The 71,234-nt window shown below is 39.6% G+C and overlaps 4 protein-coding genes and 1 long non-coding RNA gene across 26 annotated transcripts; 2 read left to right on the top strand and 3 right to left on the bottom strand.

Annotated features, from left to right (window-relative positions):
* The first annotated feature begins 10,294 nt into the window (after positions 1–10,294).
* LOC103973606 (uncharacterized) lies at positions 10,295–22,520 on the top strand. Of its 2 annotated transcripts, none has more exons than XM_009388233.3 (8): positions 10,295–11,205; positions 14,398–14,586; positions 16,379–16,471; positions 16,581–16,763; positions 16,840–16,942; positions 17,020–17,208; positions 18,182–20,631; positions 21,691–22,520. In XM_009388233.3, the coding sequence occupies exons 1-8, from the start codon at positions 10,975–10,977 to the stop codon at positions 22,270–22,272; spliced, it is 4,020 nt and encodes a 1,339-aa protein (XP_009386508.2). In that variant the 5' UTR covers positions 10,295–10,974; the 3' UTR covers positions 22,273–22,520. The 2 variants fall into 2 exon arrangements, with proteins under 2 accessions (XP_009386508.2, XP_065045276.1); XM_065189204.1 differs by lacking the exon at positions 10,295–11,205 and adding an exon at positions 16,133–16,222 and having other exon boundaries at positions 14,449–14,586.
* Positions 22,521–24,108: 1,588 nt separating this feature from the next.
* On the top strand, positions 24,109–25,842 carry LOC135679448 (pentatricopeptide repeat-containing protein At1g08070, chloroplastic-like). Its single transcript, XM_065193210.1, has one exon. The coding sequence runs from the start codon at positions 24,109–24,111 to the stop codon at positions 25,840–25,842; it is 1,734 nt and encodes a 577-aa protein (XP_065049282.1).
* An 18,077-nt stretch (positions 25,843–43,919) lies between these two features.
* LOC135677170 (uncharacterized) lies at positions 43,920–49,565 on the bottom strand. 7 transcript variants are annotated; one of them, XR_010514570.1, is made up of 6 exons: positions 48,614–49,564; positions 48,275–48,484; positions 46,197–46,294; positions 46,031–46,099; positions 45,846–45,943; positions 43,920–44,217 (listed from the first exon to the last, which is right to left on the bottom strand). It is a non-coding gene; the product is annotated as an uncharacterized LOC135677170 (long non-coding RNA). The 7 variants fall into 7 exon arrangements; XR_010514572.1 differs by having other exon boundaries at positions 46,031–46,095; XR_010514567.1 differs by having other exon boundaries at positions 46,031–46,294; positions 48,614–48,794; positions 49,040–49,560.
* Positions 49,566–50,401: 836 nt separating this feature from the next.
* On the bottom strand, positions 50,402–54,970 carry LOC103973604 (uncharacterized). Of its 4 annotated transcripts, XM_065189160.1 has the most exons (5): positions 53,263–54,970; positions 52,576–52,742; positions 52,206–52,484; positions 51,977–52,104; positions 50,402–51,877 (listed from the first exon to the last, which is right to left on the bottom strand). In XM_065189160.1, exons 1-5 carry the CDS (start codon positions 53,295–53,297, stop codon positions 50,711–50,713), a joined length of 1,776 nt encoding a protein of 591 aa, XP_065045232.1. In that variant the 5' UTR covers positions 53,298–54,970; the 3' UTR covers positions 50,402–50,710. The 4 variants fall into 4 exon arrangements, with proteins under 4 accessions (XP_065045232.1, XP_009386505.2, XP_009386507.2 ...); XM_009388230.3 differs by having other exon boundaries at positions 50,402–52,104; XM_009388232.3 differs by having other exon boundaries at positions 50,402–52,104; positions 54,170–54,970.
* Positions 54,971–56,366: 1,396 nt separating this feature from the next.
* On the bottom strand, positions 56,367–60,978 carry LOC103973603 (F-box protein At5g39250). Of its 12 annotated transcripts, none has more exons than XM_018821498.2 (3): positions 60,671–60,971; positions 60,334–60,438; positions 56,959–57,855 (listed from the first exon to the last, which is right to left on the bottom strand). In XM_018821498.2, the coding sequence occupies exon 3, from the start codon at positions 57,847–57,849 to the stop codon at positions 57,085–57,087; it is 765 nt and encodes a 254-aa protein (XP_018677043.2). In that variant the 5' UTR covers positions 57,850–57,855; positions 60,334–60,438; positions 60,671–60,971; the 3' UTR covers positions 56,959–57,084. The 12 variants fall into 12 exon arrangements, 11 of the variants coding, with proteins under 11 accessions (XP_018677043.2, XP_065045189.1, XP_018677041.2 ...); XM_065189117.1 differs by having other exon boundaries at positions 60,789–60,971; XM_018821496.2 differs by having other exon boundaries at positions 56,959–57,962; positions 60,671–60,970.
* Positions 60,979–71,234: the final 10,256 nt, after the last annotated feature.

The following is a 71,234-nucleotide window of genomic DNA, read 5'->3' as shown; positions in this document are numbered from 1 at the left end:
TTAACAAAGTTCGTCACTTAAACGCAAACAGGACAGAATAAAAAGATACATCAATTTAATCCTTAGGAGGTAATCCACAGTGCTGATACATGATATCTATTTTTTCATTCATCTGTCGTAGTGTCTTCAAAATTTCAACTTGTTGATTCTGAATTTGTTCTTGCTGTGATTTGATCTGAGATAGCTCCGCCATAATGATATCTTCAGAGGAGGAAACAGGAGCTGAAGGTGCTGCTCCAAAGGGACTAGGAGGAGGAGATTCATTTCCCATAAGAATTGGTGTTTCGGGTTGTTCTATTGGTGTAGGAATTTGATCCGTTCTTCTAGGCTGCCTAACCCATATGCCATTGCTAAAAGTGCACCTAAGTTTTTTTAGCAGGTTTTTATTTATTATGTTATATCGATCATTTGGAATAGATTCTTCATCGGGTGGAATGCAAATGTCATAGGCATGAAGATTTCTAGTGATTAACCTCCCATATGGCAATATAGTATCCTTAGTCATAATTTCCTGCATGTGTTGGCGAATCAAGTACCCGAAACAATTATGTTGACCGGTCATAATCCAATACATGGTTCCTATCTCTAATTGACTGACTTCGTCAAGATGAAATTGTTTGGGGAATATGATGCTCGTGATAATGTGATGAAGAATTTTAGAATTGAAAGGCATTAAGTGTTCACAGCTCTTGGGTAGGAAGTCAAGGTTTGGATTTGCAAAAATTGTTTTCACGGCTTCGGAATAGGTTGCTCCTATTTTTTTGACGTCCCATTTACCTTTAAAATAGCATCCCCTATCTTTTTCAGTTATGCCAATTAGCTCACAAATGGTGCTGTCAAAAATTCTAATGGGTGTTCCTAGAATGTAAGTGCTTAGGCTATCATTGTCTTCATATAGGTTGGTATAGAACAATCTCACTAACCGTGGATAGATTGGTTCATCTATTTGTAGTAGAGGTAGAGCTTCTAGTTGAGCAAACCACTTAATGGGATCTAAGTCCTCTAGTTCATCCAAATCAATGTATTTTCCCTTATGGACAGATCGGGTTTCAAATTTTCGAAAGCTAAGGGCTACCTCTTTTGATCTAAAAAGGTCATGGTTATATGAATCTCCTTCAATCCTTATTCCTTTTGATCTCTTTGGAGCCATTTTCTAGACAAGATGATGATGAGATTGTGAAAAATATGCAAGAGAAAGAGAAAAGAAAGGAGGGATTTCAAGAGTTACCTTGTGGAGATTACGTTGAGAGATGGAAAGCTTGGACCTCAAGGAATCCTTCTCCAATGTTTCTAAGAGTTGGAATGAGGGTTAGAGGGAATGGGAGAGAGTGTTTCTTCGGGTTGGGGGCGGTGTCACCGCCGGCCCTAACCCCTCGGGTTAAAGGGGTGACTCGGTCGGTGGCACCGCCAAACTGGGCGGTGGCACCGCCTGGTGCCCGAGCGCCAATCGGTGCCACCGCCGGATCTGGCGGTTCCACCGCTGGCATCACGTAGAGGAAAGAAAAAAAAGTTTCTGCCTTCCTTTTGTTTAGCTTCTTCCCTCAAGATCATAATTTAGACTTTAATGGATCATTTTGATTTGAAGAAGAAAGAAGAATTCAAATTCATAAACGAAGGGAAATGAACGAGTCCTTTTTTTTTTTTGTGAAGTTCATTTTAGGGACAATTTAGCATGCCTAATTCCCTTCGGATGAATTCAAATTGATCTTCATTCAAAGCTTTTGTAAATATATCTGCTAATTGATGCTTTGTGTCAATGAATTCTAGAACAACATCATTGTTAAGAACATGATTGCGTATGAAATGATGCCTAACGTCGATGTGCTTAGTTCTAGAGTGCTGAATTGGATTTTTAGTGAGGCATATGGCACTAGTATTATCGCATTTTATGGGAATATTTTCAAGGTGAATTCCATAGTCTTCTAATGTATTTTTCATCCAAATTACTTGTGCACAACATGCACTTGCAGCAATGTATTCGGCTTCCGCCGTAGATAGTGCAACTGAATTTTGTTTCTTGGAAGTCCAAGAAACAAGTGCATGTCCTAAAAATTGGCATGTTCCGGATGTACTTTTTCTATCTATCCTGCATCCGCCAAAATCGGCATCTGCATAAGCTATTAGATCAAATTTTTCAGATTTTGGATACCACAATCCTAAATTTGAAGTTCCTTTAAGATACCTAAATATTCTTTTAACACTCTTAAGATGAGATAATTTAGGATTAGATTGAAACCTAGCGCAAAGTCCTACACTAAACATAATATCCGGTCTAGTCGCAGTGAGGTAGAGTAGACTACCTATCATTCCCCTATATGTTTTTTGATCGAAACTTTCACCAATTTCATCCATATCTAACTTAGTCGCAGTACTCATAGGGGTGTTTATTGCTTTTGAATTATCCATGTTAAATCGTTTTAACAATTCTAATGTATATTTGGATTGGTTAAGAAATATACCATCATTAAGTTGTTTGATTTGTAATCCCAAAAAGAAAGTTAATTCACCCATTAAACTCATTTCAAATTCAAGACTCATACATTTGGCAAATGATTCACATAGTGATTCATCCGAAGAGCCAAACACAATATCGTCAACATAAATTTGCACAATAAGAAAATTATTTTCAAAATGTTTAATAAACAATGTAGTATCAACCTTGCCTTTGGTAAAATTATTTAAAACAAGAAAGGAACTAAGCCTTTCATACCAAGCTCTAGGAGCTTGTTTTAAGCCATAGAGAGCTTTAGTCAATTTGAATACATGATTAGGAAGAAGAGAATTTTCAAATCCGGGAGGTTGTTCGACAAATACTTCTTCGGAAATAAAACCATTCAAGAAAGCACTTTTAACATCCATTTGAAATAGTTTAAAATTATTACTACTAGCATAGGCAAGGAGCATCCTTATGGCTTCTAATCGAGCCACGGGAGCGAAGGTTTCTTCGTAATCGATACCTTCTTGTTGGTTGAAACCTTTGGCCACTAATCTAGCCTTGTTTCTAACCACGATACCATTTTCGTCTTGCTTGTTTCTAAAGACCCACTTAGTACCTATGACTAAGTGGTCACTTGGTCTAGGAACAAGCTTCCATACCTCATTCCTCTCAAATTGGTTTAATTCTTCTTGCATTGCAATGATCCAAAAATCATCTTTTAAGGCTTCGTCAATGCATTTAGGTTCAATTTGAGAAAGGAAAGCGGCGTTAGCACAGAAATTTTTGAAAGAAGAACGAGTTTGAACCCCTTTTGATGTATCTCCTATAATTTGCTCTTTTGGATGAGCATCTACATACTTCCATTCTTTTGGTAAAGAAATTTCGGAAGAAGATGCATTCAAATGGCTATTTTGAGGAGAGGGTTCATTTAAATTCAAATTATCAAAACCAAGATCATCATCAAAATCATTTTTCTTTAAATCGGAAATTTCATTAAAAACTACATGAATAGACTCTTCAATTACTAAAGTTCTTTTATTAAAAACCCGAAAAGCTTTAGAAACGGAAGAGTAACCAAGAAAGATGCCTTCATCGGATTTAGCGTCAAATTTTCCTAAAGCATCCCTTTCATTTAAAATAAAGCATTTACAACCAAAAACTTTAAAATAGGAGATGTTTGGTTTTTTGTTATTCCATAATTCATAGGGAGTTTTGGATAAGGATGGTCTTATTAGGACTCTATTCATGATGTAGCAAGCCGTATTTACGGCTTCGGCCCAAAAGTACTTAGGTAAACTATGTTCATTCAACATAGTTCTTGCCATTTCTTGTAGGTTTCTATTTTTCCTTTCAACTACTCCATTTTGTTGAGGATTTCTTGGAGTTGAGAAGTTGTGATTGTACCCATTACTTTCGCAAAAATTCTGAAAGTCACGGTTTTGGAATTCACCACCGTGATCACTCCTAATTGATGAAATCATGAAGCCTTTTTCGTTTTGAGTAAGTTTACAAAATTTAGAGAAACACTTGAAGCAATCACTTTTGTGAGCTAGGAAATAGGTCCAAGTGTATCTAGAGTAGTCATCCACAATCACAAAGGCATATTTGCTTCCACCTAGACTTGTTGTATCAATTGGTCCAAATAAGTCCAAATGGATCAATTGTAATGGTCTAGTAGTGCTAATTTGATTTTTTGGTTTGAAGCTTGTTTTTATTTGTTTGCCTAGTTGACATGCATCGCATACTTTGTCCTTAATAAACTTTATATTTGGAATTCCTCGTACTAATTCTTGGGATGAGATCTTAGATATTGTTTTCATGCTTGCATGGCCTAATCTCCTATGCCAAAGCCAAGCATCATCATTTACGGCGGAGAAGCACATTTCATTACTTAGTTCATCAAGGTTGATGGTATAGACATTATTTTGTTTTAAAGCAATCATAGTCATGTTATGATTTGGTTTTTCAATAATGCACATATTTGATTCAAATCTAACGATGTAACCTTTATCGCATAGTTGACTAATACTCAAGAGATTATGTTTCAATCCATCAACTAGTAAGACATCATCAATGGAAAAATTAAATTTGTTACCAATAGTTCCCTTGCCAATGATTTTGCCCTTGTTGTTGTCTCCGAAGGTAACGTACCCTTCTTCTTTGCTAGTGAGCATAGAGAAATGAGATGGATCTCCAGTCATATGTCTTGAGCATCCACTATCGAGATACCATCTCTTGCTCCTAGCTTGTAGGTTTGTCTACAAAAGAGGATGATTTTTAGGTACCCATTTGATTTTGGGTGCCTCAAAAATTGACCCACTAACTTTGTTATTTATGATTGAATTCTTTATAGTTCCTTTAGGAACCCATATTAATTTTTGTGAACTAATTTTCCTAAATGGGCATTTGTAGGCAATATGTCCGGATTTGCAACAAAAGTTGCATTTCATATAAGAGGAAACATGTAATGTAGGTCCTTTTATGAAAGTGGTAGGATTTTGATGTAATCCTTTTACAAATCCAATTCCATTTCTATTTGCGATGTGACCCTTGTGAGCAAGGATCATATCTAATCCTTTGCTACCGACCTTAAACTTGTTTAAGGTTTCCTTAAGAAGCAAGTTTTCATTTTTTATTGCTTCTAAGTGCTCACACTTAGAGCATGGAGGAGTTTGAAGACTATCAAACTTATCTTGTAGCAAAGCATGCTCTTTCTTTAAGATACTTAACTTCTTGCTAACAATTCTACATTCATCAAATAATTCATGAAAAGCGATAGACAGTTCTTCAAAAGATAAATCTTCATTAAATAAATCGCATACCTCTTCTCCTAACGCCATTAGCGCGTAATGAGCAACTTGCTCGGTGTTGGACTCCTCTTCTTCGGATGCGCTTGAATCATCCCACGTTGCCTTGAATGCCTTCTTCTTTGATGTCCTCTTTTTGGCTTGAGGACAATCGTTCTTGAAGTGTCCCGGTTTTTTGCATTCATAGCAAATCACTTGGTCCTTCTTTTGTTCAAATTTATTTTTTGTATTATTTTTAAATCTGTTCTTTCTTAAATATTTTTTAAACTTTTGAGTCAAAAGTGCAATGTCATTGTCACTGTCCTCATCACTTGATGTTCCTTTCAAGTGGTCTTCTTGTGATTTGAGTGCCATATCCTTCCTGTTCTTTGGAAGGGGGTTCTCGAGCTCGTCATGAGCTTGACATGTCATTTCATAGGTCATTAGAGACCCAATGAGTTCTTCAAGAGGGAATGCTTTGAGGTCTTTGGCCTCTTGAATGGCCGTAACTTTTGGATCCCAACTTTTAGGGAGGGATCTTAAGATTTTAGTTACTAGTTCAAAGTTAGTAAAATCTTTACCAAGAGCTTTGAGTCCATTGATGACATCCGTAAACCGGGTGTACATGTCTCCGATGGACTCACTTGGTTTCATTCGGAAAAGTTCGTAAGAGTGCACAAGGATGTTGATTTTGGACTCTTTCACTCGGCTAGTGCCTTCATGAGTGACCTCAAGAGTTCTCCAAATATCAAAAGCCGAATCACACATTGAAACACGATTAAATTCGTTTTTGTCTAGTGCACAAAACAAGGCATTCATAGCCTTTGCATTTAAAGCAAAAACCTTCTTCTCCGATTCATTCCATTCGCTCATCGGAAGAGAAGATTTTTGAAATCCATTCTCGACAATAGACCAAAGCTCAAAGTCCATAGAAATGAGGAAGATTCTCATGCGAGTCTTCCAATATGTGTAATCCGACCCATTAAACAAAGGTGGTCGTGCAATAGAATGGCCCTCTTGCATGCCGGAGTAAGCCATCTCTCTTGGGTATTAAACCAAATATGAGAGATAACCTTGCTCTGATACCACTTGTTAGGATCGGAGCGGCACTAAGAGGGGGGGGGGGTGAATTAGTGCAGCGGATTAAAACTTCGATTTTAATAAAATCTTTCGTACGTTAAGAACGAAGCTTGAGAAATTTAACTTGAAGGCGTATTGCAGCAAGAGTAATAAGGAACTAAAGCAGTAAGAAGATTTGCAGTAATGTAAATGACAATATTAAAAAGCAAACCAGAGATTACGCCGATTTTTAGAGTGGTTCGGTCAAATGACCTACTCCACTTGCGAGGCCCCTCTTCGATGAGGCTCCCACCTTCCACTAGCAAGTCTCTTGAAAATGGAAGGGTAAACACCCCTCTTACAACCTTTTACAAGCAGCTCAACCTCTTACAAATTTTCAATAAGAAAGAAGGAGGAGAACTCTCTAGCAAATTGAAAACAAGGCTTGCTAAGACTTTCTAAGACTTTTCTCTCAATCAAAATGCTTCTCAAAAGTTGTAACCTCAGCTGAGATTTGAGGGGTATTTATAGGCCTCAAGAGGATTCAAATTTTGGGCTCCAAAATTTGAATTCTCTTAGGGTTCCCGGTGCTGGCGGTTCCACCGCCCAGCCAGGCGGTGCCACCGCCCAGCGTTCGGGTGCTGGGCGGTGCCACCGCCCAGCCAAGGAGGTGTCACCGCCCAGCACTCGGGTGCTGGGCGGTGCCACCGCCCAGCCAGGCGGTTCCACCGCCTGACTTTCCGATTCATTGGTTTGGCTTATTTTTCGCCCAAACCAAATCTGATTTTGGCCCCAGTTGGCCCCTAACCAGGATATAGGATTATCTCTTAATCCTAATCCTAATTACAGGTGAACTACATAAAAAAAACATCCTAAGCAAGTTTTTTAACCGCGAACGTCGAGTCTTGTTCCGGCGAGCTTTTCCGACGAACTCTTCTGACGGACTCCCTGCAAGCTCCCAATCTTTATGATGACTTTAACGAGTAGCCGAGCCTTCTTGGTGATCTCCGCGAGCCTCCGACGATTTCTTCGGCGAACTTCCAACACGTTCCCGATTTCTTCTCGGACGGTTCCGGCAGCATCTCCGATGATTCTCCGGTCTCTTAAACGTCTATCAAACTCGACTCCGGTATCCTTGCTTTATGTTTTCTGATTATCGTAGTTAATCCTGCACACTTAACTCAATAATATGGATTAGATCAATTAACCCACCAATTGATTATATCATCAAAATCCGAGATTCAACAATTATGTTACCATATGAGGGGTTAATCACTCGATTTATACTTGCCCATGACATTTGTATCTCACCCAATGAAGAAACAATTCAAAGTGATCGATATAACATCATCAATAGAAATCTATTGAAAAGACTTATGTGCACATTTAGCAATGGTATATGGGTTAGGCAACCTAGAAGGACTGATCCAATTCCCCCATCAGTAGAACACCCCGAAACACCAATCTTTAGGGGAAATGAATCTTCTCCTCCAAGTCCCTTTGGAGCAGCACCTTCAGCTTCTACGTCATCTTCTGAAGAACTCATTATGGCAGAATTGCATCAGATTAAATCACAACAAGATCAACTCAAATCACAGCAAGAGCAAATTCAATTCAGCAAATTGAAATTTTGAAGGAATTGCGACAAATGAATCAAAAAATAGATGTCATGTATAAGAACTATGGATTTCTTCCTACGGATTAGTCGATATACCTCCTTATTCTGTTACTTTGATACTTGTATATTTACTCTTAATGCCAAGTTAGACTTTTGTCATCTTCTTTCCTTTGAATGAAAGGTGAACTTTCTTTTGAGATGTATTTTGAATGAAAGATGAATTTTTAAAATTTTGGATGAATGCTGATTTTCTTTCCGGATGAATGCTGAATTTTGTATGATCGATCTTAATGCTGAATTCCTTTTCTAATGGTTTTATAATTACAAATTATACGCTTCAAGTCTCTCTCCTTTTTGTTGATGACAAAGGGGGAGAAGAATCAGCAAAACATGACTTATGATGACTTGTACCATTTCGATAGCATGACTTAATGAAAATATTTTGTACGCATCGATAGCATGACTTATATGAATTGCAAAAGCTTATGTAATGCAAATGTCTTATATGCCTTGCAAAAATCTTTGACTATATCGCAAGTTCTTAGATTGGTTGATAATATGAATTCATGCCTCACTTTTATATCATGAAATTCATGTTGGAAATTTTTATCTCTTGTCATAGTGATAATTATATTTTATCATTCGACTTGAAAATAATTTTTATAGCTGGAAATTATGAGAAATACGAAGTTTCGTATTTGCTCATGCTTAAAGGGAATAACGATAAGTTCAACGGATAGAACTTATCAATTTATGCTTAAATTCAAAGGGATGGAATTCAAGTATTTTTATCTTCTCATAATATGACATATAGATAGGGGGAGTTATGTTTAACTCCGTCATCAATTAATTATCATCATAAAAAAGGGGGAGATTATTGAATCTCAGATTTTGATGATGAAATCAATTGATGGGATAATTGATCTAATCTATATTATTGAGTTAAGTTTACAGGATTAACTACGATAGCCTGAAAACATAAAGCAAGGATATCGGAGTCAAGTTCGATGGACGTTTGAGAGTCCGAAGATTCGTCGGAGATACTACTGGAACCAACCAAGAAGAAATCGAGGACTTGTCGGAGGTTTGCAGAGATCACCGAGAAGGCTCGGCTACTCGCTGAATTCGTCACAAGATTGGGAGCCTACTGGGATTCCGCCGGAAGAAATCCGAGGGCGTATCGGAAGTCCGCCGGAAGATCGCCAGAACAAGACTCGACGTTTGCCGGTTAAATACTTGCTTAGGATTATATTTTTAGTTATGTAGTTCGCATGTAATTAGGGTTAGGATTAAGGGATAATCCTATATCCTGGTTAGGGGCCAATTGGGCCCAAATGTGACCTGGTTTGGGCCGGACTTGACGTCCAACCATTGATCCGTAAGGACGGGCGGTGGAACCACTAGATTGGGCAGTGGCACCGCCCAGCACCCGAGATCAGGCGGTGGCACAGCCACCGACAGGCGATGACATTGCTAGTACGCTGTTAGTGTTAGACACTGACAAGCGGTGGCACCGCCAACCTCGGAAACCCAAGAGAATTCAAAATTTGGAGCCCAAATTTGAATCCTTTTTGGGGCCTATAAATAAGATTACAATTTTTGTGAAAGCAATAGATTGAGATAAAGGTCTTAGAAAAGTCTTTAGCAAGTCTTGTCTTCAATTGCTTGAGTGTTCACCTCCTTCTTTCTATTCAAAAATTTGTAAGAGTATGAACCACTTGTAAAAGGTTGTAAGAGGGGTATTTGTCCTTCCCTTTCAAAGAGATTTGCTAGTGAAAGTTGGGAGCCTCATCGAAGAAGGCTTCGCAAGTGGATGTAGGTCATTTGACCGAACCACTTTAAATTGACGTATTCATTAAATATGTGAGTACTTACCTTTCTGTAATCGTTATCTACACAACAACAGTAAGTTTCTGATTTTTACTTTACTCAAGTTACTATCAAAGCGAAATCTCCTTGCATTTTACGAAATCATTTTCGAACTTATAAGTTTTAATCCGCTATACTAATTCACCCCTTTCTTAGTGTCGCTATGATCCTAACAAAGACATTCAATTTGATTAGTGTATTAGTGCATAATTCATAAATCTCAATTTCGAATCCACATATCCATCATTTAATATAATAAATATTTTTTTTAAAAATATATATATTTTGATTTGGAAGAACTAAAATTATGTGCCCTAACTCCTAAATTAATAGATCAAAACTTACTCTCTTGTTCTATTTTTTATGACTTTGAGGACCATCATCCATGGTCATTGGCCAGTAGGAGTAGGCCCCACCGAGAACAGGGCACCGGGAGGACTCTCTCTGTCTCTCTCTCTCTCTCTCTCTCTCTCTGTTTATATATATATATCTATATATATATACAGACAAGTGTAGATGTTGGCTGCCTCTAGCCCTTACATGCCCTAAGGCTCCTCGCTCTCTCGCACATACATTCCATCGCTTTGCTCCTCCGAAGCTCGCAATTTTCTACTTTTGATTCATCCGTCGATTGGTAATCTGTGGAATCCACTGAATCCCCACCGCCAACAGGTGGGGCTCGCCTGTAGTTTGATTAGGCGCATCTCCCCACTTTGCTCTCCTTGTGGAGGTCCGTCCGGGGCGTGGATCGTTTGGTGTCTGCTTGAATCGGAGAGCGTGGTAACAAAGGCGTCGGCTTTACCTTATTTGGCTTGTATTTCCGCTGCCCTTTCCCCTTGTGTAGGTTTGAGAAAATAGGCCTTTTCTTCCCGATTAGATCGGTGAACTTGACCTAAGGTTTCTGGATTACCCGGTGAAGAGTTTTGAGGAGATCCACCTGATCACCAGAGTGAAGGATACTCCATCTTTGCTCTCGAGTGCTAGGTTGCTGGTATTTAGGAAATACAAAGATTTGATCTTTGTTGTATCTGTTGTCGTTGTGGCTGAAGATCTTCACAGAAAGCCTTTTTTGGGTTGGGTTTTCTTGGAAGATTTGTCAGCCTGTGTACAGTGGATTGAGTTGATATTGCGTAAAGGAGAGTGTTCTTTCTGGTGTGTGGAGGCATCCAATATAGCATAGAGCAATTATTGTACAATAGCCTTCTATGGGTGAGCATGCAGTCCTGGGGCAACCTAATGGGCTATTGCCCAACGGTCTTTTGCCCAATCAAGTGTCTAATGTGACCCGAGCCCTTGATATGGAGAGATGGTCAAAGGCTGAAAAGAGAACAGCAGAGTTGATAGCATGTATTCAGCCCAATCAACCATCTGAAGAACACAGGAATGCTGTAGCCAGCTATGTCTGCCGGCTAATCATGAAGTGTTTCTCCTGTCGGGTCGGTTGGTCTCCTTATGATTTTTGATCCTTTAGCCATATGTTAATTCAAAGAATATAAATAGTATTGTTTCAGTACTCTCTTTTTACATAATTTAGTGCAGAGAAAGTCAGGCTCTTTCAATTTCTTTTCCATTTTTAGATATTAGACATACATTATATGTGCATAAAGAGGAATAACAGAGTGTACCTTCTATGTTGTACATTTTATGTTATATATGTTCCTTCTTTTTATCAGTTACTTTTTGTTGTCATTTGCATATGTTGACATATCATTTGACCAGAAATTTGGAAATTATTTAAATTTGGATATATAATGACTGTAGTTTGGAAGAAATGCTTTAGTTGACATTTTTTGAGGAATTCAATAAACCCTGGTATGAAGTTGACAAGCTATTGCTTGCCTATTAAAAAGGCTAGATCTAAATGGTGAGGCCTTTGCCTTTGTGAATATGCAAGAATTTAAATTCTTGTCGCATACATTTTATTACACTGGTTCAAATCATCAAAGATACATGAGAAGTAGTGATACAGAGAGTTCCGAGGAGTTGTAACAAGGTTGACCTAAATTAATCACTTCCTTAAGAGTTACCTCAGCTTTGTGGGATGTGGTTATTTTAAATTTTGTTACTTGGGACAATGTGTTTGATTGCATTTGTATGTTGGAATTGAGAAGCATTGAGATAAGTTGTTTTACAGCCAGGTTAGAGTATTTAATGAATAGGTTTCATAAAGGAATAACCATGCACTAGTTCAATCATTTGTAGAATCTCAGATATAAAAAGATTTGACATGTTATAAGAGTAGCATCCTTTGATCTAGGATAACAAGGTAGTGAGCTTTCCATCTTGCAGCATAATATAGGAGCTGTGTATTGATTACTGAAGTTATGTTATCTTAGGTGCATGCTTAGACATTTTGTGCACTTTATTTTGGACAAATTCTCTTGTTATGTCATAATTTGTTGGAGTGTGGAGTGTGTGGGGTATGGATGCTGTTTCAGGGATAATATATTCGCTTAATGTTGTTTTTTTTTTGTTTAGTAAATTTCAATTGGGTGTCATTATTGTTCTATTGATGTCAATTTTTGGTTAGCTTCACAGTTATCTGATAGAGTTAATGCATATGAGTTATATTTAAAGTGGAAATTGGACTTCAGGCAGTTAATAAGCCATCAATTTCCATGTTTGGGAAGACCTGCTGTCTTTTGATTTAGAACTTTGCTGGATTTTCATTATTCTAGGAAGGTTCTGTCCCTTTGTTTTCTTTGTTTTTTTTTTGAGATTGTGGTCATTTTGAAGATTATGCATGAATCTTGGTGTAGTTTCCATAAGCTGCTGTCAGTTATATCTCTTCATAATCATTTAAATATTTTTCTTATGTTTCAACTTCTCTATTCTCTTTAAATTTGTTTTATCTCTTGATATTTTCTGTCAAATCTTTTTCAACCTGTCAAGTGAATCCTGAAATGAGCTTAACTTGAGCATCCCAGTGGTTTACCCACACAATTGCATAACTGCAATAAGATGGTGGTGTTGGATGAAACAAATCATTGAATATCTTGTCTAGAAGATCTTTTATATTTGATGATGGTGGCAGGCTTTTTTTTAGGCAACTTGAGATTCATGAAGAATTTTTTTTGCAGAGTTCTTGACATGGATACTGCTACTTGCTAATGGATTACAAATGATAGATGTAAATTCGATCAACTCGCAAGAGTATTGAATTACTTTTTCCAGTTGACATATATTGAGTAAAAAGATTAAAAAGTTTGAGGAAACAATGTCGAAGGGTCCATAAATGAAGACATTGGTGATAATCATAAAGCTGAACCCTTGGAAAAGCTAATTGTTGATCTATTTTGCATAGAAATTACTGTATGAGAAATTTGCTCATTTTTGAGCCATTATAGGTTGAACCTGTTGAGCCAGGAACATTCCTTTGTTTAAGAAATGCCTTTAAGATTTAGAACAAAGGGCTAGATATTGTAGAAGTTTTGGTGTTGGTGGTAGAATAAAACCTTGAAATTGGTTTTTATCTAGTACATCTGTAGTTGACCTAAGGGCTCATTTACTTGCAAGGAAGTGTCAGCATTTTGTGTTCCCTACTTTGGCTTTTGAAAAGAGATCTACAAATTGCAAAGTGAAGCTTTCTTGAAAATGTGACTACCATTTTTCAAATCCTTTAAGAAATAGAAAAATGTTGAATTTGTTGCTTTCTCTCCTTTAGCTTTTTTACTTTTGCTTCCAACTTCGATAAGCAAGGGTATTTTCTATTCTCTTGCTCTCTCTAAGGTATGGTGGCTTGGTGTTGGAACCTCAAATTCTATCCAATTTCATGGATTTCACAATCATCATAATCTTGTTGTGTGCCCTTAACTTCATCCATGTCCAATGGATAAGCCTTGTCAAAGGGGCCTTACTCTAATTTACTAAGAATGTTGTTTTATTGATTTTATTCTACTACTAGAGACATAAAAAGTTGGTGGCCTATTGTACAACAAGGCTTTTGCCAATGCATGAGTTTTAGAGTTAACATGTGTTGCCTTTGCTTGCCAGGATATTGTTTTTTCAACGAAGCTTAGTCACCTTGCTTAATACCAGGGCCCAACCACTATAGTGATATAACAACTGATTAGAAAATAACTATAAAGTGAAACACCAGGAGATATGAATACGAAATAAAGTATGCTTTGAAGCAATATTTTAAGATGATAGCTTTTAAATTTCAAAGGACATGGCCCTTGATGGATCTGAATTGCTATGAACAATCTGGAAAACTGATTCATTGTCATAGTCACTGTTATATATGAAAACTCTTCAGACTGTTACTTGTGCACCATGGGAGTTTTAAAACTTTTGAGAACATATCATGAACTGGATTGATCTCACATTTGAAATTTAGGTGCATCTGGAAGAAGAAGAGATAAATTACCATTGGATGTGAATTTTCTAATAGGTTGCAGGAAGCACTTAAAATTTTAATTACAAATGTAAAATACGGTGGGTTCTTCTTTTGGTTAATTTATTAGGTCAATTGCTGTGTGCCTTTCTGTTGATGTCCTTTCTTTTGGTTTTTTGCAGTTTCAGTTTAATTTGCATTGTTTTTATGCATACTTTCTCTTGTTTTCTTACCATGCTGATGTATTCAAACATGACACTGATACATTGTTTCATGTTTCTTGTGATCTCAGGTTTTCACATTTGGGTCTGTACCTCTCAAAACCTATTTACCTGATGGCGACATTGATTTGACTGCATGCAGTAATAATGAAGATTTGAAGGATTCATGGGCTAATGCAGTTCGTGAAGTGCTGGAAAATGAAGAAAAGATTGAGAATGCTGAATTTTGTGTAAAAGAAGTCCAATACATTCAAGCAGAGGTATATCTCAATTTAAGGCATTCAATGGGTGGACATAAATTATAATAAATATAAACTCTGGCATGTGTCATTTGCTTGCACAAGTATGCTTTATAGTGAATATACTTCACCATGAATATACTATTTTCTTTTGATCTTCTAACTTCCATTCAGTTTATAGTACTTGATGAGTTGATGTTACTATTCTTTTCCAATCATTTTATAGTGTTCTTCTTTACATGAACATGCGGTGTTCGCTTTGAGTATCTTTATTGTTCCAAGAGACAAAAGTGTTATGATTTAATTGCTCAACTGGAAGCTATCTGTCATGCAACTTAAACATGATAATGGTACATTACTGACAAACAGCATGCAATATTGACTAAAAAGCAACAAGTCAACTGCCTTGTAATCATCATACTTTATGAACAATCGCATACTAAATGTTGTTTCTCTGTATGTTTTGACTTATGGAGTGACTGAGAGGATTCTGTTTTTTGTTTTGGCTATCAAATCAGATCCTTTCTTATTATTTGGGTTATTCCCATGCTTCTGTATGTGTGCAATGAATATGGCATATAAACTAGCTCTTTTATTAGAGTTGGTATCTCTTAGAAAACTATTTTATTCTTATTTTGGAAATGTTGGTCCAATGCACAAGCCTCCCGAACCAATGTGGGTGCTTGGAAGGACAAATTTATGCAGCCTTGCCCTAATAAGAAAAGAGTTTGTTTCCATGAACTGAACCTGTCACAAATGAGCAACCTTTTGATGGTGCCGAGGATTACCATCATTTTAATTTTCTTTTGTGGTTGTGAAATGCTGGAATGAATGAGTCAGGCTGTGGAAAGATGGGGGTGATGAGAATTAAATAAACATGGAGTTCATCGGTTGTATGCATCAGTAATGTACCAACTATGATGACTGGGTCAGTACTTGTCCATTGTGGCATTATAAGTGTTGAGACTAGGTCGATCTGCCTGTATCGGTTGTGTTAAATGGACTTTGAAATCTCATGTCAAGTCCTGTGAATATTTAGATTGGCCTAAAGACTTCAAACTTCTCAGAAGTAAAACTGTTAAAAATAAGTACAAATATATTCTAGGCCATATCAAACTTGTAGATTTTTTTCACTCGAAAATACTTAGATAAAGTAAATTTGTAGCCAAGGATGCCAGTTTCTAATGAGTTTTTATGGTTGGACACTTTGGGTCTGGGAACTGTTATCATTTATCTGGTGGTGTTCTTCTTTCTTTGTCCTTGTTCTCTATTGTTAAATTTCATTATAAATTTTTTAGTCTTCTGAGCACTTGTATGCTAAACATTTCGAATACTGAGGTGGTACCTGTACCAGAATATTACTGAATTGGTGCATATTAATTGATTAGATATGGTTTGCTTCAGTATTTCAATAAAAAAATTTGTCTAGTATGTTGATACTAACAAGTATTGTCAAGGTACAGTATTGAACCAATACAATATGGTTAGTGTGGTCAGTATTACCATAGTATTTGAAACCATCATTATGATATTGTTGATCTTGAGTTAAATGTATTACTTTGTGCAGAATCTGATATGCAATCAATAGGACGTAATATCTTGGACTTCCAATCAATGATGGTTAATTGCTATCTGCGTTAATCTAATATGTCAAGATGTACGCCCTTTTGTGCTGCAACCTACATTTTTTTAATATCTAGATATTTTAATCTTCTTTGCTGTTTTCATTTGAATAACTTGGCTTTCATATGTGATAGCATCTATATGATTCCTTTGGAACATTGTTTCATGTCTCATTTTTAGCCCTGTGCAGGTAAAACTCATAAAGTGCCTTGTAGACAACATTGTTGTCGATGTATCCTTTAATCAAGTTGGTGGATTATGCACACTTTGTTATCTAGAAGAGGTTGGTATGGATTTTGATTCTGATGTAGAATTTGTTGAACTGATTCTAAAAACATCTGTTTGTACAAGCAGCATATTTTCTTAAGCTAACAAATATGATTGCCTTATAGGTTGATGACTTGATAAATCAAAATCATCTACTCAAGCGGAGTCTTATACTGATTAAGTCTTGGTGTTACTATGAAAGTCGTATATTAGGTGCTCATCATGGGCTTATATCCACATATGCTTTGGAGACCTTAGTTCTTTACATGTTTCATGTGTACAACTCCTCCTTTGCTGGTCCACTTGAGGTAACCTAGTTTTTAAAGTTTTTTTATACTACTCACCAGCAAACTCTAATTATCATTATTTTATTTGCAATTATAGGTATTATACCGTTTTCTAGAATTTTTTAGCAACTTTGATTGGGATAATTTCTGTGTTAGCCTATGGGGTCCTATTCCTATCAGTTCACTTCCAGATATGTTCGGTAAGTTTGTCTCACACTTCAATACTAGTTCTGTAGAGAATGTGCTTTCTTGATCCACTATTTGTCACATCATGTAGCTGAACAGCCTAGAAAGGATAGTGGCAAGGTGTTCTTTAGTGAAGACTTTCTCCATGGCTGCAGTAAAAAATATGGTGTTATCATCCCTCGTGATCAAGAAAATCAAGCGCAACCTTTTGTTTCAAAGCATTTCAATGTAGTTGATCCTTTACGTACTAACAACAACCTTGGACGCAGTGTGAGTAAAGGTATGATTTATGCTAGTTATCTGGAGTTATATGAACCGGTTTATACTGATGCTACTCTCACTGACAATGCCTAATCTACTGATTTAAATCACAACCTTAATGTAGAAGATTAACCTTGATTGAGAACAATTACTTGCTTTCCTTCCAACAATTGTGGAAGCAATAGGAGTTTAAAATTTCTTTTTTGGTTTTGCATGGTGTTGAAGTTGGATATATTAGAAAATCTTGGCTTCATTGTAAATTTACTCTTTTGTTATCTTGAGATGGACTCGGATTATGTGTATAAAAGGGAATGAGGAATTTGCATGATTTGGTTTCTGTAAATGGACATTTCTTTTGAAAATTGACCCTATTGAATATTAACAGTGGTGGAGAAAATTTGAACTTTATTAACCTGAAGTTGTTCCAATCTTTAAGTCATTTTATGGACCTCTTGGTAGTTATCAGTGTTGTGTTGGTGATCATGGTTTCTTTCATAATTATATCTGGTTTTATGATGTTGAGGACAGGACCATGTCAGAAGCTCTTCTTAGCTGATGACAATGGTGGTCACTACTATGTCATGTTTGACTCCAGTATTTATATTTGCTTTGTCAACTGATGAATAGAAAGCAATTATTTTGTCATGTTATGCCTTTGTTGCTAGCATGCACCTTATGGGGGAATATTTCTTATGTTATTTGCTTATTCTTGTTAAAAAGGCCATGTGATGGAATTAACTGTAATTGGGTTGCAAGTACTGAACTATCTATGTGATCATATAATGCTGGAAACGTGGAAGTGACTGGGTTCCTATTACCAGCAATTTTGTATTTGATACCACTATCTATCCACTTTTTGTGAGAAGTTATAGGCTTAGTAATGATTATTATTTCTTTGTCAGAGTAAAATGCTATTTTGACTTTGGTTGTTGATGTTTTCTGAATCGACATGCATAGAGCAATGCTAATATTGTCTTTTTTAATTTTATTAGGTAATTTCTTTAGAATACGTACTGCTTTTGCATTTGGGGCCAAAAGGTTGGCCAGGTTACTTAAGTGTCCAATGGAAGACATAATCGCTGAAGTGAATCAATTCTTCATGAACACATGGCAAAGACATGGGAATGGTCCTTGTGCCAATGTTCCTATCCTAGATTTGCGACATTTGCAAGTTCTGAAAAATGTTCCAAAAGAAACAAACAATTCAAAAAATACCACAAATGCCAAAAAGAAAATTGAAAATGTTGGAATGCATGCTGGTCATGAAAGTGATCTTGGAGCTGGTGGTGATTCTCGAGAGCTCTTACCTGGAATCGACAGTACTATTGACCAAAACTCTAAAAGGATTAATGGGATAAGTAACTACAATAAATCCTTGGTTTCTCGTTGTCGGGGTCAGAAATATTATGGTGGGCAAATCAATTCAAGGGTCTCTGATCAGTTTGAAAGGAACAATAGCTATAGTGGTTCTGTGCACACTGACAAAAGCCAGAAAATGTTTAAATCTAATTACTCTCTTGAGGAAGAAAGGCAAGGGAGATTGCAGTTTACAAGGGTGAGATCCAGTCCTGAATTGGTGGAGGCAGCACTTGATTTGTCTAGAGGGAGGCATGACAGCAAAATGGAGACCAGAAAAACTCAGGATGCTCCTGCAGATACTGGATATAATATCAGAAGTAGCTCGGGTTCTGAAGCTACAGGGAGTCAAATATCAAATGTCGATCCTTTGCCAATGAGGCAAAGCTCGTCTGACAAAAACCTTGAAGTTGTTTGTGATTCAAATAGTGCTTCGAATAACTTTCATGGTGATTTTAACTTTGGGACTTTGCGTGAGGAGCTTGCTTCTGTCTCTGAGAGAATGGAAATGCAACAGGAAGAGCAGGACTTGATCAATATGATGGAATCATCCGACATCCACAGTTTCAATGGACAGGTTCAGTTGCCAATGTATCTTTCTTCTCATTTTCCATTGACATTATCTCCTGTGCCAAGTTCATTTGATATTTCCCAGAGAAATTGGGCAGGGGTTTTTCCTGCTAATCCACCCTTGATTGGTCCTTCCTGGGGTTCCAGTATGCAGTTCCATCCAGGTAGTGTTGCAGCACCTCTTTCCCATTATTTTCGTGATGCCACCTTTGGGTCAAATGGGAATGATGCGGTTGAGTTTGATAATGAGGGTCCTCTTATTACAGAACTGAACTCAGAGGAGTTTGGCTTCATCTACCAGGAGAGTGATGCTGGGGCATCCAGAAGGTTCAACTCTGATGACAGTGGCCATCATATGTTTCATTCTGATAGCAAGCAACGGAAACCTCATTATGGTTTAAACCCAGTACGTACATCGCGAAACATAAATTCTGGTGCTTTATCAATAGAAAAGAGTAAATTCACTAGAGAAGTGAGAGGTTTGGTTAGAGAAGATGAAAATGATACATTTCAAAATTCCAAACCAAAAAGTAAAGTAAGTGATCATAACTCCAATTCCAGGGGTGCAAACAAGAGATTTGAAAATTTTAGTTATGGCTTTATGGAGAAAGTCCCCAGGTCAGCAAGTGATAAATGGGAAAGAAAACCAGTCTTTTCTCCAACATTCTCTTCTTTGTCTGGAAAAGCTATAAATGGTTCACAGTCTAAGAGTTCATCCAATCATGTTCAGCCAGTTGTTGATGATGGGATTTCAAATTGGACTTCTATGTCCCCTGAGGCAACTGATGGGTCCGAAAGAATCACAGGATCTTCCATGTTGTCTTCTGGAAACACGAGAAACCAACCGTTAAATGAATTTGAACCAGCACGGGTAACTGGATCAGATCAACTGCTTCAATTTGCACCAGTGCTTGTAGATACTTCCCAGCAGAGCAGAGGGGACAATGCAAAGGGTCTGCCTCTAGCATTTGTTCCTACTGGCCCACCATTTCCATTTGTGATGGTACCAGTGCCAGTTTATAAATCCATAAGCCAATTAGAAAGAGATGATGAAGTAAGTCATTGTGGAGCAAAATCTGACTTGAACATTGACTTGGTGGAGAGTTCTGATCATTCTAAAGATTTCTTGAACTCAGCTGCTTCAAGAGTGCCTGGACCTGAATCCTTTGATGAGCTGCACAAATCCGACATTCTGAACAGTGATCGTAACAGCCATTGGCAAAATCTGGAGTATGGACGTTTGTGCCAGAATTCCCACTATCATGCACCATTAGTTTATTCTTCTTCCCCTCTTATGGTGCCACCACAGTATTCGCAGGGGCCATATCCCTGGGATGGTCCTGCCAGGTCCATGTCAGCCAATCTGAACTTGATGCAAGTAATGGGGTATGGTCCTTCTCTGGTGCCCATGATACCTCTGCACCCTGGACCTGATAGGGCTTCTGGTAGTTTCCAGCATTCTGGAGATGAGGCACCACGATATCGTGGTGGTACAGGAACATACCTGCCAAATCCTGTAAGAAAATTAATATCTCAATCTCTCTTCGTTCTGGAATAAGAATGCCTTATCTGAGTTATCAAATTAGAAACGTGGACTTGCAAAAATTATCAATATTGACCCAACTGAGTTGTTTGTTCACAAGAAACATGTACACATTTATTTTTTAAATGTATGAGGGCTTGTTTAGCTTCTGATTTGCTTTGAAGTTTTATTACTACTGCAAATATCTACCCGGTTATCAATATTCTCATTGGCTTCTGGTTATGGTGGATTTCATGTTAGAGTAAGCTACTGAAAGTGTACACAGATTCTTACATAAATAGTTACCATTCCAAATTTAGTGTTTTATCCAAACAAGTGTACACAGATTCTTCTGTTTGTCTTAATATATGATTGGGTCTTTGCATTTTATGAATTCTTTACATGATGAGAAGATAGGAAGAAACAAGCAGAAATTTTGTTACCACTTGGGTAAGAGATAATGGTAACAAATTTCAGCTTGAATTTGTCAGGTTTTTACCAGGATAAATGAACTTGGAAAAGTTTTTCCTCTTTTTCTTTTTACTCATTAAATTCTTTCTTGAATGTGCTTTGTTCTATTAGTAAATAGTTGACATATGCTTCCTAGGTGCTTCACTACCTGGCTGTAGCACCTGAACTTGAATGCAAGCAACATCATGCTTCTACCTTTGTTACTTCAGTATGTGTTGATGGAAAGTATTGTTTCGTTAGGAAATTCTATCCTATTCATCATATAATAGGTTCCATTAAATGTTTTTTTTGGTTAACAACAGAACACATTTTCTGTGATTTGGATTTAAAGATACACATTGTAGTATGATACCATTATTGGTTTCATATATGTTCCATATACTTGTGCCATTGTGAAGGCCCATCTCCTCTATTAGGGCATTTCACTTTAACCTCTCTTTGGTTAGCATTATCCTTCAAACAATCTAGTTGCAAGTTTCATAGCTTAAGAGAATGATGTTTAATACTTCTTAACTTGATACTTTACCTGCATGTAGAGGGCATAGATTTGATATATTTTTTTGGCTCTTCTTTTTTGCACAGAAATTCTCTCATAGAGAACGACAATCAAGCTCGAGACACCACAGAGGAAACCACAGCCGTGATAGGCACGACCATAGGGATAGAGAAGGAAGTTGGATCAGTTCAAAACATAGTTTACGCAATGGTGCTGAGAGGCCAAGAGCACAACCTGACCAACACGCCACAACAAAAAATCATGTAGACACACAATGGGACTCTTACAGGCATGTGCCAGCTTCCTATTACATGGTCCAGAACAGTTCTTTTGGGTCTTCAAACTCATCGCATGGTAGGGGAACTGTGGTTGGCACATACACACAATCTGCTTTAGGTTCAGACGCTGGAGGTCCGACAAGACCAGAAATTCCTCCTTTCTTGATGGTGTATCCATATGATGAAGGCGTCAGTGATGTTTCATCTGTTGAGCCACTTGAATTTGGTTCACTTGGGCCAGTGCATCATCCAGAAAACCATGTAGCACATCATCCAAGCGATGGAGTTCCAGCAAGTGGGACATATGAGCAAAGGCATGGTGGTACTTATCGAGTTGGTTCATGGCAATCATCTCCAGATCAACCCTCTTCACCTCAGCTTAAAAGGTAGTTCTAAATTAACAATCAATTCACAGTATTTTCTTTTGCTGTGCATATTGTTGTTGTAGTCAATTTAGGAGAATAATGTAAAATAGAGTTTAGATATGCTAATAAGGTGTCATTTTGAACATGAATACGGCTCACAATGGTCAACCCCAAATATGCTTCTTAACACTCGGGTAATCTGAAGTGTATGAAGTGATTGTAGCATGTTTAAACGTTGATTTTAACTTGTAGTTGACAATTACAAGTAGGCCATGGTACTGTTCTTTGATAATTCTGTCGTTTGTTTGATGAGTTAAGAGCAAAAAACAGTTAAATACTCGATTATTTATGAAAAGATGGTCACCGATTCCATTGAATCACAGTGTAGAAACTGAGAGTTTGCAGAGCTTGTGGTTCAATAACTACACTTCATGACGTGTGTTGGCTATAAATCTGCCATATGCTAGTATAGTTATCATATGACAGTAATTCTTAGCATCTAATATGATTGATTTAATACCCATCTCTGGCTTAAAAAATGGAGACATTTTATGTCGAGAGCTATAAATCTGTGTTACATTTTTCATGGTCGACATTTTCATTAAGCTTATCATGTTAAATACAATACGTTGCTCTGCTTTCGATTGGTCGCAGTTTAATATGGTGCTATGTTTGCCAAATCTTCTCAATGACATGTTTTGCCAATAATCAGCTTCCATTTAGATCATTTCTTTTATTTGATATCGATGAATTTTGGGATTTGTTTTTACTTTCATCGTTTCGTAACTTATTCTCCTCATATGTTATTATGAACCAAATTATAATTTGCTATTTCTCTGTATAAATTACACAGGATTATTTGCTAGTTACTAAAATAAATGTAAAGGTGATGATGAGGTGCCCAATTGGGGCAAAGTAAATAGGAATAGAATCCTTGGAAAGGGCTTTTAACACAACCTTTTCGAGGCACAGCCCATTACATTGATGATAAGGTTGTTATGAATTCAATGCAAATGAGAAAAGGTCTAACTATGATGATGATGGCTTTCATCCACCAAAATTTGTGCATATTTTTATTTCATTTCTCTTTAAAACTAAAAAAGTGGTTGCAAACATATTTTATTTCATATGTACAATATCTGTTATCGGAGGAATAATAATGTATATCGATTCTTTTTTGATCTCATATATTGAAGTGTTTATTGTTAAACGAGATACAACAGTGTACATATATTCTCCTTGGATCCTATATATGTAAAAATGTTTATTATTCAATCGTGGAAGAATCTTATTAGAATTATCTCGAGTTCTTGAATTTTTTTTATAGTGGGGATGGGATGAAATAATTGATCCATTAATAAAAAACTTGACATCCTCATAATCAATTATTTTGTAAGATGATTATTGATAGAGTGAATGGATTTATCATTTTTTTGAATTATCTCATTCAATTCAATAGTTTGGCGTAATGTGTATCCTCGTGTTCCTGTCATGTGAATGGATGAAATGTTGATTGTTGTAACTATTCGTATCTAGTTTATGATGAATTGAGAAGTTATCTTATAATTATGTCATTATCGATCATTAAGATGATATTTTATATTTCTCAGGATGTAATTTTATATTTTATAAATGTTATCTTTCATATATCATTGTTGAACTTCAAATTAATGATGATAAAATTATTTAGTTTTATGTCATATTAATCATCCTTCTGATATATATATATATATATATATATATATATATATATATACCGAAATCAATATATTAAAATTAGTTACAATGATCATATAGACGAAGACGACACCCCACCATCACATAAATTAGCCGAAGGCCATAACACACGCAGCATTCATTCATGCCCGCCAAACCACCACCACCTCTCTTCCCTCCAATACACCCCACACGCCGCCCCAAATGCCTCCACACTTACGCTTCGTCGCCATCACCACCACCACCACCACCCGCCTCCTCCTCCTCCTCCCTTCAACGCCTCATAAACCTCTCCATCCCCTTCTCTGGAACCCATTCCCTCCCCCAAACCCAACACGCCATTGACACCGACACCTGCAACGTCCTCATCAAATCCGACACCCACTCCGGCAGCCACCTCCGATCGCTGCTCGTGTTCACCACCATGCTCCAAGCATCCATACCCCCCGACCTTCTCACCTTCCCTCCCCTCCTCAAATCCGTCGCCCGCCTGTTCCTCCCGGATCTCGGATTATCCATCCATGGATGCGTCGTGAAGACCGGGTCCGACTCGGACGTCTTCGTGAATACCGCGCTCGTTTCCATGTACTGCTCCTTGGGCCGTGTCGGTGACGCGAGGCACGTGTTCGCCGAAATGCCTGAGAGGAACTCCGTCACCTGGAACGCGATGATCACCGGGTACGTCCACAACAGGCGGTTCAGGGAGGCACACGAGTTGTTCTCCAGGATGCTCGGGTCGGGGCTGGACCTGGGCGAGGTCACGGTGGTGACCGCCCTCTCGGCTTGCTCCCATCTTGGAGCTCTCAGCCAGGGGATCTGGATTCACAATTACATAGAGAGTCACGGATTGAGGCTGAACGTGTTCGTGGGCACTGCATTGATCGACATGTACATGAAGTGCGGGGTGATCGATGAAGCGTCCAAGGTTTTCCAGGCGATGAGAGTGAAGAACGTCTTCTCCTGGAATGCTTTGATAACGGGGTATGCCATGAACGGCGAAGGAGAAGCTGCCCTCGAGGCGTTCGATGAAATGATTATGGAGAAGGTCAAGCCGGATGGAGTCACCTTCCTGGCTCTTTTATGCGCGTGCTGCCATCAAGGACTCATCGACAAAGGTAGAAAGCTTTTCGTCGGCATGGAGGAGGACTTCGGCTTGCGGCCAAGGATAGAGCACTATGGTTGCATGGTTGATCTTCTCGGCCGAGCCGGTTTACTAGAGGAAGCTCACAAGCTCATCGCGACGATGCCAATGAAAGCAGACGCTGCTGTTTGGAGGGCACTGCTTGCTGGTTGCAGGATCCACGGGGACTTGCAGCTCAGAGAACTTGCAATAAGAAAGCTCCTCGATTTAGAGCCCGAGAACGGAGAAAACTACATCTTGCTTGCAAATCTTTTAGCTCGCGATCGGCGGTGGACCGATGTGGGAAAAGTGAGGCAGATGATGGGGAAGAAGAGGATGAAGAAGGACCCTGGGTGCAGTTTGATCGAGGTCGATAACAGGGTACACGAGTTCGTCGTCTCCGATCGGTTTCAGAGGAAAGGACTGGAGGAGATCTTTACAATGCTGGCTGCCATGAAGAGGGAATTGAAGCTGGCTGGCTATGCTGTGGACACAGAGATGGCTTCCTATGACTTGGAGGAAGAGGAGAAGGAGATGGCCGTGATGCATCACAGCGAGAAGCTTGCGCTTGCGTTTGGACTCGTAAGAGCTCAACATGGGTCGATCGTAAGGATAGTAAAGAACTTGAGAATGTGTGTGGACTGTCATACCTTTTTCAAGTTGGTCTCGGAGGTGTACCAGAGGAAGATCGTTGTCAGGGATAAGAACCGGTTTCATCATTTTGGTGGTGGAGTTTGTTCCTGTAAAGACTATTGGTGATGCAATCGAGTACCTTTTTGATCGCGTTGTTTCGACGACCCGTTCACTTCTCTAAGCATCCCTCCTCCCCTCGGGAGCCCAGTCTGGTACCAAATCCTTGTTCCTCATATACCACCACATGATCCACAAACTCTCATGTAGCTCCCAAGTCTTTCTAAGAGTTGCTTCGATCCAATTCACAACACCATCGAACCTACCTGTTGGTGAACTTTTATGCCGTGGCCGAGGAGTCAATACGACTTGGTTTGATCCCGAATGTGCAAGATCGCCAATGCAGAGACTCGGGAGGCGGGATTGCGTGTCCGATCGGGTTGAGCTATGAGCTAAGAGTCTTGTTGCTAGTTTCTTTGTCGTTGGCCCCTGCACATAGGTCGAGGTCAGAAGGGGGATTTTATGACTCGACCTCTTCGAAGCTCAAGTTAGCGTTGAGTGGCATGAGAGTGAGTTGAGTGTACAAAAAAAAGTCCCCCCTAGTCCTAGCCAGGTGGTGGGTTTTATACCTGCACACGGGGATCGGTTATACCCAGTATGTTAATGATCGCCGACCCCTTAAGCGGTTGGTCTATGCCTCTGTGCGCGGACGATGGTCGACCTGTACGGATTAGCGCCGAGCGACACCGTTCCGAGCATTCTAGGATGGCTCTGTACTCGGCGATGTCGTTCTGCGGACGATGGTCGACCTGCACAGATCGTCGTCGAGCGGCATCGTCCCGAGCATTCCGAGGCGGCTTTGTACCTGACGGTGCCATTCCAAACCTTCTGAGGCAGCTTTGTACCAGACGATGCCACTTGCATGACCTTGTATAGGCTGGGAGGATGGTCACGTTGTTTGAGTCGTCGATGTGGTCCATCACATCGGCGTTTAAGTTCCACATCAGTGCTGTCGTGGCTGTGGTATGTTGTCAAAGGGCATGCTACCAAATTGTGCCCTATCATTCTTCCCCCCCTAGAGAGCCATGCTTCGACTCCCCCCGAAGGGGCTCGGGGCATGGCTTGGTGTCTTCACTTGAATGAATCGGCTGTTGCACTGGAATTGTTGGCTTGATTGCCGGTTGGTGCTAGACTGGTTGAAAGTAAATGAGGCATGGATGTATGATTGGTCAAGTGGTGTTACTCGAGCATCGAAGACTGGTCTGGTCACGCTAGTCGGGCGCTGGAGACTGGTGAGGTCGTGCACCATGGCTCAAGCACTAGATACTGATGTGACTGAGCGTCATGGCTCGATATTGGGAACTGATGTGACCGAGCGCCATGGCTCATGCACTGGGGACTGATGTGACCTAACACCATGGCTCAGGCACTGAGGACTGGTGTGATCGAGCATCATGGCTCGGGCACTAGAGACTGATGTGACCGAGCGTCATGGCTCGGGTATTAGGGACTGATATGATCGAGCGTTATGGCTCGGGCACTCGGGACTGATGTGACCGAGCACCATAGCTTGGGCATTGAGGACTGGTGTGATCGAGCATCATGGCTCGAGTACTGGAGACTGATGTGATGACTCGGGTACTGTGGACTGATGTGACCGAGCACCATGGCTCAGGCACTAGGGACTGATGTGACCAAGCACCATGACTTGGGCAATGAGGACTGGTGTGACTGAGCATCATGGCTGGAGACTGATGTGACCGAGCATCGAGCACCATGGCTCGATTATTGGGGGTTGATGTGACCGAGCACCATGGCTCGTGTACTGGGGACTAATGTGACCGAGCGCTATGGCTCGAGCACTAGGGACTGATGTGACCAAGCATCATGGCTTGGGTATTGGAGACTGATGTGACCGAGCACCATGGCTTGGGCACTGGGGACTAATGTGACCGAGCACCATGGCTCAGGTATTGGGGACTGATGTGACCAAGCATCATGGCTCAGGTACTGGGGACTGATGTGACTAAGCGCCATGGCTCAGGCACTAGGGACTAATGTGACCGAGCATCATGGCTCGAGTACTAGGGACTGATGTGACCGAGCATCATGGCTCGGGTACTAGGGACTGATGTGATCGAGGATCTGCATAGCCCATAGCCAAAGCCGACTATGGCGGGAGATTTCCCGCCATGCAGTTTTGTGGGAATTTCATTTATGGCTAGAGCCTTTGCTTTCGGTGGGAGGCTCTTGTCCTGGTGGGAACAATTTTTCCTTGGAACTTGTGTTTATGCACTCTTTCATGAGTCATTATGGCGAGGTGAGTGGCTGCTCGCATTCGGGGAAGGTGAAGGGTCACCTCGATTGGTGGGGCTTTCTTTATAAACCTCCTCGATTTTGCTGGTTCTTACTAGTTCATTCCAGTGCTTCGACTCCCTTCCTCCATTGTTTCCATTGGTCGATTAGCAGTTCAGGTCGATCGGGATGTCTTCTTCTTCCTCTTCTTCATCTTCTTCATCTGGTCGATCGGGGTTTGAGGTTGCAGCGTCAACCTCAAGTAGTGTCGGGGATAGCTTGTCGGCGGGTGGTGCATCCCCCGTGAGTGAGAAGGTTGTGCGGGCCCTCAAAGTCTCAAAATCGTTGCATGATTTTGATTCTATTGTTACTATAGCGCTGCTTGGCTGCATCTAGGATCATTATAGTATACCGGTCAAATATGAGTTACATGCTCCTTGGCCTGGACAATGCGCCTATGACCTGTTCTTGGACGAGTTTGGGCTGACACTTGATGCATTAGAGGTAGGGCTCAAGTTTCCTCTGCACTCGACAATTGAGGTCTGTCTCAATGGCGAATTTCACCCTTGTAGATGATGCCGAACTCATGGCGGTATATGGTGGTCTTCCTCAGGGAGTATCACGGTGTGGGTATATTTAACCCTGACCCGCTCGCTCTTCCTTACTTTCATCTTTCCAAAGGGCTGGGTGGTTACTACCTATCGTCCCGGGGTGGTTTTAGGGTAAGCGGGGTACCTTCTAACAACAAGGGGGTGGAAGAGCCATTACTTCTTTATTAATCGTAGTTAGGGATGGGGTTTTGAACTCCAATGGTCGGTTCGATCCGGTTAACAATACTTCCTCGGAGTTGTCTAATGAGGAATTCGAGCAGCTTGGGCATTTGAAGGAGATTCTTTCTTCTTCCCAGGCGATCAAGAACATGATCGAGGAGTGCTTGGTCGAGGCGGGTCTTAGTTTGGCTCCTCGGGGTATGGTCCGAGCCCGTCCCCTTGCCTTTGCTCCAGCCATAGCTTTATCATTCTCCGTGTCGCTGACCCACCCTTGATCTCTTGGGTAGACATGGTGAACCTCAAGGAACTGAGAGGCATGCCTCGCATTTCAGTGACTTCTCGCCCTACCCAATTGTTCGCTCCTCCCTCGGGAGGGCCCAACCCGACAGCACGACGGAGAAGCCTTGAGCAAGACTATCCACGGAAGAAGGCTAAGGTTGGGACCCGCAAGATGTCCGAGGCGGCTGTGGCTGGGGGGCTACCACCGTTCAGGGGGGCGAGTGCAGAGAAAGTTCTTGGGGCGCCACCCAAGGCGGATGTGTCGGCGGGAGCACGCACGGTAAGGAGCATGCTCCCTCGTCGGGGGTGGAGCCTGGGAGGTCGGTTCAGTCGGTGTCGATGCCAGACCTTTGTCACATCCAAACGCAAACAAAGAACGAGCCTTTCAAGCTCTGTCGATGGGCGAATTACTTGATGGAGAGGCAGAGGCTCCCCTCGAGCCGCGTTGGCCGGGGCTGACCATGGGGAGCCGCGTGTGGACTGATGGTTTCTCGTCCATGGCGTATGTCTGATGTGCGCTTGTCCTGGTAGTAGCTAAGCAGGTGTATACCTCTCCATCGGAGGTGCTGATTGGCAAAACCGCCAAGTCCTTGGTCTGGGTAAGAATGCTGCCTTTTTCATCTGCTCCCGTGGTTTCTTCTTTCAAGCACTGATTTGCGCTTTCTTTGTGCAGAGGCAACACTTCTTTCAAGTTCTATGGGGCTGATAGATCGGGTTCAGGATGTGGGTTGAGTAATTAGTAATATGGGGGATAAGATTACCGTACTTCGTGGTCAAATCAAAGAACTAAAACGAGGTTCTACGCCGGAAGATGTTGTAATGGCCAAGCAGCGGGAGGCTGACTTGGAAGGGGAGGTGGCTCGGTTGAAGTCTGAGCTCGAGGATGCTGAGCGGGAGCAAGGCATGCTTCAAGAACAGCTCGCAGAGGCTCAATGCCTATTGAAGGAGTCCCGCGGGAGGGTTCGTTTGATGGAGGGCGAGCTACTGGACCTATTGCGGGGTTTGAGGAGGCCCGAGCGGAGATGAATAAGGCAGAGGAAGCCCTTGTTCACGAGGTTCAGGCGACGCCTGAAAAGGGGAAGAAGATTATATCAAAGTACAAGGAATTAGTCGGTTTTCAACTCGATATGCAAAGATCAGGCCAGGTTACTTATGAATACGGATACCGAGTTGCTCTGGCTTGGTTCCGAGCTCGGTACCCCGATCTAGTAATCGAGGAAGATCCTTTCACTAGCCTGCCCGAAGACGAGAATGTTGCAATGCCCAATGAGGTGCCTTTTGATGACAGCGTGGGCGATCCTAAGGCCTAGGTCTATCTTCACGTATTTTTGGCGATCGGTCGGAAGTTGTTATGCTTTTGTTTGTCACGACTGATCGGGCTATGTAACTTTTTGCTTATCAATACAACTCTATTCTCTGGAACAGATTTTTCGTGTCATGTGGGGATTCTTAGACCGACCCTAGGGTTTCCCGAGCCGAGAACACTTGCTAGACATAGAACTTTAAATTTGATATGTGTCAGGTCCTTGGTAACTGATCTCCTTCTTGCATTGTTAGGCAGTAAGTGCCATCCCGAAAAACTTCAGCTACTCGATAGGGACCCTCCCAACTTGGGGCCAGCTTGCCCCGGGTGCATGTCGGGTCACTGACCTCAGCCTTTCGTAAGACCAAGTTGCTAAGCTTGATCGGTCGAGGGCACACCTTTCGGTTGTAGAGTTCGGCGATAGTTTTTTTGTAAGCCAGGGTTCGGAGGTGCGCATCGGCTCTCCGCTCTTCCACGAGGTCTAGGTTAGCGTGGAGGCCTTTGTCCGTTGTACCTTCTTCGAAGTTCTTAATCCGAGGGGTCGGGAAGACTACCTTGGGGGGGAGCACCGCCTCGGTTCCAAATGCTAAACTAAAGGGTGACTCTCCTATGGCAGGTTTTGGCATTGTGCGGGAGGCCCACAGGATGCTCAAGAGCTCGTTGACCCACGTGCCTTAAGCTCCGAAGACTCTCCTCTTAAGGCCCTCAAGAAGAGCTCGGTTGGTTACCTCGGCCAGACCGTTGGTTTGAGGGTGGGCCACCGAGCTAAACCTCAACTGTATCTCGTAATCTTCGTAAAATTTTCTAAACTTGGCGTTGTTGAACAATGTCCCATTGTCAGTGATGATGGCTTTAGCGATGCCGAAACGAGTGATGATGTTCTTCAAGACGAACCCCTCGACCTACCTCTCAATGATGGACGCTAGTGGCTCAGCCTCTACCGACTTCATGAAGTAATCTACCTGAACAATGAGGAACCTTCATTGTCCTGAAGCTGGGGGGAAGGGGTTGAGGAGGTCCATCCCCCACTACGCGAAGGGCCATGCACAGTCTATCGGGGTTACTGGGATCGTGGGTTGATGTTGCACTCGAGCATGCTTTTGGCATTGTTGACATCGCTGTACATAAGTCTTGGCGTCCTGGTGCATGGTTGGCTAGTAATAGCCTTGTCGGAGGATTTTGAAGGCTAGGGTTCGGCCGCCAATGTGCTCTCCGCAGATTCCCTCATGGACCTCGGTTAAAATTGCCTGGGCCTCCTTGGGGGCCAGGCACCTCATGAGCGGTTAGGTGAATGACATTCGGTAGAGTCGTCCATTCATCTCGCAATACCATGCTTGTGTACGCCAAAGCCGTCGAGAGGCAGCTTTGTCGGTCGGAAGTGTTCCATCCCTCTTGTAGCGGAGGATCTCCTTTATCCAGGTCGAGGTCACATCAACTTTGACAACATCCTTGGCCATGATGGTTCGACAAGGGAGTTGCTCGACCTCGGGAAGGGGCGGTTTGATGCTTGGACCCAAGGCAAGTTTTGCCAATGCGTTTGCTTGCATGTTTTGCACCCGAGGAATCCTCGTCATCGTAAAGTGTTGGAAGCGGTCGGCGAGTTGTCTCACCTTCAACAAGTATTTAGACATGGTTGTATCTTGAGCTCTATAGTGTTGAATCTCAGATTTTGATGATGAAATCAATTGATAAATTGTTTGATCTAATCTATATGTTGAGAAAAGTGTGTAGGATTAACTACAATGGTGGTAAGACATAAAGCAAATGTTGTGCCAGAGTCAAGATCGAGATTTCGTTGGGAGTTTAAGAGTTTGTCAGAAGTCCGGACGTTCATTGGAAGTTCCACCGGAATTAACCGAGAAGTCCAGGAGCTTACCAAAGAAGCTTGTCGGAACTCGCTAAGAAGATCATCGTGTCTAGGAGCTTGCTGGAAGTCCGCTAGAACATTGTTGTGAGATAGTCGGAAGTTCGTTGGAAGATCACCGGAAGCTCGCCGGAAGAACAATTGACGAACCGGAACAAGAATGCTTTGTTAAATGTCTTAATTATTGTAGTTAGACCTTAAGTTGAGTTAGGATTGGGAGGTAATCCCACTAACTCAGTTAGGGGCCAACTGGACCCTTAACAGGACTGAATTGGGCCGGATTGAACAACCCATTCAGCACCTGAAGTCCGACCGACGGTGGCATCGCCTGGGACTCGGTCTCCCAGGTGTTCTGGGCGGTGGTACCATTGGTAGTTATTACCTGCCAATGATGGTATCGCTTGTCAAGTGATGGTACCACTAGAGCTCAGTCTTCGAGAGCTCTGTCAAGCGGTGGTACCGCCAGACTAGGCGGTGGTACCGCCCAATAATGATGATGGTACCGTCGGTACCATAAATTCTAGGGATGTGACACTTTTTAGCTTCAATTCTGAAGCCATTGGGACCTATAAATATCTCACCCTTTTCTGTATGGAAGGGTAACAAAAGTGCAATCAAAAGTGTAAAAAATCTTAAGTGTTGGGGCGTTAAAAGTGTTGTAAAAGTGAGAAGAGTCCTTCTCCCTCTCTTATCTTTGTAATCATCCAAGAAAGAGGAGTGAGGCTTGTAAGGGTTATCTCCTAAACCTATTGAAAGGAGAAAGCATTGTAAAGAGGTGGTTGGTCTACGCCTATTGAAGGAGGACCATTAGTGGACGCTGGTGACCTTAACGAAGGAGGAATCAGAAGTGGATGTAGGTCACAATGACTGAACCACTATAAATTCCGGTGTGTTCTTTCCTTACTGCAAATTCTCCTTACTGCATTCAACTTTACTACATTGCAAACTGCCCAACCTTTTCTTCTCTACTTATTCAAAGTAAAATAAATGATTTGAGTCGAAACCAATTTTTATCATACGAAGGCTTTTGAATCGACGTAATCTTTCCACTACACTAATTCACCCACCCCCCCCCCCACTCTTAGTACCGCTCTTGATCCTAACAATTGGTATCAGAGTAAGATCACTCTTGTTTGGTTTGAAACCCAAGAGAGATGACATTTGCCGACAACCAAGAGGGTCATTCAATTACACGTCCACCTATGTTCAATGGAACGAATTACACATATTGGAAGACTATAATGAGGATTTTTCTAATTTCAATGGATTTTGAGTTATGGAACCTTGTAGAAATTGACTTTCAAAAGTCTTCTCTTCCAATGAGCGATTGGAATGAGTTAGAGAAGAAGACTTTCGCTTTAAATACCAAGGCTATGAATGTCTTGTTTTTGCGCTTTAGATAAAAACGAGTTCAATCGAGTGTCTATTTGTGAAATGACTTTTAATATTTGGCACACACTCAAAATCACTCACGAAGGAACTAGTAGAGTAAAGGAGTCGAAGATAAATATTTTATTTCATACTTATGAATTGTTTCGGATGAAGCCTAGCGAGACTATTGTCGACATGTACACCCTTTTTATGGATGTCGTTAATAGTTTAAAAGCACTTGGCAAATGTTTTTCGAACTTTGAACTTGTTAATAAAATCTTGAGATCTCTTCCAAAGAGTTGGGACCCTAAAGTAATGGTTATTCAAGAGGCCAAGGATTTAAACAACTTTTCTCTCGAAGAACTTATCGGGTCACTAATGACCTATGAGATGACTTGCAACGCTCATGAAGAACTTGAGAATAACCTTTCAAATAACAGGAAGGTAATGTCACTAATGTTGAATCTCGTATTTTGATGATGAAACCAATTGATATGTGTTTATGTTTTAATTTGTGTTTTCAGTGATGCAGGATACTTTGATCAGGATGAGATAATTAAAGCAGGAAAAATCATGTTGTGCCGGAGGAAAACATGTCAGAAGATTAGACGTCGAGCCGGAGGAACGGTCGACGTATCGACATAAGGTTTCGGGCCGTGGATTCGGACATCGGGCCAAGAAGAGCGGATATTGCGCCAAGGATATCGGAGTTGCGGAGTCAACTGGCCGATTGGGCAATAGGCCTCAAGAGAGGACGATGTGCTGAAGAATCGGATGAAGCGTCGAGGGACCAATGACATGCCGGACAACATGATTAAATGCTTAGTATTAATTGTCTAGATCGAAGTATGTTTTACATGTGCAGGATTAACTACGATAGCAAGGCATGAAGCAAAATGAAGTCCCGGAGTCAAGGACGCGATTTCGTTGGGAGTTCGAGAGTTCGTCAGAAGTCTGGATGTTCGTCGGAAGTTCTGTCGAAACCAGCCGAGAAGTCTCGGAGCTTGCCAGAGAAGCTCATTGAAACTCACCAAGAAGATCATCGTGAAGTCCAGGAGCTTGCCGGGAGTACGCCGGAACATTGCCGAGAGATCGCCGGAAGCTCGCCGGAAGAATAGACATAGGGACTTGTTTAGCTTAGCAAATGTCTTAGGATTTCGTAGTTGGCACATAATTGGGCTTGGATTTGGGCCAATCCAATTATGGGCCAGCTAGGCCCATGTAAGAACTATGTTGGGCCCAATAAGAGGCCCAAATAATGCCCCAAGAAGTCTCACCGTCGTGGCACAATCTTCGAGACTATGTAGGCGGTGGTACCGCCCAACATTGTCCCCCTAAGCGGTGGTACCGCCTAGGGCAGTGTTAGTGTCAGACTGACACTAGGCGGTAGTACCGCCCAACGCAGGCGGTGGTACCGCCTGTGCTTGGGGAACCCAGGATGGGAAAGTTTTAGACTCCAAGTTTGAATCAACTTGAAGCCTATAAATACCCCTCTCATCCCTGGTTAAAACACACAAGCACAGAGAATTTAAAGAGGGAAAAATGATGTTGTAATCTCTTGTGAGAATCCTCCTCTTTGAGTCTAAGTGTTAGAATAGTTTGAGAGGAGTGAGTGCTTGTAAGGGTTATCTCCTAAACCCGATAAAAGGAGAAGAGGGGTGTAAAAGGTGATTGGCCTTCATCTATTGAAGGAAGGCCTCTAATGGATGCTAGTGACCTCGTCGGAGGAGGAAGCCGAAAGTGGATGTAGGTCACGTTGACCAAACCACTCTAAAACTGCTGTGTTCTTTGGTTTGCATTTTATTCTTATCATTTGCATACTGCAAACTACTTTACTTAGTCACTACGCGTCCATACGCTTCTAAGTTATTAAGCTTCCGAAATCGGTTTTCGTCGAAATTAGTTTTTATCGTACGAAAGTTTTTAAACCGATGTTATTTTACTGCTGCACTAATTCACCCCCCTCTTAGTGCCGACTCTTGATCCTAACAACTAAAAACTCAAGAAGACCACTTGAAAAAAAAATTCAAGTGATGAGGACTATGATGATGACTTGGCACTCTTGACAAGAAAGTTTAAAAAATTCATACAAAAGAATAAATCTAAAAATGATACTAAAAATAAATTTGAACTCAAGAAAGAACAAGTTATATGCTATGAATGCAAGAAGCCGGGACATTTCAAAAGCGAATGTCCTCAAGCAAAGAAGAAGCAACCAAAGAAGAAGAAGGCTCTTAAAGCAACTTGGGACGACTCAAGTGTATCCGAAGAAGAGGAGCTAACCAACACAGAGCAAGTTGCTCACTATGCACTAATGGCTATCGGAGATGAGGTAAGCAGTTCATTAGATGCAAATTTATCTTTTGATGAATTACTAAGTATTTTTCATGATTTATTTGATGAATGTAAATTAGTTAGTAAAAAATATAAACTGTTAAAAAAGGAGCATGCTTCTCTTGTTAGTGATTTTGATAAATTAAAAGTTGAGTACAATGATAGTTTAGCTCCTTGCACAAAATGTGATGAATTAGAAATACTTAAAAAGGAAAACTTGCTACTCAAAGAAACCTTAGAAAAGTTTGAGGTTGGTAGCAAGTCCTTGAACATGATCCTTGCCAATAAGGGTCACGTTCATAGAAGAGGCGGAATCGGATTTGTGAGTACCTCTCACCAAAATTCAACCACCTTTGTTAAAGGCCTTACCTTGCATGTTTCACCCCGAAACAAATGAAACTTTTATTGCAAATCTGGATATGTTGCTTATCAATGTTGGTTTAAGAGATGTAGTTCACACAAATTGATTTGGGTTCATAAAGGAACCGTAAAAAACTCAATGCAACATGATAAGTTGAGTAGATCAATTTTTGAGGCACCCAAGGTCAAATGGGTACCTAAAAATCATTCTTTTTTATAAAAATGTTTACCATCACAAGCTAGGAGCAATAGATGGTACCTTGATAGTGGACGCTCAAGGTACATGACCGGAGATCCATCTTAATTCTCTAAACTCACTAGCCTAGACGAAGGGTATGTCACTTTCGAAGACAACAACAAGGGTAAAATCATTGGCAAAGGAACTATAGGTAACAAATCCAACTTTTTGATTAAAGATGTGTTGTTGGTTGATGGCTTAAAGCATAATCTTTTGAGTATTAGTCAATTGTGTGATAAAGGATACATCATTAGATTTGAATCCAATGCTTGCATTATTAAAAAACCACACAAAAACACATCTTTAATTGCCCTAAAACAAAATAATGTATATATTATCGACATTGATGATCTTTGTAATGAAATGTGTTTTTCGATTTTGAATGACGATGCTTGGCTTTGACATAGAAGAATAGGTCATGCTAGATGAAACTAATATCTCAAATCTCATTTAAAGAACTTGTAAGAGATATTCCTCACATTAAGTTTGTTAAAGACAATGTGTGTAATGCATGTCAATTAGGAAAACAAATAAAAGGTAGTTTCAAACTAAAGAATCAAATAAGCACCTCTAGACCATTGCAATTGATCCATATGGATTTGTTTAGATCAATTGATACATCAAACCTATGAGGTAGCAAATACGCCTTTGTAATTGTGGACGATTATAGTAGATACACTTGGATATACTTGGCACACAAAAGTGATTGCTTTAGGTATTTTTTAAAGTTTTGTAAACTTGTTCAAAATGAAAAAGACTTTATGATTTCATCAATTCAGAGTGATCAAGGTGGCGAATTTCAAAATCGTGATTTTCAAAATTTTTGTAAATCTAACGGATACAACTATAATTTCTCTACTCCAAGAAATCCTCAACAAAATATAGTAGTAGAAAGAAAAAATAGAAACTTACAAGAAATGACAAGAACCATGTTGAACAAACATAGCCTATCCAAATATTTTTGGGCCAAAACTGTTAATACGACATGTTATGTCATGAATAGGGTTCTAGTAAGACAATTACTTTCCAAAACTCCTTATGAATTGTGGAACAACAAAAAACCCAACGTTTCATATTTTAAAGTTTTCGATTGTAAATGTTTTATCTTGAATGAAAAAAGAAGCTTTAGGAAAGTTTGATGCAAAATTCGATCAAGGGATTTTTCTTGGCTATTCTTCTAGTTCTAAAGCCTTTTTGTATTTTTAACAAAAGAATTTTGATTATAGAAGAATCTATTCATGTTGTCTTTAATGAAGTTTCTGAATTTAAGAAAAATGAGTTTGACGATGATCTTATTTTTTATACTTTGAATTTAAATGAACCTTCTCCTTTAACTAGTAACTTCGATGCATCTTCTTCCGAAACATCCTTACCCAATGAATGAAAGTACGTAGATGCTCATTCTAAGAAGTTAATCATAGGAGACACATCAAAAGGGATTCAAACTCGTTCTTCTCTTAAAAATTTTTGTGCCAATGCTACTTTTCTTTCTCAAATTGAACTTAAATGCATTGACGAGACCTTGAAAGATGATTCATGGGTTATCACAATGCAAGAAGAGTTGAATCAATTTGAGAGAAATGAGGTGTGGAAGCTTTTTCCGAGGCTAAATGACCATTTAGTTATTGGTACTAAATGGGTCTTTAGAAACAAGATGAATTTGGTATCGTGGTTAGAAATAAGGTTAGATTAGTAGCCAAGGGTTTTAACCAAGAAGAATGTATCGATTATGAAAGAACCATTACTCATGTGGCATGATTAGAAGCCATAAGGATGCTCCTTGCCTATGCTAGCAATAATAATTTTAAGTTATTTCAAATGAATGTTAAAAGTACTTTTCTTAATGACTTTATTTCTGAAGAAGTTTATGTTGAACAACCTCTCAAATTTGAGAATGATAATCTTCCTAATCATATGTTTAAATTGACTAAAGCTCTATATGGATTGAAACAAGCCCTAAGGGCTTGGTATGAGAGACTTCGCTCATTTATTATCTAAAATAATTTCTCTAAAGGTAAGGTCGATACTACATTGTTTATTAAAAATTTTGAAAATAATTTTCTTGTTGTTCAAATTTACGTTGATGATATTGTTTTTGATTCTATAAATGAATCTCTATATGAATCGTTTGCCAAGAGTATGAGCCAAGAGTTTGAAAGGAGCTTAATCGGTGAACTAACAGGCTTACAAATCAAATAACTTAGTAATGATATTTTTTTTAATCAAACAAAATATGCATTAGACTTACTAAAATGGTCTAATATGGATAATTCAAAGGCTATCAATACTCATATGAGTACCTCCACTAAGTTAGACATTGACGAAACTACAGAAAGCTTTGATCATAAAACTTATAGGAGTATGATAGGTAGTTTACTATACCTCACCATAACTAGACTGGACATTATGTTTAGCGTAGGGCTTTGTGCTAGGTTTCAATCTAATCCTAAGCTATCTCATCTTAAAGTAGTTAAAAGAATTCTTAGATATCTTAAAGGAACCACTAATATAGGATTATGATTACAAAATCCAAAAATTTTGAATTAACTACGTATATTAATGTGGATTTTGCTGGATATAGATTAGATAGAAAAAGCACATTCGGAACATGTCAACTCTTAGGTCATGCACTTGTCTCTTGGTCTTCTAAGAAACAAAACTCGATTGCATTATCTACAACTGAAGCCGAATACATAGCGGCTAGTGCATGTCATGCACAAGTCATATGGATGAAAAATACATTAGAATATTATAGAATTTATCTTAAGAACATTCTCATAAAATGTGACAACACAAGTGTAATATGTTTAACGAAAAATCCTATTCAACACTTTAGAACTAAACATATTGACAGTAGACATCACTTTATACGAGATCATGTTAATAATCATGATGTAATCTTAGAATTCATTGATACGAAACATCAATTGACTGATATCTTTACAAAACCTTTAAATGAAGAACAATTTGATTTCATTAGAAGGGAGTTAGAGATGTTAAATTATCCGAATACATGAGTTTGTTGTATTTCTTTTCCTGACTATCTTTCTCTTAATATATTTCATGAATGGAGCTTTCATGAATTTATTTCATTTTTATCTTCCTTGATATCAAGTTTATGCTCCATCACTTAATGATTTTTGATACACTTAGTCCTTTCACTCATGGAATTCATTGACAAATGCATCTCTCACGGATTTCACTCTTGTGAATTTTTAACAGATTTAATTATGAAGTTTTATTCAAGGATTTTTAATCCTTCATTTGATGCTTCTTCCTTACTCTTCTCATGAAAGAAAAATTTTATGAATTGTTAGTGTGTGATGATCACTTGCAAGAATAGGGATTTGATTTTGTATGGATATCTTGATCCTTTTCATAAATCCCTTCTCTTTGTTAAAATTGAAGCATGATTTAATGAAACTCATTTATTGTTTTGAATTTGACTTGGTTCAAATCCTTTCATGAAATTTGGTTCTTGATGGAATCTTTTCTTTTCCTTCTTCCTCGACAAAGGAAGAAAGAAACTTGCACAACTAAAGAAGAACCAAAAAGCCCTTGAGTAAAAATGTCAGCTTTTCTAAAAGTTATCATGCAAAGTTTTTGCTTACCTTCCTCTATGGTTTGGATAAATTAGTGTAAAACTTGCTTGAATCTTTACAACACTTGCATTGTTGAAGTGTTCTCCTTTTTGTTGATGACAAAGGGGGAGAAATGTGACAAATTGACGACAAAATGAATGTCTTAGATAAGTGCATAAAATGTATTACGAATGCTTGAAATATGAGCAAATATAATTGGAATCATCAAATACATTGCACATACTTGAAACATATCAAAATGTATTGCATATGAATATTTGAAATCTTTATCGTAGTTACCTTAAAATGCATGCATCATATATATCGTAGATACTTGAACTCTTTCATGAATGTTTGATAAATGTCTATCATAATGATAAGGTATCATGAGCTTAACTTGCTATTTACAATTAATACCATGCCTTAAAATGATGAATTGTCATCTTTTATCGAGAATTATCATCTTGCTAAATTTTATATTCGAAACTCATATCATATTTGAAAATGATGATTGTTTATCATCATTGGACTTGAAAATGGATGTCATGCATTGATATCATTTTTATTGATAAATACGTGATATCGTATTTTGAATTAGAAAATCATGATAAGTATCATGATGTACATGTTGATAAGTTTAAATGAAAATAACTTATCGGTTTGATGCTTGAATTCAAAGGCCTTGAATTCAAGAATGTTTTTTCTCAAGCATAGCATATAGATAGGGGGAGTTAAGGTTAACTTCGTCATCAATTGATTATCATCATCCAAAAGGGGGAGATTCTTGAATTTCGAATTTTGATGATGAAATCAATCGGTAAATTATTTGATCTAATCTATATGTTGAGAAAAGTGTACAGGATTAACTATGATAGCGGTAAGACATAAAATAAATGTTGTGCCGGAGTCAAGATCGAGATTTCGTTGGGAGTTCAAGAGTTCATCGGAAGTTCCACCGGAATTAACCGAGAAGTCCAGGAGCTTGCCAAAGAAGCTCGTCAGAACTCGCTAAGAAGATTGTCGTGAAGTCTAAGAGTTTACCAGAAGTCTGTCGGAACATTGCCGAGAGATCTTCGGAAGTTCGCTGAAAGCTCACCGAAAGAACAATTAACGAACCGGAACAAGAATGCTTTGTTAAATGTCTTAATTATTATAGTTAGACCTTAAGTTGAGTTAAGATTGGGAGGTAATCCCACTAACTCAGTTAGGAGCCAATTGGGCCTTTAACAGGATTAAATTAGGTCGGATTGAACAGCCCATTCTGCACTTGAAGTCACGGTCGCCGCCTTGGACTTGGTCTCCCAAGTGTTCTGGGCGGTGGTACCGTCAACAGTTATTACTTGCCAGTAGTGGTATCACCTGTCAGGCGGTGGTACTGCCAGAGCTCAATCTTCGAGAGCTATGTTAGGCGATGGTACCACCAGACTTGGTGGTGGTACTGCCCAGTGTTAGAGAGTCAGGCGATGGTACCGCCCAATAATGGCGGTGGTACTGCCAGTACCCCGAAATATAGGGATGTGATACTTTTTGGCTCCAATTCTGAAGCCACTAATATCTATAAATATCCCACCCTTTTCTGCACGGAAAGATAATAAAAGTGCAATCAAAAGTGTGAAAAATCTTAAGTGTTGGTGTTAAAAGTGTTTTAAAAGTGAGAAGAGTCCTCCGAGGTTGGCCTAAGTCAGTTGTACTACATCCGCACTGGGCCTTAGAGAGTTGTAGGGAATGCTCGCACATTCGAGCATCCAAAGTGCCATACAAGGCCATCTGGGCTCGAAATACTACAACATGTTCCATTGGGTCGGAGCTACTATTGTAGGTTTTAAGCGTAGGAAGACGAAAGCTTTGCGGGATGAGCTTGTCCTGGACCTCCTGTACAAAGGGTGACCCTCCCGGGAGAACCTCGTCGAGCTCTTCCTTGGATTTGTGGAACTCCCTTTGGACTTCATCAAGATGCCAATTGACCGAGCGCAACTGAGCCCGGAGAGAGTCCGCCAAGTCATATGATAATGTGTCGGGGTCGAGAATGCTATGCTTGGGTATCAGCCTTGGGTTCTCCGATACCTTCTCGGGTGATGGGGTAATGTTCACCGCAATGGGCTGCTGAGGGGCCGATGGTGATGGGGGACTAGGAGCTAGCAGTTGCCATTGTAGTGGCTGAGGCATCGCCGATTGTTGGGCTAGCTGAGGGACTAAAAGGATGATGGTCTACATCATCCCTACTAAAGCTTGGACCTGGTGAGTGAGGCTAAGGAATGCCTCAGTTGAGATGGGAGGTTGCCCCATGCTGGTCTCGGGAGGCGACAACACAAGATCATTGAATAGTCGCCAATAGTGACTTGGGGTTGCGGTTAAGGTGTTTCTTTCTAGGCTCGGAGGGAGCGGGGTTGCCCTCCGAACCCAAAGGTCGGGTGTGGCTCTTCTATGGGATGCTCCTCTGGGTTGTTCGGCTGAGGGCGTTCTTACGACATCGGGCCCTCCTTCTAGTGCCAAAATGTTGGTGAACCTTTTATGCTGTGGCCGAGGAGTCAGCATGGCTTGGTCCGATCCTAAATGTGCAAGGTCGCTCACGCAAAGAATCAGGAGGCTGGATTGGGCGTCCGATCGGGTTGAGCTATGAGCTAAGAGTCTTGTTGTTGGTTTCTTCGTCGCCGGCCCCTACACATAGGTCAAGCTCGAGAGGGGGATTTCCCGACTCGACCCCTCCGAAACTCAAGTTAGTATTGAGTAGAATGAGAGTGAGTTGAGTGGACCGAAAAAAAGTCCCCAGGTGGTGGGTTTTTATACCTACACACGAGGATCGATCGTACCCCGTATGTTAATGATCGTTGACCCCTTTAAGCGGTCGGCTCATGCCTCTATGCACGGACGACGGTCGACTTGTATGGATCGGCGCCGAGCGACACTGTCCTGAGCATTTTGGGATGGCTCTATACCCGACGACGTCGTTCCGCAGATGACGGTCGACCTGCACAGATCATCGCCAAGTGGCACCGTCCCAAGCATTCTAGGGCGGCTCTGTACCCGACGACGTCATTCCGAACCTTCTAGGGCAGCTTCGTACCCGACGACGCCGCTTGCACGACCTTATACAAGCTAAGAGGATGGTCGCATTGTTTGAGTCGCTGACGTGATCCGTCACATCGTCTTTTAAGTTTCACATGGTGCTATCGTGGCTATGGTATGCTATCAAAGGGCGTGCTGCCAAATTGTACCCTATCACTACCTATCTCTCGAAACCATCAGAGTGTTGGTATCAAAATAATTAAGGATAAATCTGACTTTTGTGATGGGGATCCAGAACCCGACAATTCGTGTGCCCTAAATCTTACTTCAACGCCCTCAGGGGTCGGCACCGGAGGCGAGCGACACCGAGAGGAGTCACCACAAGAGCTTTTCGACGCCGGAGGAACGAGGCGGGGATGGTGATGGTGGTGGTCCAAGGATACCGCGGCTGTCATTGCTATCTATCTACGATAGCATCGAGGGGCGACGAAGACCGGCGCGCTCTCTCCGGTCTGGTCTGGACCGTTGTTGGGAGAGCATCAAGCGACTGGCTTGATTATAACGGATCTGAACCGTCCGATCATGATTGTTCGGTGAGTGTATGATGGAACGGGCACCGTCTCCATCGAGTGAAAAAAGACATAAAACGAATGGAAGCACCGAGGGGTCTTGCGTTGCATGGAACTCTGGCTATCAACATATGGAGCTTAAGCATACCTTTACCTTAACATGATATGGAGCCCTTTAAATGCACTCTAACGCAAATTTGACATCATCACCTTTGTAAGTGTCACATGCTAATGTAGAACCGAAGCAGGGAAACACGTACAAAGGTAATCAAGTGTTACAACAGAATCAGTAATAATAAACAGGAAGAATGTAATAATTCATGTGCAAAAGCTGAAAAGTGGCCATATAATGGAAATAGAAGTGGGTAAAAAAAATCTAATATAAGAACTTGCTTATCTGCTATCCTGAATGATTGAACATCTGCAGCCCCTATTTGCCGAGTAACCGGCGAGTGCGTCGGTTGGGTCCTTTCACTCGGGAATTCAGCTCTTCCACATCATTATGCAAGGCAGGCATCCAGAGCCTTGTTTTGCCTGCCAAGAAGCAAGGAGATTCCATTTACCAAAAAGATAGAGCAACAGATAAAACAAGTTACATGGGCCATTCAAGAGGCAGGAACATGAATCCATGAACTCAGGGTAAACGAGAGAATTAGATAGCATAACACCAGACTCTTTCTAGTTATTTTTTTTATCTTTAATAAGATCAGATAAAGACATGCAAAAGCTCATGGAAAAGGGCAGGTGCAATGGCACAGGACTACGAAATTAGGAAGCGGCAAAAAGTATGATGTAATACATCATACATTTCTCTTATTTGACCAACAACCTTCCATTGACATATTGTTCCATAGAACTGAATGACCCCAGAAAAAATAATTATATTTAATTTTTTTTAATTTTAATTTTTTACACCAACATTTACATGGACTACTAAATGAATCAAGAGGTGAAAATAAAAGATGACAAAGCTACAATAATCACTGAAAAGTAAAAAAGGCCATGACCACTCTGCTTTTTCTTCGTCAAAATTTGTTAGGTTTGTCCATGGTTGGTTCTCATGCAACATTTGAGATTTTTCTTATAAAGCAAAATTTCTCAATTTAAACTTATTTGTACGCCGTGCAGATGCATTCATTTAGGAATCAAACATCCAAATTTTGCTCATTTTTCTTTCTTTCTTTATTTTATAATGATACATATAATGAATGCTATACTAAAGCAAGGATGCGGAAACTACAGTCTGAACTGCAACACCAAAGTTGGAAAACTCTAAAATTTCGAATGAGTCTGCTGTCAATGACACAAATTCTCCCACTAATGGCCAACCACTGACCTTCAACCAATTTTCAAGGTAAAAAGAGTAGGTAGGTATAAGAAGAAGAAAGAGAGAGAGCGAGAGGGTCATATAATAGTTTCTTTTCTTTACATGAAATTTATTTATTTATGCAAAAACGTATCATGTTGTTGTATAAAAAGTTGTATATGGAACAAGAAAAATGGTTACAGATGCATAATTTTATAGCCACTTTAAAAAGATGGCAAAGCTCTAATCACCAGTAATGGCGGCACATTGATACAGTACCAAATACCAGTAGGGGTAAAGCTGACAACCTCCTAATATGATGAACGATCTAAGTTTTTCTTTCCAAAAATTTCCACGATAAATTTGTCAATATTGATGTTAATGCAAACTCAGTGACTAAGATAACCATAGCTAAAGATTCTTATTTTAGACTGACTTGTAATGTATCTATCTAAAAATATCTATAGATTACACTGGCCTTATGTCTTGATCAAGAGATCTCTGTACCATCTTTAAGGAAACAAGAAATCCATTGTTCATTAAAAAAAAAAATTCAAAATCCATTGTTTTTGCCACAAAACAATATTAAAGTATCAAAAATTCTTTTGTTACATCTCAGTGAGGGGAGAAATATTCAAATTATGTTGATTGCGGAGCACAACTAAGAAAACGCTACGGCAGATTTTGAGCAACATCTTCTATAAATTTTCATGAAAACATCAATGCCCCCACTAACCATATACCATTTTTTAGTTTCAGCAAATTCATATGCACAAGAATAGATAAAAAGAAATAGAGAGAGAGAGAGAGAGAGAGATGTGATAAAAAGTTCAAAAATAGAAAAAGAATATCTCACCTGTCCATCTCTGTACTCATGTCAAGGGCCATGCCTTTCAGCTGCCCCAAGACATCACTCAAGTCTGAAAGGGTGTCATCTTGTTTTGCCTTCTCAATCTACGAGAAAGTCAAATGCATCCACAAGTAAGTGGTCCTCATATTTGTCATTTTAAACTCATCAAAACACAAAACTGGACTTTGTACATTGCAGATGTGGGTTCAGAATAATGCCGTGGATTTGACTTTTCTCTTTGATCCATGTGGTTTGCCTTTCTTTCATAGGAATCATCAAGTATAGGAGTGCCAAATCAAGCACAGACATCAACCAACATCAGAAAGTGTTACTAATTCATGTATATGTTGTACATACCTGTTGTAAAAACTGGGCCCTTTATCTGGTGAGTTTTCTTTGGCTTCCCAAAATTTCTCACCCTGCAAGGAAAGCATGTCAGGGAAGGGAAGCTACACCTGAAAACAGGAAAACAAAACATCAACATTATCACAAATAACAACATGCAAAAGAAATACATAACAAGCCAAGCCAGGTTGTTGTAGTTACTCTGGATTTTTATGTGGATCCTAATCGACTATCTATCATAGTTTACAGGTGAAGGACCGACCACAAGACTAATTTGGACAATGTTATAATAGTTGAAGTATTTTAGTACAAAACACCTGTTGTTAGTTGGCTGAAAAAGAGAGAAAGAAGATGGATACTTCCGATTCCCTGGCAAACCGATGCAAGAAATCCAGGGAAAAGTGTATTAGGAAGAAATGGAATCAGGGAAGCTCAAAGTCAGAACTCACAAGTAGATTGCAGAAGTTTTCTTGCATCGACTGGATTACATGGAGCCTCAATAATGTTTAATCTGAATTCTCAAATAAGCTACCATCGCCTTCAGGTGTGGTGGCTATTTTTGGATGGTGAGGATAATAAAGCAATGGACCCGATTCAACTTCAAATCTTAAAAATACATTGATGGGATATGTGGAAACCTGTCTTATCGAAGGATCTTCTTTTAAGGCAAGTTTAAGTAAAAAAAACATTATTGTCTTATAAACTGAAAAAGGTTGCTGCATGGAACGATAGATACTAACCCAATGAAACAACAAATTTCATAGTTTATTGACTCCACATGCGGTAATATCTATTGGACAGATAACCCATTATTCAGCTCATAATGAGCTTTAATTACCCATAGTCTACTTTAATCTTCTCATTTAATCTAAACCTCAACTCTTTTAACCCAGAGGTGTGATGGCTAGGGCATAAAAAGGAAGTAGCGATGACTGTGAAAAAGAGAGAAAAAACACAGTTGAGGGCTGAAAAACAAGAGAAAAAGGAAAAGGAAGAAGACAAGGACAACGCAGAGGTTGTTCTCAATCATCCAGGCAATGTTCTCATCTCAGGTTAGATCAGATTTACAATGAATTCTTACTGTGATCACTTGGAGAGATTTTATATATTGTACACAATGACGTAATCCTTGTCCCGTGGTTTTTTACCCTTCATGTTTGGGGGAAGGTTTCCACATAAATCTTGATGTCCGATTTGATTATGATTTTTGTTTAATTCTGCTATGAGTTATGACCAACTTATATTTGTTCATATACAAAATTATCTTTTTATTCCATAAATATTTTTTTTAAGCAGTAACAAGAATATGTACTGACAAAAGTATATTTAAAAAAGAATTACGAAAGGGTTAACTTCACAAAACTTTTGAATTTTATTCAATGCAGTGCTCTTTTAACAGTGATGAGGATAGAGAAATATTCTTATCGGGCGACTAATGCACAAGGCTCCCATCAATACCCCCTTGCTAGTAGAGGGGTTGTTTGAGAAAAATATTCTTACAACTAGCAAAGTTGAATATCTTGCTTAGTGGAATGGCAGGTAAATGAATTAAATAAAAGCGTCAATTAATACAAGGATATATTTTCAGAGGATTAAGCTTAAATTTATTCACTTATGGTTCCTCCAGCATGCAAATAAAAAATTTGCTAAGTTGAACTAATTACTAGGAAGTTGTTTTGGTATGTTTGATAGGTAAACCCTGACTACAAAATGACGACAATAATCTATGTCCAGAACAAACATATATCACATAGGCAACTGATATGCAAAAAATTACATATTAGCATGAATTACCACAATTTGTTCTCCTGAATATTTATTTGTAAAATAAAGATGTCCCAGTCTCACATATCTGAGAGACAAGTGGCCAAAATACATAAACATCAAATGTTCACAGAACAAAGAGAGGCATTGAAAATTCATGAAAAACATATACATTGCCAAAAAAATAATAATAGCATTTTTATACATCCTGTAGTGCATTTTGGACTGCATTACTGCAGAAAGTTGACTTAGCTTCCATAAACAGTGATATTGAATTTAGATGCTCGATGCATAACAAAAGTTTCAGACAGGTTCCAAGAGCATACCCGACTGAGGTCATGATCAATACTAACAGTGGTTTCATGAGTACGTGTAATCTGCTCTCCTTGCTGGTGCAGCATCACAAGTGTGTCTGAGGCATCTTCCCTTATGACTTGAGCAATCTTGAGACAATCATTTACTTTGTGTGTTGTTTCTTCAGCCTTGTATGCAGCATAATTTTCTAATTCCTACACAGATTGGTTCTGTAATCCCTCCTGCATCATGAAAAAAATCATTCTTATATCTGTTTCTTGCAGCTGCAGAGGTCAAATGTGAATATGACAAGGCCTCTCCTCCTTCATCCTCATCATAGCTAGAAGAAGAGCCTACTGGATTTTTCTTACCAATTACAGGGCCTGAGGAAGATCTTCCAGGTTTAGGATTCATTTCGGGTTCAGAATCTGAATCAAAAGGGTTGGGCTTGGAGATACAGGCATGAGTTGTGCCAGATTTAGGCAATGCAGTGAGGGGTACAGATTGAAGAAACCAAGAATTCCAGTAAACTGTGATCTACAATTTTTCTACCTAACAAAACAACACAAGGCACATATAGCTTGAAAACATAAGAAGAGGAAATGAAGCACAATAATAACAGATCTTGACTCTGATGCAAAATTAGATATCGGATATCAAAACAATCACAGAAACTACAAAAAAGAATATAAAGAAAGAAAAAATTACAAAGTAGAATATAATACTAAATGAAATTCAAGAAGATCTAAGGCAAAAAAAAAAAAAAAGACAAACAAATGGGGACAAAAAGAGTATACCAAACCACTCCCGCTTCTCTTTTCGCCTTCTTATAAAGAGAAACGATCGAAACGTGAACCAAACCGGAAAGGGCGAGCGACTTTGTCAATCGGGTAGGCGTGAAACCAAATCTGCGGGCATGCTCGAGAAGGTTAAAAAGTAGAAGATGACTCCTTGTCCCGAGTTCGATCTCGTCGAACTAACGGCAAGCAAACTGCTAATTAGAGGCCCAGAACTGGATCGTTCCTTACAAAATGTACACCATCAGAGATCTCTTATCCGGAGAAAGCTAAATCCATGCGAGAACAGAGGATCCGCACCGAAGACGAAACGACGGCAAAAATGGTTTCCTGTGTTGTCCTCTTTGCGTTTGCTTGTTCGATTATAAGGATGGGGAGGGGAAGGGTTTCTTTTGTTGTCCTCTTCGCGTTTGCTCCTTCGGTTATAAGGATGGGGAGGGGAAGGTTTCTTTTATTGTCCTCTTCGCGTTTGCTCATTCGGGTATAGGATGGGGATAGGGAGAATTTGACTTATAATACGGACCGGACCGGTGAGAAGAAATATGGGGGGGGGGAAGGTTTTTTTTATTGTCCTCTTCGCGTTTGCTCATTCATTTATAAGGATGGGGATAGGGAGAATTTGACCGTTTGGCTTATAATACGGACCGGTGAGGAGAAAACTAGGGTGAGTTTTTTTCTTTGTTTTGAAAAAAAAAAACTACAAAAAAAACTCTCATGCTCCTTTTATTATTTATCAAACAATATTCTTTCTCTTGAAATCTTGTTTAATTGTTGGTTTTTGAATGACCCGATACTTGGCTTCTATCATTCAAGAAAAAAAATACTATTTAGTCCAAAAATCGGGGGTGATGCGTCCTCAGGGGTCAACGCTGACTACTTAAAAGAGCAGTGAACAACGGACTAGTCAACGAGATACGAGGCCTTCAAGTGACACGTCCATATGTCAACGCAACGAAGAAGGTATCCTTCTGCTTGCAGTTAGGCCTGCAAAAGAGTCAAAACTCCGAGAAGATGGAAATCTAGCATATGTAAATATGCTATCGGATTCAAAATACTCAAAAACACTTTCGATCAGACCTCGTCGGAGCTTTCATGGGCTTCAGCTGGAATAAGTTCTGGCAGCTGCAACAGCAAATTTCTTTTTAAGAACTCCACAGTGTCGCATTCAATCTTGCAGACCTACCAATATGTGGGCTGCAAAACCTAAAAGATGTAGGAAGAGTAAATCTCACGACAACATGGCTGCACAAATCTAAAAACCCAAGTCGTGTAGTGGCCCATTTCTGCTAATGAATATTACCCGCCATTAATAGTTCAGTCTCTCATCATATAAGAAACAACAAACAAATTTCAGATAAGAAGGACATCAAACAGTAAAGAAACCATTAGATAGACAATAATACATTCGATAATTCGAAAAGGAGTGTTTCCTCGTTTACCAGATTCCTATTAGCCTTTGTAGTGTTATCAGAGAGCGTAAAGGAGGTTCACTCCATTGTTGAAGTACCTGTCCCTCACATCAAACACTCTTCTTTACAAGCAAGCAGGCAGGACTGCCTGATTCCATAATTTACAAGGATAGGTGCAAATCCTAAACCAACCAGCATACACCTATGGTGAAGAAAGGGAGAAAATACCCAAGAGTAATCGTACCGACTTAAATCATGACAGTCAGTGTTCTTTTCCAAATACCTCCTCTATCACATTACATGTTGGTAACAGGTCATCTTTCTCTGATTCACAGCAATAACTTGTATCCCATGCTTTTGGATCACACAGACTGTCACAGAACCCATTATCCATCAACCCACTTAGATTACCATTCTGGTACTCTTTGCGGAAGTTCTCATGATCTTCAATCAAGCTGTGTTGCGAGTCAAATATATCGACAGGATTACAGGAATCAGCCCCATTACGCTGGCCCTCGTAGGATGTGCATGAATCATCCTGCATGTCTTGTTCCTCCAAACAATGGTGCAAATTGCTTCCTGTAAACTGCATTCCAGGAGGAAGGCTCGGATCACTACCAATGCATCCTTTCACATCACCGCAGGTCCTTTTTTCATTGTTCCTGGCAAGGGTGTAACAATTACAATCCTCTACATCATCAGCTTCTTCAGTTATGTCCTCTTCCACAATATCATCTTCCTCACCAGGAACATTGTCTTGATCTGCAAGAGACTCCACCACAGAATCTTCTTCGTCTTCATCTTCTGCCATTGTGAATTCACCATCATCATTTTCTTGCCATTCATCATCATCACTATCTACGTGCAAAGGGTCCAACCTATTCTGTTCAGCCCTCTTCCGAAGCATGAATACGTTGAAGTAGTAACTTACTAGTTCTTTGCTATTTCGAGCAGGAAACACCCTAGGCAATATATCCCAAAAGTTCTTGCCCGCCGAAGCAGGATTCGACAACACAATTTCATGAAATAACTGTTGCTCCTCTTCAGTCCATGCTTCAGCTACAACCTCACCCATATCAGCAAAACCAAACTCTAAAAACCTATCCTGCCCCAAATTGCGCCTGAGCTTTTCTCTCATTTCCACAACATGCTGCCTCACACATCTGATTGAAGCCTCATCTAGGCATCCACAATTCATCTCGTAGTGCAAGCCCACAGAATCTGAAGCCAATAAAGCACAATCAGGCATGGGCATTACACATGTTCCATTCCATTTATCACTGTCATCTTCATCAATTATATGATCATCACATAATGGTGAACTTCCAGGAAAAGCACAATCTTCATGATCCCCAATATGGTTCTTAAATTCATAAAATCTCCACTCTGGAACATCAGCCTGATGATTTGATCCAATAGCAATATGTTTCTGATCGAAGTAACCAAAAACGGGCGAATAAATCTCTTCAATCTGATCAAATTCAGCAGCTTGACGGATATCACCATAACAAAATGGATAGGAAGGTACCCGAACAGGTGGATCTAAACCAGCTTCTCTGCTACTACTCTGTGCAAACCAGTGGCTGGTGGTTGTCTGATCAATAGCATCCTCAGCAACAGCAGCAGTTCCTCCATCTTTCAAGTCCTCAGCGGTGACTAGAAACATGCTATTATAATCAGTCAAAATCTTTTAATCTGCTTGAGAATATTACATATTATTTGATTAAAGAATGAAAACAATTAAGTCCTACGACTACCTGAGAGTGATTTCTTAGAGTTACTGAAGCAAACATCTTCAGATGAACCCAATTGAAAATTTTGGTCCACTCGCTTCAAACGCTTACTTGCACAAAGGCAAGTTTCATCATCACAAAGAGACCGTTTGCCATTCTCTAACCAGATAACTTCACTGTTCTTGCCTGTCACCCGTGAGAAGCTAGGTTTGCCACTTAGATTACTGTAAGAGTTGTCAGAGGGAGGATCAGCAATCACATTCTCAAAGTCTATGTGGTAGCTGGAGAAACCCCTCTCTTCATCTTTACATCAGAAAAAGAAAAAAAATAAGGAAATATATACTAATAAGTAATAACTCCCTGTAACTTCAGACTAAATGTTTCCTTCAGTTACCTGAAACAGGTGATTTTGCAGGAATGTCCTCACATGTAGAGCCTTCAGCAAATGGCCTCACGTGTAGTTGGCCATCATAAGACAAATGTCTTACGTGTTCACAATTAAATTGGTCAGATGTGTGATCGGCAAAAGACTGTTCATTTTGGTTGAACACCATATATAACCTGCAAAGGTAACAAGCAAAATAAATTCACATGGAATGCCAACAAGTGAAATAACTTAAGAAAACAACAATTTGTATGACAATGAAAATGACCCAGGAAGACTTAAAGATAAAGAAACATTTCTTTATTTGTAAAGGAAAGCGGTGAATTTGGACATTGACAAAGAGCCTCATGCATGATTTGAATTATTCTAATAGATGACTGTTCCACACAAGCTGAACCTAACCAAAAAATAATCTGGTCAGAGTACAGTGCATATGAAATCGTCCCAAATTTCCATCCATAATTTACCTAAACAACTTCCAAGATTGCATTACAAAAAACAAACACTGCTCATCAATTCCAGAGGCCGTCAAAAAGGCCCCAAAAGGCAAAATAGTCAGAAAGAGAAATACCATCGATCAAAGCTAAAACAGAAAGAATCAAGAGCAATAAAACAATAAATGTGAAGCCCACCATGAGAATTAATGAAACGCAAAGGGAAAAGACAAGTGTTTAATATGAAGCAAGTATAACATACATGGTGAAGAGATGCTTATTCAAGTTCTTCAGCATAGGAGAGCAGATTTCAAGCTCCTCGCCTCATCCCTCAACCATCCCACCAAGTCCCAACACCCCAACCCAAGAAAAAGAATTGAAAAAAAGGCCCAAAGATTAAACACAAAAACCCAAAATATAGTGAACTTAACAAAAAAGACTGTCATTATTATGAAAAGGATTAGCCATCTGGTTTTATTTTTTTTTCTAACTTCATATTAAATTCTGTACCACAGAGTGTTTCCTCCATGTCAATAAATAGTTCAACACCTGCTAACACTATGATCATGCAGGATCAATATAGAAACTATCTATGTAGAGAAACACTTGATATCAAAAAGGCTAGTTTCACTAAGAACGTTATGTTAAAAAATGAAATTAAATACCATGATATACTGATTGCACCAGTCCAATCCAGTATTAGTACACAAATGTCCCAATAAATTTTGAATATTTCAGTTATTTTTTCAGCAATGTACCAAATGGTACATACTGTAGCAGCTGGTACATATCAGTCTGACAAGTTTTTCGTATTCAGCAACAATAAACATGTCAAAGGCGCAAGAAAAATCTTAAGCTTTGCATTGTACTTTTCTCCTGTTAATAAAATAACTATTTTTTAAAATCTAAAATGGTGAATAAGTAAGCTTCCATTAAAGTAAAGCATATTGACATATAACAATAGGGAAAACCAATTTGCAAGAACATCTGTATTTTCCATATTAAGTACGAAAAATAAATACTAAATAATGCATAACTCATCACCCTCTTTAATCAACTTTGTCGAGAACAAAAATGTAAATTTATCAAGATAAGAAACCAGGAACGATTCTCTTAGAAAATAACTAAAAACATAACACACTCAGCTGCACTGTGTGACTGCTATTTACCTTTAAAGCAGTCCAAAAAGATCTAGTGCGCCCTGGAGCAGCAGTAAACCAACAAAGTAATTGAATTGATGTATTACAAAGGATTATGGCAATTAAGAGGACACGATATAGAAAAAGATGTTTTAGCCTACCAACAAGCTGACACTCCCCAATTTCACCGGGTTTAAAAGTGCTAACCCTATAGCCTAATTTCGCCCATAGACTAAGACTGACCAAGTCAAAACGGCCAATTAGACAGACGCACGAGAATTGCACGAAGAAATCGGAAGAATCTAGGAACTTACATACCCAAATACCAAAGACCAGCCAGCGACCTACAGAAGTAAAGAAAACACTAAATCCACAGAGGGGAAACGCCGCAAAATAGAGAACAAAAGTATGTAAGAAAATATTTAGGAATCGGGATTTAGCCACCAAAATGATCGAGAACCCGTATGAAACCCTAACCCTAGATTCGATCTTCCTGTCTAAAGAACGAATCAGGATGAATCAAAATGGGGAAACCGCAGCAGATCGATTCAAGAACCTCTCGATGCAACAGATGCAGAGATCGTGATCGGAAACGAGGAGAAAACAAGGCACGGAAATCCTAACCCTAGAAGCGACCACAAGCTTCCAAGGGCAGAGAAATCGGTACCAATACAGAGCGGAGGACGAGGCCGGAAGCTGGCAAGGGGTCGATTCGTGGATTTGCAGGAGGAATTGGAGGACATCTGGATCGAAGTCGGTGAATTTGGCAGCGAAAACGCCAAATGGGGGCTAATGGCTTGCGTGCGTCACTTTTGTTACTACGACGACTACTACTATTATTATTATTATTATTATTGTATTTTTTGGTGTCGAGTGTTAGTGTGTCGTGCCGTCTATTAAAGATGTGTTAAGCCGTATTAATTACCCATAATACCCTCGTACAAATTAAGAGGACAAATTAGTTCGTTGACGAGTAGTCCAAACGACACTGAGAATTTCGCATAAGACAATATCTTCGAAAAAAAGGAGTATTTCAGGAAAATGACATATCATATTATTAATTAATTTGAGATAATTGGAATTATTGACGGAATGGAAGCTAATAAATATTCGTGTGCAAGAATGATGAGCTGATGTGAGACTGAGGTTTATAGGGAAAATAAAAGATATTTGTTGGCTTGAAACGTAGCAGCTCTATTTTGTAAAAGAATTAAGTGTAAAATCTAATAAACATGATACTATGATAAAGAACTTGCAAAGAACTAATACCGGTGAGAAATCATCGGCAAGAGTCTCATAATATGCATTCTGCATGTAGAAATAAAAAACACATGATGCACAGTGTAAAAGATTTTACAAATGCAAAAGAATGATTTCCATTTTGCGTCCTCTTTTTCTTTTCTTCTTAAGGCGTTGCATGAGTTTGTGACGTCAAAAGTCGAGAAAGAGAACAAGTTAGGCAGGGAGTCAGCAATAGCCAAGCAACACCATTGATTTCTTGGTGACAGGTGAAGATGAACAGGGGAAGTCGAATAAAAGAGTACCAGAGATTAGAACAGACATATATATATATATATATATATATATGTGTGTGTGTGTGTGTGTATTGTCCTTCTTCAGAAGCAGATGGACAACTTAAACCAGTTCCTTTAAGCAGATGGACAGCCTGCTTGTTAATCAATGTTAATAATTTCTTGGTGGAAGAATAAGATTTACTCATTCTAATTATTGCTTATTTTTCTTTTTTTTCATATATATAGTCTTTGCTTATTGTTTTACATTTATAAACTAAGATATCTATTAGAAAACGGACAGAGATCAACTTCTCCAAACACACAACATCAAATTGTATGCCACCAAGAAATTATGGCTCCCAAACTGTATTCCAAGTTGCCCAGATGGGGTCTTGATTCAAACTCAAACCAAGTTAGATATCTTGGACATAAAATGCATAGTTGCATGTCCAAAGTGAGTTTATACAAAACCCAATTCAGGCTGCACATAAGCAGATTTATATTTTTCCAGCCACATAGGCTAGGCAAAATGGAAGTTGGCCAAACAGTGTAAAATTATTATATAAGCTCATCAATAAATTTTCAGCAATTCAATCACTGTACTTTTTTGCAAACATGGACAGCGCTTCTTATATCATTTTTTAGCATAAACAAAACCACATAACCATGGAAACTGGATATGGAGCCAGATGCCAATAAAGAAGACATGACAATGGAGCAGTTTTGTTATCTCAGTATTATTAATTTTCACCAAGCCAATTAAACTAGATATTAGAAAATGTACAGTGTTGCCTAAGAGTATCAGCAGTGAGTCTTCTCAACAAAAATGAACGCTAGAATCTTACTAAAATGATGTTAAGTTATTGTTTGTAAACTCTAACACCTCCAAAACGTCATGGGAATGGCCATTTGAAGATCAACTGATGTGATCGCTTTCATGGGAATGGCCAATGTTGCTAACAAAGACATCATAAACAGTACATCAACAAGTTGTGAATAAAGAAAAGTGAACCATTGCTTGTGCCCATAAAAGAAGCTTTAGGTTGAGAAGGATTACCATGATCTTGAGAAATATGTCACAACTGGCTGATCTAGCACACATCTATAAGGACAATGCCTTGGAGCCCAACCCCTTCTGGCCCTTTGATGTGTAGCACATGCTTCAGTTGTAACTCAAGTTGTGACATTGCAGCAAACCTGAGCTGAAGCCTGCACATAACCAAGAGTATATCAGCTGTACTACAAAAATCATGCAAGTCTAAGTTCCTTATCAGCACTAGCTTAAAATGACTACAAACAATCAGCTGTAGACAATACTCTGCCTCTAGTTTATTTTAACTCAAGTTCCAAAATATTGAGTATCATCTCTCATTTACATTCCACAATTTGATTTGACGCTTATACTTTTTTACATTCAACAGCAAATGTAGCTCAGATGTATTTCCAATCAAGCATGTCCAGAAGCCACAGGACTTCATTCTCAGAGTTTGCAGCATCACAGAAGTCTATCTCAATGCCAAAGACATCGGTGATACTGTGAGCGGTGTTCGCCATGAATAACAAGGAAACCCAAGCCCTGATTCCAGATATGAATGGATGTCCTGGTGCAAAGATTAGGTAGTCGTAAGCCAGTGCACGAAATGCATTACCATCAACATATCCAAAGAGGGATTGATTTACAATCCGTGCTATCTGATTTGTGTCTTTGCGACTCACAAGAACAGACACAATGATCGTCTGCCCAAGTGGAAAAGAAAATCTTGGCTCAACTTGCATTATCATCTTGTAATCTGTACTGTCCAGATGAATCTTGAGTGCATCAGGTATTCCTGGAGGTAGATTCTTTAACCCTCTCCGGAGCACAGTGCCTGAGACAGCTTCAGAAAATATCAGAGTCTGTTCAGACCAAAGGTCAATAAAGAATTCCAAATTGTTGAAGGAAAGCCTTGATGGAGGAAGGGGCTGAGGGGGTTGGGATCTAGAAAAAGTCAAAAAGAGCTTGTGGTAACTTATGGCTGGAGGAGGTCTTTTGCAAATGGAAGGCCACTTCTTGGTGCAGATGCACTTCCAGAAGTAGTCATCCCTGGCAGTGTCTCTCCACTGACGACTTACAAGCATGCATGAAACTAGATCTTCACCATCAAGCAGAGTGAACACTGCCTTCAAAACTTCAGCAGATATCAAATCTTTGGCCATTGTTGACTGCCAAAAGATAATTCAACAGAAAAGAAAACGAAGCAAAGGCTCCAAATCAGTTTCTAAGTTTTCTGTCGTTAAGCAGAAAATGGTGTACCAAAGCAGAACTTTACCTGCAAAATAAAAAAAGATTATGTTATTCCAAAATCCTATCACAGGTGAGTTTCTCTAGGCCAACTGCAAAACTGAGTACAAAACATGGTGGCACCAAGAACAACTGTGCTTTACAAAATTCCTCATTCAATCACAAAAGACTTAAGAAATCATAAGGACGAAAGGTAAAATTTTGATTCTACCAGAAACCACTTCATTAATGTCAAAGCCTATGATTTTCTTTTTCTTATAAAAGAAGAGGTGACAACTCCTATTGTGAAACTTCCAAAGAATAATTAGCTAAATAAAAGAGGGGGATGAAAGAAACAGTAACACCTTCCCTAACTTATTACACTTCTTCTATTGTTACACCCGTTAGGATCTAACTCGCCAAGATTAGTAGCACATCAACTTAAGCTACTGAAGAATTCTCTCATTGCTGAGGTTAAGGTTTGAAATAACTTAAATCAATATGGTTGATCTGGCTGACATCCATAAACTTAGCACACAGTTTGAACCATAGAAGTACACAACTTTAATCACAGAAGTTATGATTACAAACTTTGTGCACAATAGAGGCACTTGTGTTATATTCTGTAAGATTTACGTTAGAGTCGTGTGGATCCAACTTAATCTCATGTAGGTCTAATGTATATCATTATAGACCCATACTTCATCTAGTCCAAAATTTTTAAATATAAAATGCTTTATTCATGTCTACATCTTGCAAACCAAAATTAAATGAGAACTTTAAGGAAAATTACACCTTGAATATAGATAGATTGTTCTGAAATAGAGCTCTACCTATAAAGAAGGAATAGAGAGATTCTTAGTGCCTTTGGTTGAAATTCAGGCTTGAAAATTCTATGAATCAGAGAGAAATGAAGTAAAAGAGGTCAATTGTTGAGGTCAACTATAGTTTTTCATAAGTATATATTATGAAAATTCTAGTGCTAAGTAGTAAGTCAAGATGATGTAAGTTTAGTATTACCTTAATTTTGATATAATATGGTTTTAGTGTTAGCTATAGGTCAAGCCAATTTGCAATTAGTCATTTGCAGTTTTTGTATAAGAGTGGGAACAGTATTCACCCAAAGATATTATACAGTGCTCAGCTGATTAGTTTAGGCATTATTTAGACAAATTTTACTTCTTTTAGTTAGTAAGGACTCTATTAGGTAGATTATTATATAGTTGATGTAAACACATCCCCAGACACTTGGATTAGTTTGAGAAAACTGGCATGAGATACTCTAACCCATCTCTCTCTAGGTTTCACCCACACTACATTGTTGTTTATCCATCTCCTCTTCCTTTCTCTTATTTTCTGAATTATTTCTCTAGCTTGCATTTGGTTACAGTGGAATAAAGACCCTTTAATCTGCTGAGATCCATCTCAAAAACAAGTGGAAATTGCTGTGATAACGTTGCAGCAGCAATCTGATTGCTGTGTTGACAATATAACTGATATGAAATTGAAGATTAACAGTTCTTGAGCACATCAAAGACGTCCTTTACTGGTGGTTTTCAATGCTATTTCGATGCTGTTTCATCCACATGTCAAGTAATCTGAAATGGTCAAGACCTAGAAGAAAATATCTATTGTACAAGGATACTAGATCATGCCACACTCAAACTACCCATTTATATTATGCTACCAACACCAGCTTGTACCATATATCAATACAAAGTCAAAAAAATCAGTGCATGCAGCATTAGAATTCATGACAAAAAGTAATTTCTTGGTTTTTGGTAGTGAATAAATAGAATTTAAAAGAACATTAAGAACCCATGAGAAATCTCCGAAGCAATGAAGCATTTAGAATGAATCATGTTAAAGAAAGTAAATTATTAAATACCAAACAATATAGAACTTGTAGTCAATCTATCAGCATCAATGGATTAAAGAACTAGGTGAAAAACAGGGTCCATTCTCTTAATATAATGACAACTTGCTCTGAAAGAAACAATACTGAGTCTTGTCCACATGTCAAGAGTCTAGACCCAAAGGTCAAGTGACAATAGTTCACAAGTTCATGTTAACATAAATTTAGGAAACATAAAATATAGGTAAAAGATCAAAAGTAAAAACTCTTCATGGTCAATGACTCAATGTTAAAGTTACAATCATGCATGAGGGCCACAACTCTTTACAAACCAGTCCAGAAAAGTAAATTTCTGACAGAAATTCTGGAGACATAATTGTCGACTAGAAACAGCAAAAAAGATCTTTTCTCAAGGTCACATGATGATAATCTCCAAAATTCACCCTTAATCTTATGATTTGTGCATCAATAACTGTTTTATAAAATCCTATAGTATCAATCCCAAATTTCTCAACTGAAAAATAAAAAAATACAAAAAAGCCCAATCTAAAATGATATCATTTACCAGATCTTGATTTCATTGTCTCCTACAACGCAGATATAAAATAAAAGCCCGTTTTAGCCTCGTTTATCCTACAATCTTGTGCATTACCAGTTGAGTTGTCCAAGTCTGAGTAGTAACCAAAATACAAACATATAAAAACAGAGATCAAGAAAAAAAAACTTCAAATTAACTCATATGATGTTAACAGATGCCATAATGAACAGAAAAATTAGCAATATAAGTTTCGTAATTTCCAGTACTCTGAACTACGAATAAACTTCGTACAAATCAGACAAACAGATAGATCAAAAAAAAAAAAAGGGGGAGAGGCAAGATGCGAGAAGACTAATAAATTTACCAAACTCAATCACCAGATATGTTAAAAACTCCCAAAGCGCCTCCGAAATCTCAGCAGGAGCATGCTTGATAACCTAAGAGATGACCCCAGCGGGAAAGAATGGAGCACAGGGGAGTACCAAGGAACTCGCCACGCCCATCGATCGGTTGGGGGAAGAAGAGGCTCGAGTCCTTCGAATCGGCAGGGGGAGCGAGTGGATCTGAGACAGGCAATTGCGGTGGCGACGGAGGAAAGAGACCGTTGTGAAGCAAAAGAGACGGCGAGCGTTAAATCGGGCTGAGACAATGCTGTTAGCGACTCGTCGGGAGAAATCAATAGCAACTCAATATATAATTGACATTTAAATAAGTAGCATTCGGAAATACCCAATTTACCAATCCCATACTTATCCGTCCCGTTATAGTGGGTCCCATTTGGGGTTTCGTGTAAGACCAATTAAAACAAGGGTAAGTTGGAATGTTGAAAATAAATAACTTAAAGAAGCAGCATAAATATTAAAATGACCATCCCCACCCTCACGGTCCTCGTCTGGTGGTAGGTACTGGTGGGTTCCACGATCCGCGTTTCACTTCTCCAATTGTCGCGAGGGTAAGGTTACGGTAAGAATAAAGTATTCAATGAAACGAAGCTTTTTGATTATGTTCCCAAGTGGTTCGGGTTTGGACGGATGGCCCAGAAGATCACGATCGTCTGATTTTGATCTGATGGCAATGTGTAATAATTCGTTCTTGAAGAGAGCTCAAGCTACGCTTTCGCTGCTGGAGGCGTGGAGGAGGACGACAAAGCCCCGCCTTTCGCCATCCAAATCGAAGAAGAGCCCGAGACTGTTCGGCCGGAACCTTCCCTCCTATCCAAGAATCTACGGCGGGCAACTTCGGAAGAATCTCCGGTCAGGGGTGACCGTCATCACCGGCAAATCCACGGTGCGTTTTTTGTCCCTACATTCCCGAAGCAATTCAACGATCGATGATTCCAACTTCAGCTTCCTACAGTTTCTAGGGTAATTAGGGTCAATGCGACACGATCTTTTCCCCACAGAGAAGAAACTTTAGGTATAGGCTAGTGTTAGTGTGAACAACTTTTGAGCCGTGGCCTCGGGGCCGTCGCGGCTCGGTTCAGGTCCGAATGGCGGGAATCTTGCTCGGAATCCCTCGGGGGTTGCCGATGCGGCCGGTTGCAGGGATCGAGTTACGTAGGAGCTCGTGGGGGCGTCCTGCGGGGAAGGGTTTCACTCTGCGGCGTTGGGAAGAAACAGCTCCGTCTTCGTACCTGCACACAGGTCGGGTCGGAAGCTCGGCCCGACCCCTCCGACGATCAAGTCAATGATGTGGATTGGTGCGGTGTTTTCCTGTGCGTCTCTCTTCTTCTTTTTTTTCCCTCTGTCGCTTAGAACGCGAGGGTATTCATAGGGAAGTGGTTAGGCCGGAGCTAACCGCGAGCCGGGAGGCAGTCAGGTAGATACTGAGCCTTCGCTCGGAAGAGACTGAGGCAAGGCCTAGATTCCTTTTACGAGGACTACATCGGATAGCCACCGCGGGTGCTTGACTTCTTCTATGGAGCTCGCTGCCAAAAGTCGCTCCTCCTTCTCTCGGCCACCCAGGCCTCTGCTGCGATGTACTGGTTAGCCCGCTGGAGCATATCTGGTACTGTGGTGGGGGGTCGCTCCACGAGGGACCAGAAGAATCTGGAAGGTCGCAGGCCTGTCATAAACGCCTGCACTAACAGAGAGGGATGAGCGTCCGGCGACCCCCGGATTTGTGTTGTAAAGCGATTCACAAAATGGGGGAGGGGCTCGTCCTCCCTTTGGTTGAGTTCGAGGAGTAGTGCAACGGAAGGCTTCGGCCGTGCATAGGCCACGAAGTGGAGCTCGAAGTCGTTGACGAGCTGGTCGAAGGAAGCGATCGTTCCGGTCTTCAAGCCGCTGTACCACGTGCGTGCTGGCCCCCTTAGGGTCGTGGGAAACGCCCTGCACCATCAAAGCATCAGCAGTTCCGTATAGCGTCATCTGAGCCCGAAAGGCGGCCACGTGGTCCGCGGGGTTGGTAGTGCCATCGTAGGCGTCCAGGGAGGGGAGTCGAAAGCTCGCGGGCACCGGTTGGTCGCGTATTTCAGCTGCGAACGGTGACCCCCGGCGTGCATCGTCCCCTGGCTCTCCCTTTGAGGCATGGACCTTCTTCCGCACTTCTTCGAGTCGTTAACTGAGAAGGTGCAACTGGGCCCGGAAGGAGTCCGCGGAGTCGGGAGATATCGCCTCATGCTCGGGTCGGCCGGCAGGGTTTCCCCCTGCTTGATCTCCAAGGGGAAACACCCGGGTCTGGGGTGAACCAGGGAGTGCAGAGGTGGTCGCGTGAACTGGTGCAGAGGACTCCACTCGGCGTGTAGGGCGGGCTGTCGATGGGTTCATTGATTGGGAAATGAGCGGGACGACGGTCTGCACCATTCCCGCCAAGGTTCGGACCTGGAGGGCAAGGTCCTGAAAGGCTTCGGATGACACGGGCGAAGGAACGCTCGGAGCGGCCTCGGGGGGAAGCAGACCTGGGTTATGGAACAAATTCCAATAGCGTTCCGAGGTCGTGACGAGGTCCTCGGCCCGTGGCTCGTCACGCGAGGGGTGCCCGGCCTGCGCCCCAGTTAAGAACGATCCCTCGGCGGGGAGTTCGTCGAGGTCAGTTTGAGGATCCCGTGGCATTCGGCCCTCCTTCTAGCTCCAATCTGTTAGTGTGAACAACTTTTGAGCCATGGCCTCGGGGTCGTCGTGGCTCGATTCAGGTCCGAATGGCGGGGATCTTGCTCGGAATCCCTCGGGGGTTGCCGATGCGGTCGGTTGCAGGGATCGAGTTACGTAGGAGCTCGTGGGGGCGTCCTGCGGGGAAGGGTTCCACTCTGCGGCGTTGGGAAGAAACAGCTCCGTCTTTGTACCTGCACACAGGTCGGGTCGGAAGCTCGGCTCGACCCCTCCGACGATCAAGTCAATGATGTGGATTGGTGCGGTGTTTTCCTGTGTGTCTCTCTTCTTTTTTTTTCCCCCCTTTGGCGCTTAGAACGCGAGGGTATTTATAGGGAAGTTTAGTGTTACCTAATGTGCCTGCCCGCAGGGCGCAGGATTGTACCTCTGATGGCGTCTGACATCGCTTTTGGCGTGGCGTGAGGGATCGAGCCTGAGCGGTCGTTAATGGGCCTCGGCCTGTCTTCTGGTTCATTTGACCAGGCTCTGCCGGGTTGTTCGAGGCGTGAGCTTCGTCTGGGTCAGTTGACGTCAGCCCGAGTCTTGTCGCCATTTATTACCCTCATCAGCTAGTTCGATCAACTGTCCGGATGAGAGCAGGAAAACAGATTCGTATTTAGTTGTTAATTTTGTTGGATAATTTATGCATGTTTTCTTTGATTTACATCTGAATGGAAACGTATTCCTGTTCTTCTAGATGTTAAACTCGCTTGCTCGATCCCGTAAATTAAAGGACTTCAATTGGAAACCATCAATGGCACGGAAAATATCTGTTGTTCGCAGTTGAAACATCACTTCGATAATAACTGTCTCTCAAATAGTAATAATAAGATGTTGTTAGCCTAAGATCAAATTAAAAGAATAAACAAGGCAGAAAGGAAAAACTATATTGAACTTCTCAAAAAGAAAAATACTTATAAATCTTGAATGACTCTTAGACTTCAGCCTTATAGGCTTAAATACTTAAGGCTTCAATGGATCTACATATGTAAATACCACTTAGAAATCTTTAAAAATTGTTCAATACTTACATTTCTCTGATTTTTTTTTCTTATTAAGATCCTAACTTATTTATTAAAAAACAAAGAAGTCTACATATTATTGTTCTTCTATAAGTGGATGATCTGATTATCACTGGTAATGATGAAATAGAGATTTCAAAGTTTCGTTGTGATCTTTCTCTTTGATTTGAAATGAAAGTGTTGGGAGAGCTTAATATTTTTCTTGGTCTAGAGATGATGAATACAAAATAAGGTATATTTATCTCTCAAACAAGTTATGCAAAGAAAATTATTGAAAGGTTTAGAATTAATAAAAATAAGAAGGTTTCCACTTTACTCGATACAAATATAAAGTTAAGTTGTAATGATGGGAGTATTCTTTCTGACTCTCGATCTTTTCATGCTGTTATTGGTAGTCTCATCTACTTAACAATTACAAGACCAGATAGATATTGTATTTTTAGTTGGTCTTATAAATTTTTTTATCCAATCTCTAACAGTGATTTAATAAGGCGCTTGGGCGCTCACCTAGGCGCTCAGGCGAGGCGAGGCGAGGCCCGAGCGCCTCGCTTCATTTCCAGGTGGCCCGCTTCAAAGAGGCGCCGCCTAGGCGCTCGCCCGAGCCCAGTCGCCGGGCGCTTCGGGCAAGCGCCGCCTAGGCATAACTTCCCCAACCCTAACCCTGCTCACTACCGCTGCTCGCTGCTGCCGCTACCGCTGCCACTGTTGCCGCTCACCGCTCTCGCTGCAGCTGCTCGCTTTTACCGCTGTCGCCGCTCGTCACTCCGCTCCCGTAGCCGCTGCTGCTACTCGCTGCTGCCGCTGCCTATGTCGTCGCTCGCCGTTCCCGCTGCTCGCTGCTGCTGCTGCCACAGTCATTGCTCGTCGTTGCCGCTACCGCTACCGCTCCCGCTTTTCTCAGCACCCTCGGTCTTCCCTTACACTCTTCTCTTCTCTTCTCTTTCGCTTCTCCTCTTTCGAAATCGAAAATATACTGTTAATAGTATATAGTATATTGTTAAAAGTATACAGTATACTGTTATACTGTATATTGTTAACAGTATACAGTATAACACTATTATTTTGATTTTAATACTATTAATTTTAATATTATTAATTTTTAGTGCCTCACTTCGCTCAGGCGAGCAACTAGCGTCTCGGGCGTTTTTGGACCGTGGCGCCTTTTGGCGCCTAGCGCTTTTTAAATTACTGATCTCTAAGTAAGCCACATCTTGATGCAGCAAAGAGAATTTTAAAATATGTGAATTCTACCCTTGGAATTATTCTATAAGAAGGACATACATTTTGAATTGTATGGCTATGCAGTTGTTAATTTGGTGGTGATTTGGATAATCGTAGACCTACTTCTGGCTATGTCTTTTTATATAATTTTGCTTGCATTTCATGATATAGTAAGAAATAATAATCGGTTTCTCTTTCTACAATTGAAGCAGAATACAAGGCTTCCTCACTTGCTAGTTAAGAATGTATATAGTTAAGGCGTTTAATTGAGGACATGTATTATCAAATTAACAAACTAACTATTTTATAGGGTGACAATCAAAGTATCTTAAAATTGGCTACAAATCCAATTTATCATGCAAGAATCAAGCATATTAAAATTGAATATCATTTTATCTGGGAAAATGTGCTTCAAGGAGTTATTGAGGTCATGGAGATAAAAAGTAAAGATAATGTAGTAAATATTCTTACCAAATCTCTTTCCAAAGGACCATTTGAAAAGTATTGAGCAATTTTTTCATACCAAGCTCTGGGAGCTTGCTTTAACCCATAAAGGGCCTTCTTGAGCTCGCAAACATAATTTTGTTTGAAAATAAAAATATACTCTAGTGTTTGTTCCATATAAATATCCTTATCAATTTCATCATATAGGAATGCATTCTTCATATCAAGTTACCAAAGCTTTTATTTAAGATTAGCTGCTAAAGCAATCATTATTCTAATAGATATCATCTTGGTCATAGGACTAAAAGTTTCCTCATAATTTTCTCCATATTTTTAAGAAAACTCATTTGCAACAACTTTTACCTTATAACAATCTATACTTTCATCTGATTTATGTTTCATCTTAAAAACCCATTTGCAAGTAATTAGATCTACATTTGCAGGTTTTGACATAAGATTACAAGTTTCATTTTTATGAAGAGCATTTATTTCTTCATTCATGGCATCCTTCCTCACCTTAACACCTTTGGCTTTATCAAAACAAGTAGGTTCAAGATCATCAATTGGTTTAAAAAAGAAACAGAGACATATGCTTACATTATCTTTATCTCTGTAATATACTGGTTTGACAATTGTTATTTGTTATCTTCTTAATATTGAAATTTCCTCTTCATAAACATCATTACTCCCCCCATCACTTTGATCCATCATTGATGATAAAGAAATAACAGAAGTAGATACAGATGAGAAAAAAGATGAGCCAAAATCCATAAGAGCATTATATGATAAAAGAAACTCAACTATATGTTTTGAACATATATCACTTTCATTATCATGATTGATATTTTAAAAAAAAATTATTGTGAAGGATAATAGCAAGAAACTTCATCAAATATAATATCTCGAGATATCACATACCTATATGTTTGTGGATCCATGCATTTTCAACCTTTCTTCCTTTCATCATAACCAATAAAAATGTATTTCTTAGCTTTAGCATCAAGCCTGCTTCTCTTTAAGTCTGGTGTATGAACATAGTATGGAGAATCAAATACTCTAAAATGTTTAACATTTGGTTTCTCATCAAACATGAGCTCATATTGAGACCAGATTGATTGGACTAAGAGGAGCTCGATTAATAACTTAACTTGCATATGCCATACCTTTTGCCCATAAGGCTTTGGGTAAATTCTATGCATAAAGCTAACACTTACAAGTTTTCATGGGATGTCGAATCTTTCGTTCAGCCACACCATTTTGTTACGATCTATCTACCATGTAAGTTTCCTTTTGATGTCATACTCTTTGTAAAAAGAGAAGAATTTATCAGAAGTGAACTCTCCACCATTATCGATGCATAATCTTTTAATTTTTCTTTGACGTGCACTTTCAATTATTAACTTGAACTCTTGAAATTTTGAAAGAACTTTCGATTTTTCCTTTACAAAATAGACCCAAGTGAACCTTGTAAAATCATCAATAGAGAGAAGCATATAATGAGAACCTGAATAAGATAGTGCTTGAGTAGGACCCATTAGATCACTATGAAGAAGCTCTAATGGAAATTTATATCTTGAAAGTGATCTATCAAAAGGTTGCTTGTTCTTTGCCATATTGACAACCTTCATAAACTTTATTACTACTAAAAGTAGTAAGATTAGAAAGATCATTCACTAAGTCTAGCATGCTAGATTGATGCATTATCATTTGTACTTATCTTATCGATATAAGAGGTTGATGCTAACAAAATATATAAATCTTTGACCCTTTTACCAGTATGTACTACATTTGCATTTAATTCTTTTATATTACGAAGAAACTTGACTTTATTAGGACTAAAAAAAACATAATTTCTAACATCAACTATATTTGCAATAGAAAAGAGATTTTTGTGACATACTCTTCAATGCAATAGGATCATTATCTGCCATGATAATTGCATTATTACCTTCATATTGATGAAGATTTGTGGATTTAATACCATCACTAGTGAGATGATGACCATATCATGAATCAACAATCCAGTCATATTCGAAATTGATAAATGTCATGACCTCAACAGTTTCAGCCATAAAGCACTTGCCCCAATCTTCATCAGTAATATTAGAATTTTTTTTATTTATAATGTTTTCTCCTTTAATCTTCACACGATAATTTTTCTTGATATGGTTAAACTTGCCACACTTATAACACTTAATCTTTTTTTGATTTGTACGATTGTTCGAAGAAGACTTTTGTTTGCTATTAGCATCATCCTTCTTCTCTTTATCGTTATCATTATCATTTTTTTTATTTAAAAAAAAAGCATCTCCATCTCCCTTTAAAATAGAAACTCTCGCTATTTGACAAGCTAGGGATTCTTGAGAGGCAAGAAGATTTTCCAACTCTACTAAGGATAGTTGTTGAATCCATTCTTGAATAGATGTAACATAAGGAATATATTATTTTCGAAGATCATAAATAATATAATGTTTTATTCGTGTATCAGAAATAGACTCGTCAGTACCTAAGATTGGTTTCTGTGAATATAAATTTTGTCTTCAAAAAATACTGAAAAATTGAGAGATCACCTTGGATAGTATTTGCTAAATCATTCTTTAAATACTAAAGCCAAACCATATTCTTTTTGTTGAATAATGCATTAAGAGTTATCCAAATCTCTAAAGTTGATTTGTAATAAATAATGTGTTCAAAGAGACCATGAGAAATAGATCTCATTAATACAAATTTAGCCTTTGCATTTAAAGTTCTCCATCTTTTCATGGCGTCTTCATCTACAACATCTGGTGTTGTTGTTGCATTGCCACCAACCACGTCCTATAGACCTTTCCCTATAAGAGAGGACTCTAAACAAGTCTTCTAGATCTTATAGTTAGACTGATTAAGAAGTTTAATACCAAATCTTCCAACTCGACTATAATATTTCGTAATTGAAAAAGGTTATCTTCTTCACTAAGGAGATCTTGAAACACATATTATCACCCTTTTGGCTCTGATACTATGTGAAGAAAAGGAGAGATCACATGCAAGTGCAACTCTTTCTCAAATAGTAGTAATAAGGTACTACTAACCCAGGATCAAACCAAATAGAAAAAGAAGAAACCAAGGCAAAAAAGAAAAACTATATTGAACGTCTAAAAAAGAAAAACACTTACAAATCTTGGACGACTCTTAGACTTCAGCCTTATAGACTTGAATAATTAAGGCTTGGATGGATCTACACATATAGATGCCACCTATTTATAGATGAGAAATACATGAATATCTAATCTCTACAACTTTATTTAATCTTATTTAAAAGGTAAGATATTAATTTGAGATCTTCTAAAATATATTTAACTTTTTTAAACTAAGAATTCTTTATCCCTACAACTATACCTAATTCTCTTTAAAAGACAAGATATTAATTTATGATCTTTTAAAATGTATTTTAATTTCTTAACAGTTCCTACTAAGTTGGAAATACCGTGTGAATATATTGTTTCTCCCGAGTTTGAATACACTGCATTCGTGATATGCTTGTAAGTGGAATTCTAATCAATAATTCTATATACAAACCTAGTGGATTGGAAAAGCTGATCTTATCGGTGGTGTGTCAAACTTACTTATCAAAAGTTGAAAAAATTATAACCTCATCCAACAAATTTTTAAGTTGCGACATTCTAACTTGCTACTTCACTCTTCACTTTCTTTAGATGTTAAAATTGTTGATTAGTTTAACTGCTAAGGATTTTGTTAAATCATCACAAGATCATAGGATCAGTGCTTGCCTTACCACTTATTCTTAAAATGAAAAAAAAAAATCACGCTCAATTCTTTAGTCCTTTTCATTCGCTTGGGGGAGAAGGGAATGAGAAGTGCATACTACTGCCAGTTGGCATTAGCTTGAGGCAAGTGGAGATCCTGGTTAAAGAAAAAGAGCAGTATCCAATCTTCTTGGAAGTACATTATTCTTTTTGGTCTTCATTCCCCTCTCTATAATCTTTTCTCTCTCACACATAGATATCCACATAGATATATGAGCATGTGAAATAAGACAACATAGAGTCAGTAGGCACGAGGTCGAGGAGACAAGTGCAGTTTCCCCTGTGAAGGTCTGTATCCAAAATATTTGAGTACATAACCTTTTGTTGGTTTTCTCACTCTACTGTCCCTCACAAATCTCTCTCTCACTAATACACAGAAGTGTTTTGGCATGAATTAACAACTGCAGATACGGTCACTGGGCAATAGATGCCACCTAATCAATCTGATTCTTATCTCATTTTGGTCGATGATCCACCAGGACATGGTGGATCCCTGCTTTGTTTGCTGCCAGCATGTGGCATGTTTTCTTTTATGGCCACGCAGGGGAACTGTGACTGTGTTCAGCAATAAATGCATTCAGTAGTAGCAAGATTTTTGGTCAGACTGCTGCTGCCTTTCTGTGAGCCATAGATTCTGGGACATATTTTGACAGTCAACCTTAAACTGCATCTGGATCATTGTTTGCAGTTTGTGGATTCAGAATTGTCCTCTTAGGTGTTCCTTGCCTGGAAACAAACCTCTTCTGATGTCAGGCATTGTGGAGAAGTGTTCTTGACGGCACTGACAAAGAGGTGCAATAAAGGTGCACTGGTTATTGACTTACTATAAATCTAGCTTGGTATATAGTTCTTTCATAACACTTGTGGTTTCTGATCGTGGGATGAAAGTACCTCGTCATTTTGAGTTTCTTCTTGGGGCAATCCTTTTCAAGTTAGTTATCTATGACCCATTGTAATGAACTTATTATGGTTCTTTATTCAATTAAGGAATCAGGTGGAGATTATAGAGGTGATTCTGCTACCAACATTTCCTGGATATACCCACCTAATTGGGATGTCACAACCTCATCCTGAGCAGCAACCCAGTGTTGGCGACATGCAGCTGTGGCAACAACAATTGATGTACAAGCAATTGCAAAAGTTTCAGAGACATCAGCAATGTCATCAACTAGAACAGGGAGCAAGACTGCTGAATTTTTTTCCGCCACTCATCTCATTTACCTACAGTAATAGATAATATGCCTGTTAATGATATGTCAAGTTACATGACCCAATAATTTTGTTGGAACCATGCCCATACTGCCTAATAACTCTCAGATGTTAATTTCTGGCAATATGAACTGTGC

This window comes from Musa acuminata, chromosome BXJ1-1, assembly GCF_036884655.1.
Source record: "Musa acuminata AAA Group cultivar baxijiao chromosome BXJ1-1, Cavendish_Baxijiao_AAA, whole genome shotgun sequence".
In the NCBI taxonomy this organism is placed as follows: Eukaryota; Viridiplantae; Streptophyta; class Magnoliopsida; order Zingiberales; family Musaceae; genus Musa; species Musa acuminata.
Note: the sequence above shows the minus strand (reverse complement) of the source record. Positions and strands in the feature narration are given on the sequence as shown.

Excerpts from the sequence above, each read along its gene's own strand:
- LOC103973606 (XM_009388233.3), top strand. The coding sequence starts at position 10,975 with ATGGGTGAGCATGCAGTCCTGGGGCAACCTAATGGGCTATTGCCCAAC. Across the intron at positions 16,943-17,019 it reads TTCACTTCCAGATATGTTCG|CTGAACAGCCTAGAAAGGAT; the intron begins GTAAGTTTGTCT and ends CACATCATGTAG. Across the intron at positions 17,209-18,181 it reads TGGACGCAGTGTGAGTAAAG|GTAATTTCTTTAGAATACGT; the intron begins GTATGATTTATG and ends TAATTTTATTAG.
- LOC103973603 (XM_009388221.3), bottom strand. The coding sequence starts at position 60,809 with ATGGGCGTGGCGAGTTCCTTG. Across the intron at positions 57,856-60,788 it reads TGGGCGTGGCGAGTTCCTTG|TCAACAATGGCCAAAGATTT; the intron begins GTACTCCCCTGT and ends ATCTTTTGGCAG.
- LOC103973604 (XM_009388230.3), bottom strand. The coding sequence starts at position 53,297 with ATGCTGAAGAACTTGAATAAGCATCTCTTCACCAT. Across the intron at positions 52,485-52,575 it reads TGCAAAATCACCTGTTTCAG|ATGAAGAGAGGGGTTTCTCC; the intron begins GTAACTGAAGGA and ends TCTGATGTAAAG. Across the intron at positions 52,105-52,205 it reads CTCTAAGAAATCACTCTCAG|TCACCGCTGAGGACTTGAAA; the intron begins GTAGTCGTAGGA and ends GCATGTTTCTAG.
- LOC135679448 (XM_065193210.1), top strand. The coding sequence starts at position 24,109 with ATGCCCGCCAAACCACCACCACCTCTCTTCCCTCCAATACACCCCACA.